The 72,089-nt window shown below is 47.6% G+C and overlaps 1 protein-coding gene across 1 annotated transcript; it reads right to left on the minus strand.

The window, feature by feature from the left end:
• Nucleotides 1-23,403: 23,403 nt before the first annotated feature.
• LOC119373673 (uncharacterized) lies at nucleotides 23,404-39,450 on the minus strand. The gene is made up of 5 exons (XM_037643735.2): nucleotides 39,113-39,450; nucleotides 30,752-30,891; nucleotides 30,594-30,688; nucleotides 27,967-28,056; nucleotides 23,404-23,941 (listed from the first exon to the last, which is right to left on the minus strand). The coding sequence occupies exons 1-5, from the start codon at nucleotides 39,239-39,241 to the stop codon at nucleotides 23,763-23,765; spliced, it is 633 nt and encodes a 210-aa protein (XP_037499663.1). The 5' UTR covers nucleotides 39,242-39,450; the 3' UTR covers nucleotides 23,404-23,762.
• Between the last annotated feature and the right edge of the window lie 32,639 nt (nucleotides 39,451-72,089).

The following is a 72,089-nucleotide window of genomic DNA, read 5'->3' on the forward strand; positions in this document are numbered from 1 at the left end:
ACCGCCTGGTTGCCGGCGAGCGAGGTGTTGTAGGCGGGTGGCCATACGTTGTGAACTTTCCTATTCTCGTTCTCGGTTTATCCGCGAACAGTGCTCGTAAGCCTCGGGGCAGACGTGGCCGTTCGCTAGTTGCGAATTGCCGCCTGGGAGTGTCTGGGTCTTCGCTTTTACCTATTCGGTGAAAGAGCCCTGATAGGTTAGCAGAGAGTACTTTGCGCCTCAGAAACCCCTGTACTACTTGAGAAACACGGCGCAGGCACACAGGTAGTACAGGGCAAAAATTCATTTTGGATGTTCCTCACGTCATCGGAGCTCTCATGGGTGTTCTGCTCTCTGTCTTGACCACTGCAACGGTGAACAGCAAACGCAAGAAAAAAATACATGTATAAAGAATACAAGGCTTTCATGTTAAGTGCTTATGTTCAGAAAAAATAGAAAAAAATTAGCAGCGTGCACCGTACTTCGCCAACAAATCGCAGTTTTGTCAATTTGTTATGGCGGCTGAAGTGAAGTTTTTGTCAAAAATTCTTTCCTAATTTAGAAAGGCTGCTATGTGTCGTTAGCCATACATTCACTTCTGACTGACGTCAAGGAGTCACGTTAGCAACAAGGTAAATATTTTAACCTTTAAGCCACTTCTAAAAATTGAGCACTCTTTCAATATAGATACGTTGCTGTCCAGACCTTTGGAAAATGTCTTTGATGTCGCGAAGCCTTAGAAGTGAGTAATGGGTTGCGCTCTCCAGCGGCTTCTAGTGGGTCGTCCTCTTTCGCTTCTCCTGAAAGAACACCGCTCGCGCTGAGAGTCCGTGGTTTCACATTGCGTATCGTCGCTTAATGCCGTCAAATAGCCTCCTAACAAATTGGTGGAGATGCGGGGAGCTCAACGGAGTACCTATGGCGTTTCTCGCATCTTAAAGTGCGAAGTTCATTTAGCAAAACCATATCATATCACTACCACACTATTAGATGGTGAGAACGAATACATTGGCACTTATTTTTGCGCCCAGGCTCGCGCGTGTTGCACCTGCGTCTTGCCGGCAACTTGCACCTGCATCTTGATGTGCCCCATCTAAATACTCTGCCGCGAAAGGTGTCAAGCTAAACCATCCTAAGCTAAACAATAACTCCGTATGTCACGGCCTGGTAACAAATAGTGTGATTTCATTTCAATGACAATGGTGAAGATGTCCTTGCCTTGCCTCCGGCAGTTCAAATTGGCAATTCTCTGAATGCCCGCCAGATAATACCCTCAACCGGCGTTAGCAAGCGCCTCACTGCTATGTTATAATAGGCGAAGTTATGCGAGCCCGCACAGCAATCAGAACTGCAATAGAAGTTATTTCACTATGCCATGGGGGAGCAGCATCATAGCCCTGCACACAATAATCAAGACTTTAGCAGCGTATTGTGTCACACAAGAACTGATGCTAAAACGCGCTGCCTTTTATGAGTAGATAAAGGCCCCGAAGTAGTGCACGCTTTTGTAACGTAACGCGACAGTCCGATTAGAGCACTGCGCGGACCATGATTTTCAGCCCGGGCCCGGCCCGCGCCGAAAACATGTCGTGATGTATACATGTTAATAAGGCTTTTTTCACCACTTTGTAGAATCACCGGAATCAATTGGCGTACTAGGCATAAATCTTACTACTAAAATAAGATTCTCTTGTATCACACAATTTTTATTCTCGGCTCAGCGGCGGTTTGGCTTGGCCTGACTGTCCCAACGTGGGAGCGGCCAGCTGCGCGTTGAGTTCGTGCACCTCAGGACTTACAATAAAGTTTCGCATCCATTCATCCATCAGCTGCTGTCTTCTTACCTGGGACAATACAATGTTTTGTAACATTCTAAAGCTACAAACCCTACAAAAGAAAATTTTCTACGCAATTGGCAAATGTTTGTATGATTTACCTAATAAGTATGTCTTCCTCCCATGTAATGTTGTATCTGTAACCAAAATATTGGACAACAGATTTGGGTGCTTTTATACGACGATAAAATATGATTCATTTATTTAAATATTCTTTCCACATACATTTCGCCACTCATCATATCATACCAGAGTACAGAGTAGTTTCGCATTATCAAAGTATAGAACTAATTATCCGTCTTCTCTATTATATATATGGGGCAAAGTCCTTTAAATTGCTGAATGCATGACCAACTAAATAATCTGGCTTTGTCGGCCATCCGCAACCGCACGATTCCGCAGTATATGCTACCAAAATGTCAAATGTCTTCATGTCATCACATCTTGTACCAATGCGTGTTTTCGGTTTACAACCACTTACATTACCGTTGACTATTACGGCAGATATGCCTTTTCTGCCAATCTTCTTTTTTATTTTTACCTGCCGCACAGTTCTCTCCGCACGATTGATCCGGCCCTAACACGGAGGTCGTGGATTCCTAATGACAATTCCTCGATTCCCCGTAGTTCTTTCGGGGCGTACAGCGAATGTATTACTGAAACCCATTGATCACAGCCTTTCGAGAGTTGTCGCCTCTGAGACAAATACGTAACGCACTTGGGCTACTTGTGTAAAAGTCCATCAAACAATTGCTTCATTCTTTGCATCAGGAAGAAAAAGAACAGCAGCTCTATTGAAAGGCCCAGCCTGTTACTCGGTAATTCTGGCGAATATCCCCGCCTAAACGCCGGCCGCGAGCCCTTCAGCTGTGGTGGTTTCCTGGGGCAGCTGGACGGCCCAGACTTGGTCCTCGAGTGTTAAGCTCAGTGGCGTATCCTTCCAACGCCTTCGGCTTGTGGCTGAGTTTTATGACATCTGTTCCACGGTTGTCGTGTTTCACGGTGTCGTAAAATATGCGGCAAACAGAACAGTCGTCACGGACTTAAGAACTCACAGAGACGTGTATTAGCATCCGCATGAACCCACAACGTAAAGATGGCTACTAGTTTCTTGGTCGAACGAGCGCACGCACTCACTGGCACAAAGCTCCTCTTCTCCTTGTTGTATGAGCACGAGAGATTTAACCGAAGCTATGGTTAACACAAATTCCAGGTCACCGGGTTTAGAGTTGAGATGACTTGAATAAACTTTATTTGCCCAACCGTTTCTACGGTGCCCGGGACTAGCCTGCCACGGATCCAGCGTTCGAGGAACATCTTCCGAGGTCCGCGGCGACGGCCCCGGCCCGCTTGACGCCCCACTCCTGGTCTTCGGGGACCTCGCTGAGGAGGGCGGCTTGCCATCGCTCAGCAAGGCGCCCCGCTTCAGAGGATCCTTCGAAGACAGTCTACGAGGAAGGACGAGACAACCGGGTTTAGAAACATTCTTGTCTGCAACTGCCTCCGCGCGACCGCCTGTCAATTGTTCAGTTTGGTGAGGTGTTGGAAATTCGCACATCTCCGATATGAAGTGTTGTGCACGATCTCATGCTAGTCAGGCGAATCTCCTACTCTGACTTCCCGTCCGACGCTGCGGCTGAGGCGGCGGCTGCTAGTAGTAACGGTGCCTAGCTCGGCCCGACGTTTCCTGGTTCGTAAGCCCCCAAGCCCTCCCGTTTCCCTCCTCCTTTCCGGCGAGCGAGGTGTTGTGGCCGGGTCCCACACGCTGTGAGCTTCCCTATTCTCGTTCTCGGTTTATCCGCGAATAGTACTCATAAAGCCTCGGGGCAGACGTGATCATTCGCTAGTTGCGAACTGCCGCCTGGGAGTGTCTGGGTTTATGCTTTTACCTATTCGGTGAAAGAGCCCTGGTAGGTTAGCAGAGAGTACATTGCGCCTCAGAAGCCCCTGTACTACTTGGTAAACACGGCGCAGGCACACCGGTAATACAGGGCAAAAATTCATTTTCAATCCTCATCACATCATCGGAGCTCTCATGGCTGTTCTATTGTCCGTCTTGACCACTGCGGCGGTGATCAGCAAACGCAAGAAAAAAATACATGTATAATGAATAGAACGCTTTCATGTTGAGTGCTGATGTTCAGAAAAGATAGAAACAATTTATCAGGGTGCGCTGTACTTCGCCAGCAAATCGCAGTTTTGTCATTTTTTTATGGTGGCTGAGGTGAGGTTTTTGTCAAGAATCCTTTCATTATTTAGAAATGCTGCTTTCTGACGTTGGTCATACGTTCACTTTGACTGACGTCAAGGAGTCACGTTAGCAACAAGGTAAATATTTTAACCTTTAAGCCACTTCTAAAATTGAGCGCTTTTGCAATATCTATGCGTTGCTCTCCAGACCTTTGGAAACTTTCTTTGATGTAGCGAAGCCTTAGAACAGAGTAGTGGGTTGCGCTCTGCAGCACCTTCTAGTGGGCCGTCCTCTTCGGCTCCTCCAGAAATAACGCCGCTCGCGCTGAGAGTCTCTGCTTTGACTTGTTTGTCGCCATTGCGTATCGTCACTGAGTGCCGTCAAATAAACCTTTTAACGAATTAATGGAGGTACGCTGTGCTAAACGGGGTACCTATGGCGTTTCTCGCATCCTAAAGTGCAAATTCATTTAGCTAAACCATACCTTTTCAGCTATCACTTGGTTATATGGTGGGAACGGATACATCGGTGCGTGTTTGTACACCAGGCTCCAACGTGTTTAGCTCCAACTTGCACCTGCATCTTGATATGCCCCATCTATTTATTCTGCCGCGAAAAAGTCAAGCAAAACCACGCAAAGCAAAACAACACCTTCACACGTCACGGCTGGGTAACAAAGAGTGTTATTTCATTTCATCGAGAATGGTGAAGATATCCTTGGCTTGCCTCCGCCATTTCAAAGTGGCGATTCTTCAATTCCCGCTGGATAATACCCTGAACCGGTGTCAGAAAGCGCCTCACTGCTATATTAAATCATTCGACGGTATGCCAGCCGGCACACCACTCATAACTGCAATTCCGAAGTCCGTGGCGACGGCCCAGGCCCGCTGGACGGCCCACTGCTGGTCTTCGGGGTCTTGCTGAGGAGGGCGGCTTGCCATCGCTCAGTAAGGCGCCCTGCTTCAGAGGGTGCTTGGCCACGAGGAAGGACTAAGACAACCGAGTTTATAAACATTCTTGTCTGCAACTGTCTCCACGCGACCGCCTGTCCATTGTTCAGTTTGGTGTGGTGGTGCAAATTCGCACCTCTCTGATCTGAAGTGTTGCGTGAGATCTCTTGAGCTACTCAGGCGAACCTTCCACTCTCACTTCTCGTCCTACTCCGCGGCTGCGGCGGCGGCACTAGTGGCGGTGCCAGCTCGGTCCGACGTTTCCTGGTCCGTAAGCCCTCGATCCGTCCTGTTCACCTCCTGGTTGCCGGCGAGCGAGGTGTTGTGGCAGGGTCCCACACGCTGTGAACTTCCCTATTCTCGTTCTTGGTTTATCCGCGAATAGTACTCGTAAAACCTCGGGTCAGACGTGGCCGTTCGCTAGCTGCGAACTGCCGCCTGGGAGTATCTGGGTTTACGCTTTTACCGATTCGGCGGAAGAACCTTGATGGGTTAGCAGAGAGTACCGCGCTCCTCAGAAACGCCTGTAATACTTAGGAAACACGGCGCAGGCACACAGGTTATACAGGGCAAAAATTCATTTTTAATGCTAATCACGTCGTCGGAGCTCTCATGGGTGTTCTTTTGTCCGTCTTGACCATTGCGGCGGTTAACATCAAACGCAAGAAAAAAATTCCCTATATATAAAGAATACAAAAGGCTTTCATGTTGAGTGCTGACGTTCAGAAAAAATAGAAACACTTTAGCACGGTGCACCGTAAGTCGCCAACAAATCGCAGTTTCATCGTTTGTTATGGTGGCTGAAGTGACGTTTTTGTCAAGAGTGCTTTCTTTATTTATTTATCTGTGGTTGGTCATGCATTCACTTCTTATTGACGTCAATGAGTCGCGTTAGCAACAAGGTAAATATTTTAACCTTCAAGCCACTTCTAAAATATGAGCTCTCTTGCAGTATGTGTGCGTGGCTGTACAGACCTTTGGAAGATGTCTGTGATGTAGCGAATCCTTGGAACTGAATAATGGCTTGCGCTCTCGAGCGCCTTCTAGTGGGTCGTCCTCTTCGGCTCCTCCTGAAAGATCGCCGCTTGCACTGAGAGTCTCTGCTATGACTTGTTTGTCGCCATTGCATATTGTCGCTGAGTGCCGACAAATAAACCGCTTAACAAATTGGTGGCGGTGCGGGGTGCTCAGCGGGGTACATATGGCGTTTCTCGCATCTTAGAGTGCAAATTCATTTATCAAACCATATCCTATGACTACCACCCTGTTGGATGGCGAGAACGGATACATCGGTGCTTATATCTGCACCGGGCTCGCACGTGTTTAGGTCCGTTTTGCGCCTGCGTCTCGATGTGCCCCATCTAAATATTTTGCAGCGAAAAAAGTCAAGCCAAACCATGCACAGCAAAACAACAACTTCACACGTCACGGCTTGGTAACAGATTGTGTGATTTCATTTCATTCACAATGGTGAAGATGTCCTTGCCTTGCCTCCGCCATTTCAAATTAGCAATTCTTGAATGCCAGTGAGATAATACCCTCAACCGGTGTTAGCAAGCGCCTCACTTCTATGGTAAAATAGACGATGGTATGCCAACCGCCACAGCAATCAAAGCTGCAATAGAAGTTATTTGACTACGTCATGGAAAAGCAGCATCACAGCCCTACACACAATAATGAAGACTTTAACAGCGCATTGTAAGTCACAGAAACACTCATGCTAAAACGCGCAGCATTTTATAAGCAAATAAAGGCCCCGAAGTAGTGCACGCTTTCGTAAGGTAAAGCGATAGTCCATTCTTACTCGCTCATGGTATTGCCGTGAGCGGTGCCAAAGGCAAACTTTCCTGACATTTCTCGAATTTTCCATCTATATTTTTGTTCATGAAAGAAACCATCGTCATTTATGTTGTGTATTTATACTGCGATTTAACTACTGGCATACATCAGTATACCGAACTGAGATATATTCAAATCCTAGACAAAGCAAGCTAGTTACATATGGCGATTTTGATCGCATCTAAAATCCATGTTTGATCGCGATTTAACGAAGTAATTTTTTACAGGTTCTCGATATAACACAGTTTTCAAGTATTGCAAGCATGATTGCGGGGCCGCTGGGGCTAATAACGTTTGTTAGTATCTAAGAAGCGTCTACTAAGGCGGAGTTCACTTGTACAGGTCGGTCGACGGTTAGAGAGAACACGCGAGTGCATGGCTCACCCCTCCGCACAAGGCCGTGCACCAGAAGCGTCGGAAAGCAAGCACATGTGCGAAACGATGCGGGGGTGGTCCACGACCCCTGTCGCCTCCTCCTGAACTACCCCTGCGCTTTTCTCGCACGTGGCTCCGCCGATGCTGCCCTGCCATGAAATAGGATGTCAAGAGCCGTGGGAAAGTTTTCTGTGAATTACTATTCATGAATCTCTATTCCGTAACATATAGGCTGTGTATCAAGTAAACAGAGATTTGCCGCGCTACGAAGCCGTCAGAGCGAACATACTTGTTTTGTTTTTATATTTCGTTCCTAAAAAGCTGAAACAAATATTCTAGTCTTCTTTTTTCAATGTCATGTTGGAGGTAGCTTTGTGTCGCTCAAAAGTGTCGCACGGCTGTTGAGGTAAGATTGCACGCCAGGTCTGTAGCGGCACAACCACGCACAAGCAATATGAAGGGGTTGTTCCCGTAGCAGACGATTCACGACATATGCCGCCCCTGCGTCGTTCCGCGCATGCGCTTAAGTTTTGCCGCTTTCTACGTATGGCTTTGCGCGGAGCGTGAGCCACACGCTCGCGTGTTGCCTCCAACAGTGGACCGCAATGTAAATGCTCCGCCGAACTGGTGCAGGGGTAGAATGCCCGCTTTCCACTCAAAAGACCCGGGTTGGAAACGCAGCTGTAGATGGTGAGTTTTTATTCTTAGTGTCATCTTTTATAGCTGCATTTGTTTTCCTTTGCTTTTCTAAAACTAGCTTCAGTTGCAACGTGTTGCTTCAAAAAGTAACGCAAGATGTGAAGTAAAATAGAAGACATTTGACAGCGAGCGCAGTTATTTGCAGCGCCACCGCCCGGAATAGAGAAAAAAAACGTAAAGTACGGCCTCCGAGATTTTCGCGAATACAAGACTCGAAACGAGATTTCACATTTTACGTTACTTTTTGCAACAACACGTAGCAACAGAAGCTAGTTTTAGGAAACAAAGGAAAACCAGTACAGCTATAAAAGATGACATTAAGAATAAAAACCCACCATCTACAGCTGCGATTCGAACCCGGGCCTTTTGAGTGACAAGCGAGAATTTACCCCTGCACCACTTTGGCGGAGCTGCGCGCTACTCTTAAACGACGACACATTGCAGATTACCGATCGCAGCGCTGCAGGTGGATTGACCCTGTTTGGGCTTCACTTTCTGTACATTGGTGCTGCGGCCGTTCCGAGCACTCCTCTGTTCTAGTGCACTCTACTCCAGCGTAGCAGCGCGTGAGCTTACCTTTCAAGCTGCCATAGTGGGACATGTCTACATTTCGTAGTTGCCACTTAAGTATTTTGTTCTGTTATAACCATGAAATGCGCGGTCATCACGCACAACACTTGCAGTTTTCCTAAATTGTCACAAGTACACTAAATACCACAATAATAAAGAAAGCGTGGATGTGTATAATGGACATTCTAGCATCCCTATTAGCACTACGGTTTTCGCACGCATATCTGGCGTCGTATTACTAACTTGGTTTTACTGTGAGGCAATGAAAAATTCAGTCACCTTAGGCCCGTATTCACAAACCGACCTTATCTTAACGCTATAAGGCGGCCTTTCGTAAGGAAGGGAAAAGTGTAAGGATAAGAAAAGGTCACAGTGCGTTTCATAAACTCGCCTTATTCGGTTTAAACGCATCCTTGCGGAAGGCGGCCTTGTCTTCATAAGGAACGAGCATGAGAGCGAGGTTATCAACTTTTACTTGCTCAGTGTTGGTTTATTAGCAAGAAAAAAAGCTGTATGCTCCTGCAAACAATAAGAAAAATGCAGGAACGCATACCCGTGCAAGTTTCCCTAAGAACGCGCCGGGTCTGGCCGCGCCGTTTGCTCCTTTTCTTTGTTAACGTTTTACAGTTGTCATAGAAACCGGCGGCTTGAGTAGACGCGCCGCCACATGCGAAGACAGACGGGCCGGTCCACGAAGCGCTCGTTTCTACGAGGGCACCGACAGGCGCGTGAAGTTGCGAGCGGTTTTTCTCCGTCTGCCTGCGTGTGTGCGTGTGTGGCTGTTTGCCTGGGTCATACATATCTTAGTTATTGAGTGCGACAGAAAGGCGAGAATTGAATTTCCCTGAAGATCCAGCGCTGCTCATCGACTTGAAAGCGTCCGCATTATGATAGCGAAAAAAAAAACATGGTTGATACCTCTGTAATAGGAATGGGTATAACACGAAAGTAAAACGTGTCTTCACAGACGTAGTTCAGCATTGTTGTGAATTGTTTCGCCTCGAGGGCGAAGGAATGAATGCAATAGCAACAAGTTGTAATGTCACGCGAAGAACGGCAAGCAGCTCGAAACTTGCAACGCGCTGCTCAAGTAGAAAGGACGCACGGAACGAATATGCACAGGATGAGCGGGAACTAACTGTGACACCTCGACAGTAAAGCGCGCTGGTCAAATACAAAGGAGGACGCACGAAACAAACGCACTATTATATACAGGATGGGCGTGAACTGTCACAGTTGCAACTTATTTGATTGTGATTAGCGCTATCCTTTCGCAAAAGCTGCCGCTGCAGTGAGCGAAGTGACCTTCGTGCTCTCTGTTGTAACTTCAACGAAAACTTACGGTGAGAGCGCAAGACGTATACAAGATAAGCGTGCGCGCAGGAGCAACGACGCCCTGTAAAGGCACACGCTCATCTCAACGCGTGGGGCGACGACCTTTAAAGCGCGCTTTTCGAGCCCTTCGCGCCATCTCGCTAGTGATAACAAAAACACACTGATGTACCCGGATCGCTGAGTACCGCCACCGGCAAATGGTGCATATAAATAGCACGCCGTCTTTCCTCTCTCCGAACGTAATGCGTTGGGCGTTGGAGGTTGCGGCACAGGTTGTAGCTGCGGCTTACGCGCTCTGGAACTCACATAAACGGCAAGGGGGTCACAATTGCACATCAGCGAGTGACATAGCCTCGAGTATTCTTTCTCCCTTTTTTCATGTAACCGATTTCGCAAATTCGCAGTTCGTGCGAGAGCAACACAGGCATGTGGCGGCATCCAGTAGCGGCCGCAGTACCAACGCATCGCAATCGCAATTATCGTCCACTCATTGCTCACTTATCTACTCATTATCGCAATGTCTGTGTAAGTGCTGTTTTGACACCGGTATCGTGGCATCCTTTAAAGGTAGTGTTATTTGCAGCTTCAATTTTCAGCACGGATTTAGTCGCGTTTACTCCTGTCTGCAACGTACGCCTTTATGCTGCAATGTGCCAGAAGGAAAGTACCGGGGACTGAGCTGCTAATACGAAGCGTGCGCACAACTGAAGCAAGGCATGCGTTCGTGCATGCACAAACCCACCAATAAAAATGATCGTATCGCCAGCACACGTGTCTTGATTCCTACGTCACTGCATGCTAAAAAGGAGGTCGCGAGGTAAATGTTTGGCCGCAGTGAGCACAATTTTGTGGATTCCGTGTGCAAAAGGCACTCACGTGCTTATCCTTGCTTGCACGCGTTCTTGCACTACGTGCTTGCATGTCTTGTAAACAAACATGGTCAATACAAATGTGGAGACCCAAGCTGCTGCTTATCTCGCACAAACTTCCCAAAAATGCAGAATTTGATCACGTTTCACATTAATTAGTGGCCTATAGGTCGCATTTTATCCACAATTACCTAGTTCCACCATTTACAACATTTCGTACCATAGCTGCTTCATGCAAGGCAACGTAGATATAAATTTTCTTGTGTATGTTAAGTCTTTTGCATGCTTTTTCTCAAACGTCAACCATTCATAATCTCTGTGCGTGTGCTAAATATTAGTCCACCTTGATGATCTTTCATAATGTGTGTGAACTCAGGGAACAAAGGCTGGTTGAATTGAAGCACGCAGGACAAGGGGACAGCTCCCATTCCAGTCGAACCTGCGGAGACAAATTGTGTGAACTGAGCCTGAGTCCCGTCAACTTTGGTCAGTGTAATTCGTGTCAGCCTGTGTTCCCGTAGGGCTGGGTGAGTAAAATTCTTAAAGAGTCCTAATTAGTCCTGGGCTAAGCAGATAGCTGTTGAAGCTGAGTCCCAGTCGGCCCCAAGCAAACACTGCTTTGTTATTCGGCGGACTTCCCTTACGGCGCGTGCACGAGTGTGCCTATTGTGTTCGGCGCACGTGTGCACACGCGCACTTGCCCTTTTAAAGCCGACCAAGTATCCTTATCGCGGAAACCACAGTTGTTCGCCGTATGCATGCAGCACAGCTGAAGACGCTACTGAAAGAAGAGAGACAAATCGTTGCACTTGCGTGCATATGTCACCGAACGTAATTCCTTCATATTTTCAACGAGCATTGTGTGGACTGCAAAAGCTCTACGATTTGCACAATGAAAGCATACTTTTTTTTTTGCTTTTACGCCCTTTTCGTCAGGTTCCTGCGTTTGCTGTGCTGTACGAGATATGCATGAGATAAATCATAACTATTTCTAGGAGTTCGGCCCCGTGGACAGACAATGCACGCCGCTACAGCGCAGGTTAATCCAATTAATATCACGGCAAATAACTTGATTAAAAAAAGGCAGCGCGTAAGCGCCCTGATAATTGTGGTCCTGCGTATTACTTTTTCTGGGAGCTAAAAAGTAACAAATGTAATTTAATAAGACGATTCAATTTCCTGCAACTCTATCGACAATGCGATACTAATGCACCACGTGGTCGCGTTATTCTGCGCATTGGCGCCTACTCGGTGGGCCCCGTCTGCATCCCGGAAAAGGCCAAGGTCAGCAAACACTTTCCGTGGCAGTTAGTGACTCCTGCATTGTACTACGAGATGACGTCCGTGGAACGGTCTGTCCATATGTGTAGCACCGATGTTCCGTTCTCTTCTGCCTAATTTTCCTCACGGTCATATTTATTGAGCCCCGCTGCTACACCCGCAGGCATCTGATCAAATGCATCCTAGTTGCGGGAGACTCCGTTTTGATTTAAGAAAGAAAGGGTGACTCCTACTTGACATAACAATTACTAACAAAATGGTAAAGACGTCTTGCCACCTGTGCTGTAAGAAAAACAAATAGCATTCGTTACTCTTTTCGGGAGTTCCTGACTTGCCACGTATGACCCTTTTTAAAAATACACCTTAACTTTTTTTCATTCCCATGACTCTCCGTCAAGAGTATAAGATATCCTAAGAGAGTTCGCGTGTTTCTTCAAGGAGCTACGGCGCAAGTCAAGTCAGGACTTCTAGAAGAGAGTCAAATGGTCCCCTTTTTTAGAGTGTGTGCAGGTTGCATCTTCAGCATGCAATATAAGAAATGAGAAAAGGTTGACAGGTTTCACTAAGTACATACGTCCTTGTTAACGCCTGGCAGAGGGCCAGTGTTGGTGCTTCAAGTCAGATGCGTCCCAATGGATTAACCATGATTCGAGGAGTTTTCCCCCTTCTGTTCACTGGTCAGCGTCTTCGCATTGTCAAAATCGAAACTATGACCTGTCATCCAGAAGGAGTGTTCAACAAGTTCCGTTAGGATGCGTGTGTGGGTTGTGTTGGCAACATCTGCTTTGTGTTCGTTAAATCTCGTCGCTGGTTTTCTGCCCGTGTTGCCAATCTAGGTCACGGCACAATCCCCGCAGCGATTAACGCCTTTGAACCTGGGCTATTTGTCGTGTAATTAAACCCCCTTGTAATTTTTTGAAAGTGCAAAATAGTCTTCAAAACTGGAACTACGAAGGTGCACCTTAACTCCAGCGTCAGCAATGGCACAAGAATCCATCATGCAAGGTACCTCCGAGATTCCAGCCCCTGCATGCCCTGGCATGCTGCTACAATGTCACCAACCGATATTCAGCGCCACTGACGACCGAAACATTGAGGATTGGTTGGCTACTTACCAAAAAGTAAGCGCGGCAAACAAGGGGGACGATGCGGCTTCGCTGACTTATGTCAGCTTTTACTTGGTCGGCGTCCCCAGCCTCTGGCTACGGAATCACGGAACCGATATTACCAACTGGGCTTCCTTGAAGACGCTCTTTTCGGAAGACTGACCACCCCGCTGTACCAACGAGCGCGCTCAACAACCGGGAGGGAACTTCACCAGCTATATTGGAGACATCGCGCGGGCGTTCGAACCCATCAATGCACAAATCCGACAACGTCGAGCAAATCCGTTGACGCATTTCAAATGGTGTTAGCCAAAGTCTCATAAACTGTATCCAAAGTAGTCAGCTTGTGCGAGAGTTTCGACGAGTCGCGCAAGCAACGCGCCCAAAGTCAATGCCATCGGGGAAAGCACGACTCGATCACGGCCTTGACTCGTGACGACCAGAATATCATGGTAGCTCAGATAATGTACTTAGCGCGTGAGGAGGTTGCCCGGCAACTATCCAATTTGTGGAGAATGCCCGAATTAGATGGTCCCAGTGATGCGACAAGCTATACAAGAAGAGGTAATTTACGCTTTCGCTTTCGCTCGTTCACCACCTCTGGATGGTGCGCCCTGACGTACGCGCAGGTCGTCGCTGCTAGATTGCCCCGTCAACCAACGTATTCTTCCTCGCAGGCGCCTCTTCGGCCGCCATCAGTTCCGTTAACCAGAGCACTGACTGCGTTTCCTAAGCCGTTATGGTTATGCAGAACATGTGGCATGTTTCTGTTGCCGCCGCCGTCTCGTCCAAACAGATGCCATGCGACCATCTCCCTACGAAGCTCGATGCTTTAGTGGTGCAGTACGGCTACAAGAATTTTAAAGCAAGGACGTTAAGAGCACGTTTCGCCGAAATTCTGATGTGGGCGTCGTTGGTTGTGAACGAAAATTCAGCGTGGTTCGTGAGCAAAAATCGAGAAAGTTATAAATATAATAACCAAAAAGATATTCGGCTCGAGTGAGAATTGATCCTAGGCCTTCTGCGTAGCAGTCAGGTGTTCTAGCACCTGACTTCCACGCCATTGCTTGAGTAGCCTGTAATGATTCGGGAAGAAAAAACACCATGTGTATGTCATGTAGCGATAGGAGTCTCCTTAACGCATGAAGTATTGCGTGGAAGAAATACCATGCGACCTGTGCAACGAGTGGTTACAAAGCACTCAGACATACTTAATCGCCATAAGCAGCAAAAGAATCAACAACGTGAGCAGCTGCGTAGGTTCGCGTGTTGCCTTACGGACGCGTAGTGGGCCCTTCGCTGATTAGCAAAAGGAAGAATTATGGCGTATCGGGCACTTCACAACTGTACTTACAGTAGGTATTCTAGGGTAGTTTGAAATGGCTAATTCCATGCGCACTGACCTTCGTTTCCTTGCGGCACGGTTCAGACGCCCACCGTGGTAGCGATTGAGAATGCGGTGGTCGCGGTGCCTAATTACGCCAACGCGTTCTTCTCTTTAAGACGACGCCACAAGCGTCCTACAAGTTTTTCTTCAGCCGAACACCTGCCCTCAACCAGAAGCCAATCTCCATCTCCTCGACGTCGCTTCCTGTCGCCTGCGCACCGTCGGCGCTACCACTCGGACCCGAAAAACCAGATGTCGCAGTTTCCGGTGAACGAACTGCGTCTTTGTCAATGAAATCAGGTCTTCTCTTTTCTCCGGCAAACCTCGTCGAATGTTTTGCGAATGGCTTTCGCATCCTTGCGCTTGCGAACAGTGGTGCTGAGGTTTCAGTGACAGATACAAAACTTTCCTGCTTGCTTCGGTACGTTGCCACAACATCGACCACGACCACCACCACCGCCCGGATGCTTCCGAATACCACTTAGCCTCCGAGCTCGTTCAATGTGCCTAAGAACGCCGCCAACTGGCACATTTATTGACATACGTCGCATAAAGTCTTCAAAAAGAACGACTTGACCAGGACAAGTGTGCTAACACCTTCACTGTTGGCTCGTTGGTATCGCTTTCTATCCCGTCCTAGTTCATCGTCCTCTCCCGAAAGTTTACACCAAAGATTACCGGTCCGTACCGAACCCTTCATTGCACTAAGCCGGTCAACTTCGTCGTCGAGCCAGTGGCACCTCACGCTGGCAGGGTGTGAAATAGTCCATGCCAGCAGCCTAAAGCCTCACCATGATTCCCTTATGCGTGATTCGTCCTGAATCGCCAGGATGACTATTCTTTGCCACCTCAGCAACCGTAGTGTGACAGGGAGACGCCATTGAAAGGTGCAGAAGAAGGCGAACACGAAGAGTTAGGAGAGCGCGCGACTGCGATTGACGTCCTGAACCTATGCTGCTGGAATTCTAAATAAACCCTCACAAACAGGTTCTTTCAAAGAGCTTCGTTAACACAATAGAAGGCGGACTTCGTAGATATCAACTGTTTATAATAGCTACTTCCACGAGAGAAGTATTTTTGTGATCTAGCAACACGTTCTCAACAAATGTTTGCTCTTACAGGAATCGTAAATGCGTCTCGGTGCAACTACAGAAAACGGAACAAACCTAATTTTTACCATAAGGCAAGCCCCATTCGATGTTACATCACTAATGTACTGACGCATAGAACGTGCTAGCGCTTGACGGTGAGCTACGCAGAGTAATATACTGAGAAGCCTCAAAAGGCAGCACATTTATAGTGCCCACAGACACCTGATTTCCAAACAATATTAAATTGTCGCTCAATACAGGCACCACAGTAGCGCAATGCTCATTGTGCTGTGCTCTCAATGACAAGTACCAGCGCTTGGCTTCCAATCTCGGCAGCCGCAATATGTCTCCGCGGCTGTGAAAACGCTCCCCTGTAATCAGATTGAGATACATAGTCGAAAAATACCGGGCCGTCAAAAATAATACGCTGTCACCCCACCCCACCTCGCATGGTAACGTATGTCAACATCTATAAGCTCGAAATTTATTTGTAACTTATTTCAGGGGCCAAAGTCACAGCTCTACTTACAATTTCAAGTGAGAAGGTTACCAACCAATAAATGGCTGCAACATTGCACGTAGTCTCAACGTCAGTAAACAAAAAGTTGAGACACCAGCCGAAACTCGTTCGGGCTTGCATTTCAAATGTCAGTACTTTCAGTTTCATAACAGCTGCATGGCTTTGCGAGCGTATGAGCATGCATTGTAACTTACTTTTTTATGTTTAACCTTTGGCCTCGCATCCCTTTTCTGAATGCACCGAGTGGCAACGCCGTCGGGAGGAGTAGAAGGAAAGCGAAGAACACAGGGGATGCTTGGATTGCGTCCTTTCTGGAAACCATATCTACAGCTTTTCTCCTCGTGTTGAAAAGGCTATATTTACGATAAAGTTAGGGATGGCGCTTATGATATGCTAGAAAACACCGTTACGATTGGTGCGCTCCCTTCTTTTCGAGAGTAAATCATACCCACGATTCCATACTCTTTTGCGCCTCGAGTCAGAGAGAGTATATGAGACCTAAGCAACGAACGCAAAGCAAGGTGGCTGCGACTCGCCGCCGCAGTTCCTCATAGGCTACTTTTGTTTTATCGCAATGATAGGCACGTAATTTCGTCGACAATGGTTATTATTCTTCCGTAATCTATTTAAATCAGTTCTTCAGGACGCACGCTCCTCGAAACAGGACAAACGACATTGTTTCCTGGTCTTCATCTGCTGTTGCTTTTTCAAACGAGATTCGATTAAATGGCCTCTTGGCTTCGCAGTGCGCTTCTAGCGCTGTCATTCACGCACGTCTAGAAAATGACCGACGGCTAAGTGTACCCCCCACCCCGTACTGGAGCAGCTCTCAAAAATAAATGTACGTGAGGAAAGGCTGGCGTCGTCATGACTTCCGTTGATGTGGATACGTCGCTTGAGCCACGGCAGTGACCAGTTTGGTAGAGGGACAACTGATGAGCTTGCTAAGAAATGGCTATGCAAAGAAAAAAAACTTTTCACTACGATTACAACAGACAGCTTTCCTCGCCTTCCATCTTCAGATAATCGAATGGCTCCGAATTTTTTACAAATGGATTCCTGTTTCCCCTTCCCCGCCGTCTGCTAGCGCATTTTCCTTAGTGCAGACGACAACGAATCCCGACAACTGACGCCCAAACGCAATTGGCCCCGTCTGCTACCAGCGCGAAGGAAGACAGCTCTGCAGAGATTTCTCGAAGCGATTAAGCGCCTCGAGGACCGCAGGTTTCTGCCAGAGGAGGGGTGTCATAATCCCGAGCACGGGCCGCGGACAAGGCTCTGGCCAAGGACTGGCGATTCGAGTTGCTCATTGGGGTTGCTGGCGCTGAACTAATATCTCCAGAGGACGATGTTTCCGAATGCGCGAGGAGATAATGACCGATTCCAAATACAATCTCGATGGCAAAGAGGCCGGCGGCGACGCCGGAGCCAACAAAGAAAGCCAGGCCTGCGCTGAAACCGCAGCACAGTCACAGCAAAAGCTGGAAGAGCGGCGTTTCTATAGAGCCCGTTGTAAGCTCTCTTGGGGCTACTAATACAAGTACACTCACTAGCAAGGTACCCACTACGCCATCAATCACAATTTTTGTGAAGTTGGAAAGCACCTACTAAGCCATTATTCGTCATTCTGTGGAGAAGCGAGGCACCAGCTACACGTCGGTAAGGCGTTATGCGCACTTTGTTGACGCGGCGACTGATGACGGTGAAGAATTATGGCTCAGCCCTGTGTAATGAGTTGGAAGCTTTAAACGGTCCTCCAGTTACGTAATTTGCATTGGGTGACGCCCGGTCACTATTTCCCTCTCCCGTCATGCTGTATAACATATACGTTGACGTGGAAAAGAGAGGGGGGGGGGGGCGAAGAACTTTACTGAGACCCCGGGGAAATGGATCATGCGCTTATGGGCGTCCTTGGCAACCAATGCAAGTGCAGTTTCGAGGAACCCAATACGCTATAAATCATTGTAATTTTACGGAGACCCCGAGGAAATGGATCATGCGCTTATGGGCGGCAACCAATACAAGTGCACTTGCGAGGAACCACTACGCTATAAATCATTGTAATTTTTGAGAAGTAGGGCACCAGGAACTGTGCCATTTTTCGTCATTCTGCGGACAGCCGTGGTACCTGCTAAACGCGTGTAAGGCATTATGCGCACTTTGTTGATGCTGTGCCTGATGACGATGAAGGATTATGGCGGATCACATTGTAATGGGTTGGAAGCACTCAACAACCTACTCGTTGCGCAATTCGCATTGTGTGATGCCTGGTTACAGAATTCGCGTTGTGCGACGCTTGGTGCTTATTTTACTCTTCTTCCACGCTATATTACATGTGCTAATGCGGTTCCTTCCCGACATGAAGCCTGTATAGGACCTTTTGCGAAAGCAGTTTCAAGCACCGGCATGGCTCAGAGGTTGAATACGGGGCTCCGACGCAGAGGGCCCAGGTTCCAACCTCGTTCCATCCTGGAATTTGCTTCTTATTCCCTTTTTATTTCGAGCGATAGTGGTTACGGACACCGGCAGCGGCGGTGGCGGACAAGTACGGCGCCAAAAACGGCCGCTGTAATGATCTCATAACAGCTTTTGCTGTAAAAGGATGCCAAGGAAGATTCAGCGGCTGGTGAGAGCGGGAAAGCTGGTCGTGAGGCAAGCAGCTCCAGATCGTGGATAACGAATGGAGGATTTCCTCCTTGGCATAACGGCGACAACCACGACTTCGGCGCCAGCATAGAGCAGAAGGGCAGGACCGCAGCGCCGAATGAGAGTGCGGGTACGTGCATGCCGCGGGTTTTGACGCCAAGACAAAGGAAACGAGAAAGGCTGCAGCAGCACTTGCTTTGAAGGCCAGGAAGGACGCCGCCGAGGGCTGCAAAGCAGAGACCGTGGGGGCCATTGCGACAAGGGCTGCCGGCAAGGCCACGAAGACGACGTCAGAGGCGGCCGCGGACAAGGAGCCCGTACGCATTCTGTGGGTGAGGTGGCTGGCCTCGCGAGCAGCCGATCTCAACGCGCGTTAAACCAAGCGGGGGAAAACCCTGCCCGCCAAGATGGTCACTAACGCGAAGAAACCATGCGCGCGCTGTTCCGACTTCATGACAATGAGCACCGCAGAGTAAGGCAACAACTGCATCCGGCGCATGCGTCGAGCCGAACTGCACGGAAGGATGCTATCGGTCGAGTCTACGAAATGCAAGCCCAGTTCCGCCCTGTGCAAGTCCAAGACGAAGACCGGAGCTTCCGCGTTGGCAGCCACGAAGATCATGGGCGCTGTCAAGGTACACCACGGCCGCTGTCATCTTTGTGGAGGTGGGATGTGTGAGATCGCCGATAACCACATCCGCCCTCGCCCACGCTATTGGTGATACGAAGCAGCAACGAGGGTCACTGCGCGTTTCTCTAGATGCGTGAAGGTTGGATGCGTGAAGCGGCCAGTGGCTAGTGGTCAGCGAGATTTTGCGACGTGTGTTCGTGTGCGCGGCGTGGCGTTCCCCATGGTCACGGATAGCGGCTACCAGCGTGGAAATTGTTCTTCTGGCTACCATCTTCGAAGTTCTCTTTTTTTTCAACTCACAAATAACTAATTCTAGCCCCGCCGTCTACAAGCGCTTGTTCTTTGGAGCAAACGACAACGAACCCCAATAGAGGTGCGGATGCCGCGGCAGGAAACAAACACGTATCCCCGAGCGTAGCAGGGGTGCTATGCAGGATGGCCCGAGTTTGGCGAAACTCGAGATCTTTCCGAGCTCTGGCGACACCCCCTTTTGAACGAGCTAATAGTACGAGAAGGTGAAATCCATCCCTCAGCGCGCGCTCCGTTCCATTGGTTACGATGGAACGCGGCGTCACGTCAAGGGCGGTCGAGAAGGTAGGGTGGTGTCGTCAAACTTCTTTCATTTGTTTGTCGTTCCACTGAGTGCAGAAGTGCACCCATGCAAGAAAAGTGGCAGAAAGCTCTATACTAACTATATTTTTTATGTGTGCGCGCGCCGTTTGAATTCATTTTCAAACCGTTTAATGTCTCCACTAAGAGTCCTTTAGGATAATCAGCACCGTGTCCTCTGAGATTAGTTCCGGCCGAACGCCTTATAACACGGCGGCTAGAGCTAATCGCTGAGGCCACGTGTATAAACACCATGGTCGGCCTGTACATTCTAGCGCGTTGCTCAGCCGGCGCGCGCCCTCGTCGTTCTCTTCTTCATCGTCTGCTCGCTCCCAGAGCACGTGCGCCCGCTGATTAGCTAATTGGCTGGGCGGTATACCTAGCTAAGTCAGGACGTGCTATGACGAAGCTGATTAGGCCCAATCATGCGAAGGCCGAGCTAAGCCACGTCTTACTAAGACCATGCTAATGAAGTCGTGTAAAGCTAGGAGCAAGGTAATTAAGATCATGCTAACTAACACGACGCTAATTAGGAGCATTTAATTAAAACCAAAATAATCAAGACCTTAGTCACCGAGATCGTGTTAATTAGAGTCGAGCTAATTAGGATTATGCTAATTACATCTGTACTATTCAGGACCTTGCGAATTAAACCTGAGTGATTAATCTCGTGGTAATTAAGACACAATAAATTAATGTTAACTAACACGACGCTAATTAGGAGCGTGTTAATTAGGATCGTGCTCATTAGAATTAGGCTAATTACCTCTGTACAATTCAGGACCTTGCGAAATAAACCTGAGTCATTAATGCCGCTGTAATTAAAACCTCGACAATTAGTCCTAATTAACACGATGCTAATTAGAGCGTATACTTAAAACGAAGATAATGAAGACCTTACTCACTGAAGTCGTGTTAATCAGGATCGTGCTAATTAGTATTATGCTAATTACCTCTGTGCTATTCAGGACCTTGCGAATTAAACCTGGGTAATTATGTCGTGGTAATTAAAACATTAACAATTAAGAAAGGACATTCAATATCATGTTAGTTAAGACGTTCCTAATCAATAACACCAATATTGAGACCGAACTGACACGGTCATTACTCTGAAGCCGACCAAGCATACTGAGTAGACAAGCCACGTAAAAAGCTGGAAGAAGCTAGGTGATCACAAGCTCCTCCAATGGCTCCAGCCTTGCACAAGTAGTGCAAGCTGACCAAATTATTTTATATGCAAAGAAGCTGCTCAGTAGCGTCCACCGCATAAAACACTTGACAAGCACACCGGCACTATGACAGTCCCGAGTTGAACTGGGGCCTTTTCAGAATCAACGAGTTTGTGCCCGAGTTCGCGCGTCAATCAATTTGATTGACAGACGCCCGCGGCGAAGGGGGAGTCCGCCCACCGAGTTTCCTCTTGCCGTGGAACAGTGCTCACGACGCAACGCCAGCGAGCGGCATTATTCATCTATGAGCCTAATCGCACAGACTATGCACACACGCACGAAGAACTAAAGGTTATATCATCACGTGGCTACGATTTCTCGCATTCACTTTCAGCGCTCTCATGACGTACCACTCACAGCTATGAAGCAAGCGCCCCTGGTGCGATTTTCGGAGAGAACTATTTACTTGTTTAGTATTTACTTGTTGTGGAGGCATTGTTTCTACCGATTCGCTACTACAGAAAAATTTTCAGACGTGTAATGTAAGTATAGCAGTAACCTGTCCGTTTATTTATCTGTAATATTCCAGAGAAGTGAAACGAGCTGCACCAGAGTGCTGCGAGTGCGCCCTTGTTGCCTTCGAGAGTGGAAATTTCCATGCTGCAGGTGGAACGAAAGAATTTTCCGAAAGAGGACAAACGCCCACGAACACGCCCGTGGGAGGCGCGATGATCAGTTGGCAAAAAGATAGCGCGACAATCATGCTGACGTTGCTGCACTGTCAAAATGTTGACTGAGTGGCGGCGCTGACGCGTTCGCACGCGGTGTTCCTTTGAAAACCGCCGCAAATGCCGCATATGCGCTTGTGACGCCATTCTCGTTCTTGTAGCCGTTTTTATCAACGCTGCTATCGCGTGCTCCGCACTGTCTTCCTGTCATGACCGCCGTAATGCAAGCTCGGAGCAAACTCGTGTGCCCGAGAAGCTCGGGCCATCCTGCATAGCACCCCAGCACGTGAGCTTACCTGTTAAGCGGCCACAGGTGGGCATGTTTAGGCTTCGGAGTTGCCACCGTAGTCCTTTGTTCTGTTTATAACTATTAAATGCGCGGTCATCACGCACAGCACTTGCAGTGTTCCTAAATTGTCACGAGTATACAAAATGCAACAATAATAAAGAAAACTGGATGTGTAGAATGGACATTCTATCATCACCATTACCACTTCGGTTTTCGCACACATATGTGGCATCTTGTTACTAACTTCCATCCACTGTCAGGCAATGAAAGAGGCAATCACGTTAGTGATTTTCCCAAGGAACTGTACTAAAGTATACGACAAAATACCTTCATCATACCGGAAGTTACTGCATCATGGGAATACACAGGAAAGCCGGGAAACAGTGGATGCAATATCGCGCTGCCACGGCGGTGCAGAAGCAATGAAAAACACGCAAGTAAAACAATGTACACCTCCAGTTATCGTTTGAAGGAACGCCTCAAGCTTCCTAAACAATTCTGAATTAATTGCCATTCAAGCAGCTAAACTGCCGACTTCTACCATGGGCGTGGCTTTGTGGTAAACACCTGCTTGCCACGCAGAAGTCCTGGGTTCGATTCCCAGTAGAACCAGAAATTTTTTACAATTATTTGTTTGCATCTGTCTGGAATTTTTCGCACACGGACAACGCTGATTTTTCGCTCACAAGCAACGACTCCGACGTCGAGACCAACGCCGGAATTTTCGCGAAACGAGCTCCTTAAAGCTCTTGAGTTAAAAAGGGCGTAGAATTTTCGCGTTGCTCAATAGCCCGAGCTGTGAAGGCCACAGTACAAAGGAAAGGAGAAACCTTATGTACGTGTGTGCGGGATTTTAATATGCAGCAACGTCAGTATCGGAGAGGGCTGCTAAGACACACCTTTTCGTCCTGTACACATGTTCCGCACTCGCCTCAAACTTTTTACGTAGTTATCATTTGGATAAGTTGAAAGCATGTCGGTGCACTGCAGCCGCTGAATAATGTGCAGCACGCAGGAGGCTCAGAAATTTCATCTGCGGGCGGCGTTCGAACCGTGTCGACATAGTCAGAAACATACTAAATTACACTATTTATTGACTGGCCGCTAGAAATTCTGAATGCACGCTAAGTGGAACACCTCCGAGGCAAATTGCGTTTCAATTTTGAAATGCTGCGTAATCGGTCTGCTCTTAGTTTTATGTCAGTTTTCCACGTACCACTTCGCACTATCAAAAACACTAGGAAAATACTGTTGTTTCTGTTACGCTCGTCCGTGTAGACGTGGGACCAAATAATCTGGACAAGTTCGCAGAGAGCCGCAATTCTATTTCTCTGTGCTGTTGGAGAGAGGGTAGATAGAGCGCGACTACGGCATTCCAAGCACAGGTTTTATATGTTTATTGAGCACGCTTTTACATAGCCGATGCAGTATGAGCTGTTATCGCTGGCGCGCAGCCGGAAACGACAGTAAGTTAACAAATCTACATTTCCAAACTTACTAACTTCATTACAAGCATTCTAAACACCGGAATTCGATGTCTGTATCATCCTCCTTCGATTAAATCAAGACATGGAAGTCCACTGAACTATCACTTCACAATGCATCGTTATGGACGGCCTGTGTGTAAGCGACGGTGAGCTTAGTGGTGAAATTCGGTGCAAAACTATTCCTGCCAGCGCCATTTGCCTCCTTCAGGTTTGGCATTAAACATTTTCTGACATCTATTCCAGTAGACTTCTCTTTCCCGGCCTTTTCTATAAGTCTCGTCCGCGAAGTTCATCACACACGCCCAGTGTGGTCTCCGCACGGTCGAGTTCTTCACACGCATTTCGTACCACTGATCTGCAAAATAAAAACAAATATACGCATGTGTCATCTGGACCGCAAAAGAAAGTTTTAGTAATTTATTTCAGATATTTTCACGCGCCCCCTCATGAAGTTCGCTGTCTCTCCAAAAAAGGCAGGCCTTGTTCGTGCATCTTGTGTTTCATAGAGTTTCCTAAGATTACCTAGAGGAGACTCTGGTGCTGCGATGGTTCAGCCACCATGGGAATGATGGGTAGTACACCGATATGCCTAATCGTCGCGCTTGTGGCTTCTTGTGACTTTGTTTATTGCTGTGTTTTGGCGATTGTCTCAGATAAAAGAAAAGACCGTTGTGAACTTCATGACCACTTTTGAATTGGTGAGCCTAAAAAAAAGTTAAAGTGGTGAAGTGGAACTGCTGACTTTTGCTGAACTTCGTTTTGCGACAAAGAGGATGCAGGCGACGTGGAGCCAACCGGAGCCGAAAGAACAAAGTTTAGACAAGTCCGTGTACTACCCATCATTCCCATGCTGGCTGAAGCGCCATGCGTTGCAACTCCCATAGATAGTAGCGCCGGAGTTCCCTCTAGTAAGTATTATAGGAAACTGCTTTATTCACGGACATGAGTAGGGAATACCGGACCACTCATCATCATCATCATCGGCCGGAGCATATTTTATGTCGCCTACAGGACGAAGGCGACTCACAGTTATCCCCAGGAGCCACGTTCGGTAACGATTTGGTTGTCCGCCGCGGTGGTATAGCGGTTACGGTGCTCGGCTGCTGACCCGAAGGTCGCGGGTTCGATCCCGGCCGCGGCGGTCCCATTTCGATGGAGGCGAAATGGTAGAGGCCCGTGTACTTAGATTTAGGTGCACGTTAAAGAACACCAGATGGTCGAAATTTCCGGAGCCCTCCACTACGGCGTCTCTCATAATCATATCGTGGTTTTGGGACGTAAAACCCCAGATATTATTATTAACGATTTGGTTTCGGAAGAGCTCGCTTTGCCGACACACGATTGGCTGTCCCCATCGTCACACACCCGCCACGTCCCCGTGGCGACGGCGTCACCCAATCGCATGTTGCCAAAGCGAGCGCTTTGGAAACAGAACCGTTACAGAATACAGACCCAGCTGACCCTGTTATGCGCGATTTTTACTATTTTATGCCAGCAAGTTTCTTCATCTCGTCATCCCGCCCAGCCATTTACCCTCCTCGGCGGCGTTTCCAATCCTTTGGTATCCAATGCGTTGCCCTAGCTGTCCACGTCTTATCGTATCGATCATTTGGCTTTGCGTGGCCTGCCCAGGTCAGCATTTTTTTTTACTCCAGTGTCAAGCACAACATCTGCTGCGCCTGTTTGCGTCCTGATTTACTGTGTAATCTCCCGTTCTCTTAAAGTGACGTCCATCAACTTCAGTCCCGTGGCTATGTGTTTCTTAACACCTCCATTTTCAATGATATCCTCCTAGTCTTTGTTCCGCACGAGACCACCGCATGGCGCAAAAAGCCTCTACAAATTAAAGCGAATGTCGTCAAGCCCATGACCTCGAGGGAAACCCGATCTCGCGCTTACCACTTACTTAGATAAGTTTTGATAAATCATGCGGTGTACAGAGCGTTATTTCACCTGCGTACATTTGGCCACCAGCAGAAAATAGATCAGGAGAAGCGCATAAATAAAGAGGTATTCAAGGCGTAAACGGAGCATTTGTGTTGCTTGCAGCTTGTACTAATTCCAGTTTAGCCAAATGCTCTGGCTCGCATGACGAATATGCCAAGGCCTAAACAGCGACAAAGAAGCAAATTGGTTTTTTGGCAACACGTCATGTGAAGCAACCGCGAAGGACTATCGCTTGCGATTGTCATTCAAGTAAAAAAAAAACAAGTGGAAGCTGAGACTGAAGCTAACGTCCTGTATGCATAGCAACGCAACCTTTAAAATTCTCATTTGTCATTTCACCGAGGGAATAATTTGAAAAATTTCTTGGATTTCAATGTATATATGGAGACATTTGCAGAATAGGGACATCTACACGTGGCCCCTTCTCTTGGCAGTGGTAGCAGCGTCCTGCCGTAACTGAAAAGCAAATAACTGAATGCCATGCGGCACATTCAGCTTAACTGACACTTCGTATACAGCCCAGTGGGAACCTTTTGAATGGCGTAGTCATAAACGCAGTAGGCGGCTGTGTTACGGTATGAACACGTATGACGCCTTTCAACTAAAGGATGGTATTACAAGAGGAATTTTTTTGCGCCTTAACGAAATGTTTTAAACGCATACAGTTTACGTCCAAGACAACATCAAACGAAATTGCAAGAAAAAGAGGCATAAGTCATGTTGGTCCGGTAGGCCACGTGGCACTGCGTTATGGCAACACTTAGGGACCCATTTATACACCAATATGGAATATCGGGACAGGTCCTTTTTAGGGGCGAAGCTCCTTAAAGCAGCACCCGTTCGTCCCTCGTAGTCGCAGTAGTGCGTAACCAGTCGTAACGCTAGTACCAGATCTTAACCTCCAAGGTGGTGCCGGTGGGAGATTTTTCCTGTGCGTTGTTGAACAATAAAAAATTCGCAGCGTGCGCGTTAACTAAAAGCCGAATTCTTCTGTCTCTCATTCCCCATTAGCAGCCATTGGCATGTTCCAGTAGGAAACGTTAGTAGAAGTAGAAGTGTAAGTGTTAGCTAAAAGCCGACTTCTTCTGTCTCTCATTCCCATTAGCAGCCATTGTTTACCTCCAAGGTAGTGCCTGGTGAGATTTCTCCTGTGCGTGATTAAACAGTAAAAATTTTGTTCAAAACGCCGTTGATTGATGAAATAAACCAACGAAAGACGCCAGATGTTTTCTAAAAGCAAAACGAAAGAACGCCAGATGTTTCTAAAGCAAAACGAAAAGACGCCAGCTGCTTAACGAAAGACGCCAGATGTTTTCTAAAGCAATGGTTTTCTAAACAATGAAAATTCACAGCGTACATGTAAAATTAAAGTGAGCTGCAAGTCGTCATAACTCATCGAACCTTTAGTATAAACGCGCCCGATCTCACGTCGCTGATGATGTACTGGGCAGAATTCACGGAAGATTCACGGTTTACCGATGAACCTCCGCAGCTTCGCCCACTCATCATCATTCACTCCGTGGATATGCTGTGATTTTTTCACAAGCACACCGCGCAGTGACAAGCGGGAAACAGCAGATCAGATGTAGAGTACACCGTACATTCCGCCACGTGTACTCCACGAATATCCGATCTTGTCGTGGGCGCTATTCTGAGTCTCTGTCCATCAACTACACTCTGAGAAAGAAAGATTCCTTTGACTCCTTTCGGGTAGTCCTGACTTACAACGTATGTGACTCTCGTTAAAGAGGCACGTCCATTCTCTTTTGGGGGGTCATCATACTCTCTTGTGAGAGTCGTGTGACCCACGAGAGAGTTAACGTGCCTCTTTAACGAGATTCATATACGTGGCAAGTCAGAACTACCCGAAAGGAGTCACGCATACTCTTTTTTTCTTAGAGTGTAGACATTCTGCCTTTGTGTCTGGAGTTAGAAAGGAACACAGTTTCGTACCTGGTTCCTTTATGGTCATTCATTATCCTTCAGGTGCAGTGATATCAATATATAACACTTGCTCACCTGCAGATCATCAAGCATGCAATTTGGGCACCGTCATGATGGTTTCGCGTAAAAGGTGCCTCGCCCTGCTTACCGGACTATAATCGTTGTGTGCAAGGGAACACAAGTTAGACTGCACGCTCGTCAAATATACTTGTCAGTCCTCACTCCTTTTTGCTTTTCCCCTCCCCTCTTTTTAAAACTTTTCTCCCTCGGTTCTGAGCATATAGTGTCATTTAGACCAGGGCAAGTATCGTGAGAAATTTTGTGCTTATTATTAAACATCTGAATTCATTCCCGAGATATTTCATAAAATACCATTTTGCGCTACTTATGCCCCGTTTACCTTTCACTCATCCGCATTCAATACGAACAACATTTTCATGGACATCTCCAAGTTCACATGGAGAGCGCGAATAGCATGGTAATACGTACAAGGGACATCGTTTACGCCCAGCAAAAAAACACCGCAGCTGTTGTCCAACGTCTGGAACAAAAGTTTTTCGAATCCGTAAGGCGGACGATCTGCAAAAAGAACACATTGCTTTTAGTTATACCAGAGTAGTTAATGTTGGCTTGCCATCAATAAAGCTTCAGCTTTGGGCAAACATATGGCTACATAAAGCAAGTTTTCTCATTGCACTGGAATCAATATCTTGTCTTTAGAAGCTGCATGTGCTGGTGGAACATCGAGTACTGACTATTTTTGACATGCTTTTCCTTTCAAGTTCAATTACAATTCGAGCTGCTCGTGCCGAAGCGAAATGCGATCGATTGATCAATTTCATGTGTGATCCGTGATTGACTGATACTCCGATTTATCGATCTATTGGTTGTAGAACCATGAGGCAATACCAGATCAGACGACTTTTAGGCGTCATTTATAGAGGGTGTTTTTTAGGCAATACAGATTTTTACAAAATTCTTATGACAGTAAGGCTGTTGTCGTTTTCACACACGCACTCCACATCGCGGTGGAAAAACTTTGCCGCAGTTAAAATGACACTGTTACCACTGATTAACAAAAACGCGTTTATTAACTTTTTAAATATTGACTTGAGGGCAGGTGTTTATACTAGAAAGTTGTAGTGCCTACCAATTTATGACATACCTATGTTTTACACATCGCAAAAACGGCACGTAGTTTGAGATACTATTCATCGCATGTCGAGGGCGAAATCCAAAGTGATCGCGCAAAGCGAGCACGAAGCGCGACCGTTCTGCTACGTCAGACAGAAACTACGAGTAACAAGGGAGCGACGAAACTTGTATGAACGCGCGTCGCAGCCGTATGTTTTCGTGAAAAGCTGCAAGTCATCTCACTTGTGCCCGCACATCGCCCTATTTTCGACGTAGTGTTTGGTGCTTATCCGTTTCCTTCGAAATGTGCACAAGAAAACCATGGCACCAACCTTTTATTTGTCTTGCAGGTATAAAACTCGGCGGCTGCCACTTCGGCGCTTCTTGCAGACACCCGCAATATTTATTCGCGCCTCTTTATAGTTCAAGAAAGAAACACATAAGCACTACCAATCGCACACAAACATTAAGCTGTCTACTAGTGTATTTCAGAATGCGTGCCGATTTTTCTGGCCAGATTCTGCTTCTGCGCGCCTTCATTCTAAGTTCGTCACTTCCCTGTCCACGTGTCATGCCGGCGTTCCGCCGCACTTTGCGCGCGCCGGCGCGATCAGTTTCGATTTCGCCATCGAAATTCGACGATAAATATCTCGAACTACGTGCAACACTCGTGATTTCTAAAAAAATGGGTAGGCCATGAATTGGCACGCACTACAACTTTCTAATATAAACGCCTGCCCTCAAGCCAATAATTAAAATGTTAATTAACAAGTTTTTGTTATTTAGTGGTAACAGTGTCGTTTTATGCGCGGCAAAGTCTTTCCGCCTCAACATAGAGTTCATATGTGAAAACGGCAAGGGGCTTACCGTCGTAGGAGTTTTATAAACAATATGTATTCTCTAAAAAAAACACCCTGTATTTATTATACAGCGCTTTCTTGGATAGATTTTCTTGTTGCTAATTTTCAGGAACATGCGGTGTTGTAGACCAATTTCTATTTTCCTATTGTTACAATTTCATCTATTTTTCCAAGAGGGAATCCAGTTCAATGCTTAATCATCCGTAATGTCACTTGTCCGCAATTTCGTTCGTTGCTTAAATAAGTGGACCCAGCGACGATTAAGATGTCAGAGATGGAAAAGGCGTCTGCGAACTGCTTCGATTCAGAAAAAGCTTCATAGAAGCTTCTTCGGCCTTGGCCGGGTACACACTGGGCGGATTCTACAACTGATGTAATTACACCACTCTCACGCACTTTTCAAGTTTGTTTCATTGGAATGACAACGGTGACTTCAGTACGACAATGCGATATGTGCATATTATTCCCGACTCTGAATGCCTCCTGAAATGGCGCCACTACTGTGCAACTGATTTATTCTCTCCCACAAATACATGCTTCCTTGCGCGCCTCAATTTTGTGCTTATAAGGGTGCAAAACCACAAGGTTAAGTCTCAGGAGTTACTACGTGTTCTTTCCTTCCATTATCGGAGTAGCAACCAGTGTACTGAAGTAGCGAGGCGTAACCGTCAAAGCTGAATCGTGAAAGGAAAATTAACTTTTGCACACATATTGCTATGGCAAGAAAAACATAATCATTTGGTTCATTATACAAAAACATAAATCCGGAAATATACAAAACCCTTGATACCCTTGGTATCAAATAAGGCACGCAAGGCTTTTCAAGATATAAATTCAGGGTTTCTTTATAAGTGTAACGACCAACGGTCAAACCGTGGCCTTCAAAAAAGACTTAAGAATTCGGAACATGTCATAATTGCCAACCTTTGGTGATTGCTTTCTTTCTTCGAGCTGAAACTTAAGAAAACCGTTACGAAAAGTAAAACAAAAAATGGAGTAATTGAGCCAACATTATTCTATTCAAAAGAATGAGTTAGGCATGAGTTTTTCACGTAGATTCGGAGCTCGGCAGACTTAGTTATCTCGCTAAAACATCAGACGCAGCCGAGTTTCCAAGCTTACCTGGGTTTGAAAGAATCATAGCATTAAATGTGCCCCTGTGGTACTCCTTCTCGGCCTTCCACTTCTCGAACTTCCCGAGATTCGTCACGTTTATCCTGCGAAACAAGCATCAGTCGCTATTCTTGGACGTGTCCGTAACGAGTGATCATTAATTTTACCTCGCACCTCCTTTTGCAGAAAAAGCTGTTTCAAACTTCACGTAAGTTGTATTCATATCGAGCATCATGTCCACCTTGCACTCAATCTTAGAATGCTCGGTTGAGTAAAAGGTCCAAATGGGTTCGCTCGTGTTGTAGAACTGCAATGTAAAAGGTCACATTAGCGCCCTGAGTAAAATTCGAGTATAAGCGGTGAGCTTCCGAAATGACTCTCACGATATCAGTTATATGCCAAACAGATCACTACTTTAGTTGAAACCCCTCAGCACATTTCGAAGCAATCATCGAATGACCTCACTACGGGATTACTATTGTCTAATAAATTTCTTCTAGCAATGTTTTTTAATACGTCGCGTATAATCAGAGGTACATTCAAAGGCTGAGAGCACAGAAAAAACGAGGACGGTCAGCAATTTGTCTGTTGCCGTCATTCTTCTTTTGTCCATGTTTTCAGCGCGCAGCTCTTATGCGCCCGTTCCTGAGTTGAGCGGCGTCGCCGTTGCCGTCGGTGCCCTAACCGATAATCATGAAAACGTAACCGATAGACATGAAAAAATAAAATGAGAAAAAAATACCCAGGATCGAGTTAGATTCGAACGCGGGCCGTCTGCGTGGCAATTGAGTATACTAGCAAATAGCCATTTTTGGCGCTTGAAACTCAGTTGCAGAAAGACCCAATAGAGGCGTCATGCTGGGCAAGGAATCGCGTTAACTTGTGTAATAAGCGTGGCAGAACAGTAAAATGGTAACCAGTTATGACACAATGCTAACTGCACAACGAGTGTGTAGTTTATTGATTCCCACCCACTGCAAACTGCTCAGCCATATTTCATTGTCATGAGCCACATGCAGCATCAATAAAATGCTCTCTGTCTTTCCGTTTTCATCTTCTTACAGATGTATAGCGGGTACTTCGCTTATCCGCAGAAGGACGAATAATGGCGTAGTGGGTACTGTCCTACTTCACAAAAATTATGATTTACGGCGTAGTCCACACTCTGCGGAAAGCCAAAACATCAAACACAGTTGGCCTTGCCGCAACACGAAGCCGCACTCTAAATTCCCATTAGGCAGTATTGTAATCGTCGGAGAATTTTTTTCTGCGCTGTAAGTCGTCAACGTTAACCACCAACTTGCCTCAAAGAATTACCCTCTAAGGTATAGATAGCTTATCACAAGTTCCGAGCGCTTCCACTTCCCTTCCGTCCCGACTAGCGCTCTGCAAAGGAGACAAATGTAAAGGCAACGGAATGGGTGGTTAACGAGCCTGTACTGGATCTGTTACCCTAAATGTAGGAGGAGGAAGAGGAATAAGAAAGCAGCAAGGAAAGAGAATAAGTGAAACGCGCGTACACTCAGGCTGTCATAACCGAGCAGTATTTTAGAGACTGGTCCCTCCTCGGTTGTACTAAAGTCGTCTAGAATGCACTATGCTAACGAAGTCTTGTAACGACTCGTTCCACAGAATCCAGAACTTGCAGTGCGCCTGCGAGTTGATGGAGTTGTTAATGATGCTTATCAGAGACACAAGCACAGCGAGGGCTTGTAAGTCTTCGTCATGTAGACCACCTGTGGAAGCTGACGTATATTGCGGTATATTCTGCGCCGACTCTCCGCGGTTGCGCAGTGGTGTTTATAAGGGCCACACGACATCCGCGGCCGCTTTGAAAGCATGTGCGTCTTTTCTGCTCTCCGAACGTAATGCGTTGGCCGTTGGAGGTTGCGGCACAGGTTGTAGCTGCGGCTTACGTGCTCTGAGACTCACATAAACGGGAAGGGGGTCACAATTGCACATCAGCGAGTGACATCGCCTCGAGTATTTTTTCTCCCTTTTCTGTTATTCACAGTTTTCGCAAATTTGCAGTTTGTGCTAGCGCAGCAAAGGCATGTGGCGGCATCCAGTGGCGGCCGCAGTACCAACGCATCGTAATCGGAATTATCATCCACTCATTGCTCACTTATCTACTCATTATCGCAATATCTTTGTTAGCACTGTTTTGACACCGGTATCGTGGCATCCTCAGCTTAAATGTAGCGTTACGTGTAGGTTCAATTTTTAGCACAGATTTAGTCGCCTTTACTTATGTCTGCAACGTACGCCTTTATGCTGCAATGTGCCAGAAGGAAAGTACCCGGGACTGACCTGCTAATACGAACGTGCGCACAACTGAAGCAAAGCATGCGTTCGCGCATGCACAAACCCACCAATAAAGATTATCGTATCGCCTGCATACGTGTTGGTTCCTACGTCAATGCGTGCTAAACAGGAGGTCGTGAGGTAAATGTTTGGCCGCAGTGAGCACAATTTCACGGATTCCATGTTCAAAAAGCATTTGCGTGCTTATCCTTGCTTGAATGCGTTCTTGGACACGTGTTTGCATGTTTTGTAATCAAACATAGTCGTTTCTATTGTGGAGACCCACGCTGCGGCATAGCTTGCACAAACTTCCCAAAACTGCGGAATTTGAATAAAGTTTCACATTATTTAGTGACCAATAGTGCGAAGTTTATCCACAATTACCAAATTCCACCATTGACATTTCGTACCTTAGCAAAGCAACGTAGATAAAAACTTCTTGTGTATATTAACTCTTTTGCATACCTTTCTCAAACGTCAACCATCCATAATCTATGTGCGTATGCTAAACATTAGTCCACATTGATCGTCTTTCATAATAGGCAGTTTTAGAATAGCGTACGCAAAGCTTTGCGATGGCTTTTCGCGCAACTGCGCATGCGTCGTACGCTATCCGCTTGCGGGCTCCCGTTAAGTGACGGAAATAGCGGGCCGCAAACGCTGACGCTAACTTAGCGTACGCTATTCTAAAACTGCCTAATATGCGTGAAGTCAGGGAACAAAGGCTGAGTGAATCGAAGCCCGTAGTAAATGGGGACAGGCCCGACTCCAATCGAATCTTCGGAGCCAAATTGTATATACTGAGCCCAAGTCTCGTCGAATTTTGCTCAGTGTAATTCGTGTCAGCCTGTGTTCCCATAAGGCTGCACCAGTAAAAATTTTAAAGAGCCCTAATGAGTCCTGCAGTGAGCAGAATGAAGTTGAAGCCGAGTCCCAGTCGGCCCCAGGCAAAAACTTCTGTGCCATTCGGCGGACTTCTTTAACGGCGCGTGCATAAGTGCGCCTATTGTGTTCGGCGCATGTGTGCACGCGCGCATTTGCCCTTTTAAGGCCAGCCAAGCATCCTCATCGCGGAAACCACAGTTGTACGCCGTATGCACGCAGCACAGCTAAAGACGCTACTGAAAGAAGAAAGACAATGCGTTGCATTTGCTTGTATATGTCACCGGACATTTTTCCTGCGTATTTTCAACCAGCATTGTGTGGACTGCAAAACCTCTTCGACTTGCACAATGAAAGGAAGCTTTTTTTTTCTGCTTTTCCGCCATTTTCCTCAGTTTCCCGCGTTTCCTATATATACGTTGTTTTGCATGAGATGAAGCATAACTATTTATAGAACTTCAGCCCCGTAGACAGACAACGCACGCCGCTACATCGCAGGTGAATCCCATTATTATCACGGTAAATCACTTAATTAAAAGAAAAAAATTCAGCGCATTGCCGCCGTATTACATTCCCTGAGAGTTATTTTCCGGCTTATTAATTTTTCTGCGAGCTGAAAAGTCACAAATATAATTAAAAAATTACACCATCTCCCACTCAATGGAACCATGAGGGGATGCGAAGCAGCATTAGGGGCGCACATCATGTTTACGTTACGATCACTCGGCGTTTCCGTTCGTGTGTGAGGTTTGTATTTAGTGTTTGTGATATCATTACGTTATGTTTGTGCGTTGCTTTCCGTTGGCGCCGAGTGAACAAGTGGCGCCGACGTTGACGTTACAACTTATCTGAACGGGAGCGAAGCGAGAATGACGGAAGCCAACCGAACGCACGCGCCTATAGAGACATGAAATTGGGGAGGGAGAGGAGAGAGTGGGTTACAGGCTTTATGTGTCTGCGGTGCGGCTGCAGTCACGTGGGAGGAGAGGCTGCGCCGCGGCTGCAGCGCGGGGGAAGGAGAGCAGAGAAGGCGACCGAACACCTGCGTAAAGTGGGCGAGTGGGAGAGAGAGTCGGTGCATGCTCAGCGGAGCGCGGACGCCACCACCACTGCTGGACACAGCCCCGACGAAAAGCTGCTTCGCATCTAATAAGACGATTTAATTTCCTTCAACTGTATCGATACTTCAATACTATAGCACTACTTGGTCGCGAAATTCCGCACATTGGCCCTACCCGGTGGGCCCCGGCTGCATCCCGGAAAAGGGCAAGGTCACGAAACACTTTCCGCGGCAGTTATTGGCTCCTGCATTTTACTACGAGATGACGTCCGTGAAACGGGCTGTCCCTATGTGTAGCACCGATGTCACCTTCTCTTCCGCCCGATTTTCCTCCATCACGTTTATTGAGGCCGCTGTCACACCCACAGGCACCTCATCAAACGCATTACTGGGCTGCGGACGACTTCTTTTGGATTGAAGAAGAAAAGGTTGACTCCGACTTGACATAACAATTACTAGCCAAATGGTAAAGACGTTTTGCCACCTGCGCTCTGAGAAAAACAAATAGCATTCGTTACTCTTTTCGGTGGTCCCTCGCTGGTCAGGTACGGCTCTTTTTTTTTTAAATACATGTTAACTCTAGTTTGAACGCCACGACTCTCCTAAAAGAGTATAATGCTGTCCAAAAAGAGTTCACGTGTCTCTTTAAGGAGAGTCGCATATTTCAGAGAAGAGAGCCAAACGGCGCTTTTATTTTCTTAGTTTCTGTGCAGGTGGCATCTTCAGTATGCAATATAAGAAAGGAGAAAAGGTCGACAAGGTTCAATATTTACATACGTCCTTGTTAACGTCCGGTAGAGGGCCGGTGTTGGTGCTGCAAGTCAGATGCGTCCTAACGAATTAACCACGATTCCAGGAGTTCCTTTTTTCCCACTTCTGCTCACGGGTCAGCGTCTTCGCATTACCCAGTTCGAAACTGCGCCCTGTCATCCAGCAGTGTTCGACAAGTTCCCTTAGCACGCGTTGCTGTGGGTGGTCTTGGCAACGACTGCTTTGTGTTCGTTGAATCTCGTTGCTGGTTTTCAGCCCGTTTCGCCGATGTAAGTCGCGTGACAATCTCCGCGTCGATCGACGCCTTTGAACCTGGGCTTTTGGTCCCGTAATTAAACCCCCTGTAATTTTGTGAAAGTGCAGGTTAGTCTTCGAACCTCGAACTACGAAGCTGTGCCTTAACTCCAGCGTCAGCAATTCCACAAGAATCCACCATGCAAGGTACCTCCGAGATTCCTGCCCCTGCATGTCCTGGTGTGCTGCTACAGTGTCACTCACCGATATTCAGCGTCACTGACGACCGATAACTTCAGTTTAGTGAGACTGGCAATTGGGCTAGTTGTTAAGGATTCATATTTACGAAACGGCGCCACATATTAACACAAAAACATGAAGGAGCACACGAAACACAAGCGATTGTGTTTTGTGCGCTCCTTCGTGTTTTTCTCTTACTTTTTGGCGCCATTTCGTAAACTAGACATTGAGGACAGGCTGGCTACTTACCAGAAGGTGAGCGCAGCAAGCAAGGGGGTCGATGCGGCTGCGATGACTTATGTAAGCGTTTGCTTGGTTTATGTAAGCGTCTGCTTTGCTTCCGAAGAGACCGTCCTTCAAGATGGTCTCATCGGAAGACTGTGGCCACGCCGCCGTACCAAAGCTCCGCGCAGAACAAGTTTGTGAGCGCGCTCAACAACCGGGAGAGAACTTCACCAGCTATATTGGAGGCATCATGCAGGCGTTTGAACCCATCAATGCACTAATCCGACAACGTCAGGCAGATCCTCAAGGGAATAGTCGTGGATGCATTTCAAATGCCGTTAGCCAAAGATTCATAAACTGTAGCCGAAGTAGCCAGTTTGTGCCAGAGTTTCGACGAGTTGTGCAAGCAACGCGCCCAAAGTTGATGCCGTCGGGAACAGCAGGACTCGATCGCGGCCTTGACTCTTGGCGACCATGGTAGCTCAGATGAAGTAGTTAGTGCGTGAGGAGGTCGCCCGGCAGTTAGCCATTTTATGCAGCACGCCCGAACCATCTGGCCCCAGCGATGCGACAAGTTATACAAGAACAGGTAACTGACGCTTTCGCTCGTTCACCACCTCTAGATGGTGCACCCTGATGTACAAGGAGGTCGTCGCTGCTAGAGTGCCTCGTCAACCAACGTATTCTTCCTCGCCGGCGCCTCTTCGGCCACCACCAGTTCCGTTAGGCAGACCAGTGGCCACGTTTCCTAATGCGTGGTGCACTACAGACGACCGCCCTATGTTATTCTTGCGGTTATGCAGTACACGTGGCATGTTTCTGTTGCCGCCGCCCTCCCGTCCGAAAAGATACCATGCGATCATCTCCGTATGAACCTCGATGCTTTCGTGGCACAGCATGGCTACAAGAATTTTAAAGGAAGGACGTTAAGACCTCGTTTCACGGAAATTCTGGTGTCGGCGTGTGCGTCACTGGTTGTGAACGAAAATTCAGCGTAGACCGTGAGCAAGGAATTGAGAAAGGTGTAAATAAAATAAACAAAAAATATCTTCGGCTCAAATGAGAATTGAACCCAGGACTTCTGTGTGGCAGCACAGTGTTCTAGCACTTTGCCACGCCATTAACGCTTTTTCTTTAATGTTTGCGACGTCATTGCTTGAATGGCTTGTAAGTGTTTCGGAAAAAAAAACGAATGATGAGGCGGTGGGCGCGGGGCCCAGTTCTACTCTTTAAGGCGAGGCACAAGTGTCCTACAAGTTTTTTTCAGCCGAACGCCTGCCCTCAGCTAGAGGCCAATCTCCATCGCCTCGACGTCGCTTCCTGTCACCTATGCGCCGCCGACGCTAGCCGGACCCAGAAAACCAGATGCCGCAATTCCCGGCGGACGAACTGCGTCTTTGTCAAAGAAATCAGGTCGTCGCGTTTCTCCGGCAAAACTCATCGAAGGTTTTGCAGATGGCTTTCGCAACCTTTGCGCTTGCGGACAATGGTGCTGTGGTTTCAGTGACAGATACAAAACTTTCCTGCTTGCTTCGGTACGTTACCACAACGTCAATCACGACCACCACCGCCCGGATGCTTCCGAATAACATTTAGCCTCCGAACTCGTTCAATGTGCCTAAGAATGCCGCCAAGTAGCACATTTATTGACATCCGTCGAACAATGTCTTTAAAAAGAATCACTTGACCAGGACAAGCCTCCTCACACCTTCGCTGTTGGCTCGTTTGTGTGGATTTCTATCCCGTGCCAGTTCCCCGGCCTCTCCCGAACGTTTGCACCCAAGTATAACAGTCCATACCGAACCTTTGAATGCACTAAGCCGGCCGAATACGTCGTCGAGCCAGCGACACCTCTCACTGACATATGCTGCCGTGCTCGTCAAACAGTCATTGTCAGCCGCTTAAAGCCCTACTGCGATCGCCTTGTGGTTTCTTCGTCCTGAGTCACCAGGATGACTCTTCTTTGCCACCTGGGCAACCGTAGTGGGAAAGAGAGACATTATCAAAGAGGTGCAGAAGAAGGCGAAGATGAAGAGTCTGGAGAGTGCCTGACAGCGATTGACGTCCTTTAACCTAGGTTTTTGAAGTGTAAATCAACCCCCTCATACAGGTCATTTCAAGGAGCTTCGTTAACACAATTGAACGCGTAGTTCGTAGATATAACCTGTTTATAATAGCTCTTTCTGCGAGAAAAGTATTCTTGTGATCTAGCAACACGTTCTCAACAAATGTTTGACCTTGCAAGAGCCATAAGTGCGTCTCACTGCCACCACAGTGAAAGGAAATAACACAATTTAATTTTTACTATACGGTAAGACTCGCTCAATGCTACTTTAAGGTACTGATGCGTAGAAAGTGCTAGCGCTTGATGATGAGCTACACAGAGTAATATACTGAGGGGCCTCAAAATGCAGTACAACATTTACAGTGCACATTAGATGCGACCGAAGCGTATAAACGCTCTCTTGTACTCATATTGAGGCGCGTAGTCAAAAACTACCGGGCCGTCAAAAATAATACGCCGCCACCCCCTCCCCCCCTACACCTCGAACCGTAGCGCAGTTCAGCATCTAAATGCTCAAAATTTATGTTTGTAACTTATTTGAGCAGTCAAACTTACAACTTTTCTTATAATTACAAGTGAGAACGTTCACCATCAACGAATGGTGCAGCTAGTCGCAACGTCGATCAGTAAACAAAATATTTAGGCAACACCCGAAACTCATTCCAGCGTGTATTTCAAACGTCAGTACTTTCAGTTTTCAAACAGCTGTATGGCTTTGCGAGCGTATCAACATCAATTATGACTTACTTTCTTTATGTTTAACCTTTGGCCTCGCATCCCCTTTCTGTATCCACCAAGTGGCGACGCCGTCGGGAGGAGTAGGAGGAAAGCGAAGAACACAGGTGACGCTTGAATCGCCTTCTTTCTTGAAACCATGTCTAAAGCTTTTCTCCTCCGGTTGAAAAGGCTATATTTACAATAAAGTTTAGGAATGGCCGTTATGCTAAGCTACAAAACGCACTTACGATTTGTGTGCTCTCTTTTCGAAAGTAAATCATACCCACAATTCCATGCTCTTTTGCGCCTCGATTCACAGAGAGTATATGAGACCTAAGGAACGAACGCAAATAAAGGTGGCTGCGACTCGCCGCAGTTCCTCATAGGCTATTCTTGTTTTATCACAATGATAGGCAGGTAATTTCGTCGACAATGGTTATTATTTTTCCGTAATGTATTTAAATCAGTTGTCCAGGACGCACGCGCCTCGAAACAGGACAAACGACATTGTTTCCTGGTCGTCATCTGCTGTTGCTTTTTCAAACGAGATTCGATTAAACGGCCTCTTCGCTTCGCAGTGCGCTTCTAGCGCTGTCATTCACGCACGTCAAAAACATTAGTTTAGCGAGAGAAAAAGAATTCGGCAGATCCCACGTACCGTGGGAGTCGATATTATGCGAAGCATGCGCGGGATGGTGACAGTGGCGTAATTTTTCACATTGAGCGAAACGTTAAGGAATGACGCTATAGAAATGTCGAAGTGGTAACGCACACTCATATGCTGATGAGTCGCACATGCATTATATAACCAGTTGTTTACAGTTGCGTAGCCATGCCAACAGCAACATGGGTATTACCATCACCAGACGCGGTAAGCTGATATGTAGTGCTTATATTCTTCAATACTGGATAGCGCGAATCCGAACAGCACAAAGACGAAACGCAAATGCACAGGACAGGCGTCACCTGCAACTAAGCTTCATTCAGAAAAGTTCCCCTAGGTATACACACAGCCAAGTGGCACACGCAGGCGCACTGCACGTACGTTACACTTACAGTTGCAGTTGGGTTACAGTTGTTATGCTTATACTTATCTGTTATGACGGGAACGCACGCATGTTCCACGAACCGGTGTGTATCTGTAGAAGGTGTTCTTGACAGTTCTTGAACAAGGTCATCATCACCGTGATCAGTGAGCACCAGGAGCTCGACCGGACTTGTTAATCGGATCCGTTCGTGATCGCGGCTACGAGAGGTCTAAGTGTAGTGAAGTGCGAGGTATAGCACAGCTGGTGGAAATCCTGGATGCCTCTTACGATGAAATGATCTATGACGCCTCCTGTCCTGCACATGGCAGCGAGGTCTTTTGACGCCCTGTCCACATTCAAGCCGTCTTTCACGCAGTATAAAGACCAGTCGTTGTTGGGTCTTGATAAATCAATGTTGAAGTCACCGATAACGATGAGCGGCCTGTTCTCTCGGCAGATTTATTGTAGGAAGCATTGACCCCGGCTTTTGCATAATCGACGTGGTCCACGTTGCGGACCACGTGAACGAGTGCATGGTAGTTGAGCGTCTTCCAGGAGTGTTCTGTTTTCAGCTTCCTCACTTTCCTTGTGTCCGCCACGGTGGTGTAGCGGTTACGGTGCTCGGCTGCTGACCCGTAGGTCGCGGGTTCGATCCCGGCCGCGGCGGTCACATTTCGATGGATGCAAAATGCTAGATGCCCGTGTACTGTGCGATCTCGGTGCACGTTTAAGAATACGAGATGGCCAAAATTAAAGCCCCTACAATTTATTATTATTATCACTTTCCTTGCGTGTCAATGTGTGTGTTCGCGTTTACTGTGTTGGTTGAGACTTTGTGTCACCTGTGGCACATACCCGTATAACATAAACTCTGGTATGCGGGTATGTGCCACACTTGACTGAGAGAAAGGGTTTCATGACGTACGCGACAGGTATTTTGCGTTATTCATGTAATGACCAGTGAATCGTGTTGACCATACACTGATCCCCTGCTATGCCAATTTTGGTACATTAGAAGTTATGGAGACGACCAGGAGAGCGCCCAGACGTAGGCGGCTAGATAGATAGATAGATAGATAGATAGATACGTAGATAGAAACGGCCAAAGTGCCTGAGGTTCGCTAAGAAATGCTTCGCATTTAAAAAAAACGCCAGGCCTGCGCTGAAACCGCAGCACAGTCACAGCGAAAGCTGGAGGAGCGGCGTTCCTAGAGCACGTTGTAAGCTCTCGTAGGGCTACTAATACAAGTACACTAGCAAGGTACCCACTACACCATAAATCAAAATATTTGTGAAGTTAGGAAGTCTCTAGTAAGCCATTATTCTTCATTCTGCGGAGAAGCGGGGCAACAGCTACACGTCTGTATGGCACTACGTGCACTTTGTTGACGCGACGACTGATGACGATGAAGAATTTTAGCTCAGCTCTTTGTAATGGGTTGGAAGCTTTAAACGGCCCACCAGTTATGCAATTTGTACTGGGTGACGCCCGGTCGCTATTTCCCTCTCCCGCAATGCTGTATAACATACGTTGACGTCGGGGCGAGAGGCGGGGGGGGGGGGAGCGAAGAACTTTACTGAGACCCCGAGGAAATGGATCATGCGATTATGGGCTTCCTTGGCAACCAATACAAGTGCACTTGCGAGGAACCCACTACGCTATAAATCATCGTAATTTTTGAGAAGTAGGGAAGCAGGCACTATGCCATTTTTCGTTATTCTACGGAGAACCGTTTTACCTGCTAAACGCATATCAGGCATTATGCGCACTTTGTTGATGCTGTGCCTGATTACGATGAAGAATTATGGCGGAGCCCTTTGTAATGGGTTTGAAGCATTCAACAACCCACTCGTTGCGCTATTCGCATTGCGTGACGCCTGGTTACGGAATTCGCGTTGTGCGACGCTTGGTGCTTATTTTACTCTTCTATCACGCTATATTGGATATGTTAATGTGGTTCCTTCCCGACATGAAGCCTGTATAGGACCTTTTTGCAAAGCAGTTTGAAGCACAGGCGTGGCTCAGAGGTTGAATACTGGGCTCCCACGCAGAGGGCCCAGGTTCGAACCTCGTTCCATCCTGGAATTGTTTTTCTTATTTCGTTTTTTTCTTATTTCGAGCGATAGTGGTTACGGACACCGGCGGCGGCGGTGGCGGACAATTACGCCCCCAAAAATGGCCGCTGAAATGATCTCATAACAGCTTTCGCTGTAAGAAACTCCAACCAAAGTTTGTTCTACAGTGAAAGCTGTTATGAGATCATTTCAACGGCCGTTTTTGGCGCCGTAGTTGTCCGCCGCCGCCGCCGCCGGTGTCCGTAACCACTATCGCTCGAAATAAGAAAAAAAAACGCAATAAGAAAAAAGTTCCAGGATGGAACGGGGTTCGAACCTGGGCCCTCTGCGTGGGATCCCAGTGTTGTACATCAGAGCCATGCCTTGCAAGAAGACGCTATACAGGCTTCATGTCCAGAAGGAACCACATTAGCATATGTAATTCAGTGTGGTAGAAGAGTGAAATAACAACCACACAACGCGAATTCTGTAACCAGGCGTCACACAATGCGAATTGCGCAACGAGTAGGTTGTTGAATGCTTCCAACCCATTACAAAGGGATCCGCCATAATTCATCGTCATCAGGCACAGCACCAACAAAGCGCATAATGGCTTACATGTTTTTAGCGGGTACCACGGCTCTCCTTTGAATGACGAAAAATGGCATAGTGGCTGTTTCCCTACTTCACAAAAATTCTGATGAGTTATAGCGTAGTGGTTTCCTCGCAAGTGCATTTGCATTGGTTGCCAAGGAAGCCCATAAGCCCATCATCCATTTCCTCAGGGTCTCAATAAGTTCTTCCCTCCTCTCTCTGCCTCTGTTTAATTCCCACGTCAACGTATGTTATATTGCATGATGGGAGAGTGAAATAGCGACCGGGCGTCACATAATGCGAATTACGTAACTGGTGAGCCGTTGAAAGCTTCCAACCCATTACAAGGGCTGAGCCACAATTCTTCATCGTCATCAGTCATCACGTAAACAAAGTGCACATAATGCCTTACAGATGTGTGGCTGGAACCTCGCTTCTGCGCACAATGATGAATAATGGCGTTGTAGGTGCTTCCCAACTTCACAAATATTGTGATTTATAGCGTATTGGGTACGTTGCTAGTGTACTTGTATTAGTAGCCCCAAGAGAGTTTACAACGGGCTCTAGAAATGCCGCTCTTCCAGCTTTCGCTGTGTACTATGCTGCGCTTTCCGCGCAGGCCTGGCGTTTTTAAAATACCCTACGCTTCGAAGCCTGACGGCATTGCTCTTCGGGGGTGACAATGCCCGAGATGCGGAGCGCTTTCTTAACCTTCTTGCGGCAAGGTTTGGAGACACTTGTCGCGAGCATACGTAGTATAGGCCGAGGAAAGTGGCTCCGTGGTACGGTTGATATTTCCTGGTGTCTGCTGTATATGTCAAGATTCCAATGTCAAGATTCCAATGTGAGGAAGCCACTCCTCGACTGGTTTCCTCACGTTTTGCAGGGCAGTTTGCAAACCATTGGAGGGGCTGGCTTCTGTCACCTACACCAGCTTGCTCCTAAGCGTAGTTCCTAAGCCGTGCTTCGAAAGCTCAAGGCCAGGAAGAAAAAACTTCACTGACGATTACGATACTGCCTAATGCGAATTCTGAGCGTAGCTTCGTGTTGGGGCAAGTCCAACTGTGTTTGAAGTTTTGGCTTTCCGCACGGTATCGACTACGCAATAAACCATATATTTTTGCGAAATAGGATTGCACCCACTACGCCATTGTTCGTCTTTCTGCGGATAAGCGAGGTATCCGCTACACATCTGTAAGGTATTATGCGCACTTTGTTGATGCTGCATGTGGCTGATGACGATGAAGAATTACGGCTGAGCGCTTTGCAGTCGGTGGGAAGCACAAACCACACACCCGTTGTACAATTAGAATTGTTTGATGACTAGTTGTTATCTTACTCTTCTGGGGTCTCGCTATATTACACAGGTTAACGCGATTCCTCGCCAGACATGACGCCTGTATGGAGTTTTCTTGGCAATGAGTTTCAAGCTCCAGCATAGCTCTGGGGTTGAATACTCGAATCCCACGCAGAGGGCCTGGGTTCAAATTTTTCATGTCTGTCGGTTACTTTTTCTGTCTATCAGTTACGCCATCGAGTTTCCTACAATACTTACTAGAGGGAACTCTGGCACTAGTGTCTATGGGAGCTGCAACGCACGGCGCTTCAGCCAGCATGGGAATGATGGGTAGTACACGGATTTGTCTAAACTTCGTTCTTTCGGCTCCGTTTGGCTCCACGTCGCCTGCATCCGCTTTGTCGCAAAACGAAGTTCAGTAAAAGTCAGCAGTTTCACTTCACCAGTTTAACTTCTTTAGGCTCACCGAATCAAATCTGGTCACGATGTTCACAACGATCCATTCTTTTATCCGAAAGAAAACAAAAACGCAGCAATAAACAAAGCCACAAGTGCGTTCGAAGCCCGCAAGTACGAAGACTAGGCAAATCCGTGCACTAGCCATCATTCCCATGATGGCTGAACGATCGCAGCGCCAGAGTCCCCTCTAGGTAATTTTAGGAAACTCTATGGGTTACGCCACTGACGGCGACGGCCACGCCGCTCAGCGCAGGGACAGGCGCGTAAGAGCTGCGCTCTAAATATTTTCTAAAGCGATCCTAATGCAAGACTTGGCGGTCTGGGAGTGGAGCCCTCATCGGTTCTTGGGTAAACTTGGGTAAGGTTGGGACGTCAGCACGCTAGATGTTCGCGGTCCTTTAGCGTAGTGAGCCCCATCCGAAGAATTTCTAAAATGTAATTGCTGTTTATACTAATTTCTGCTAATTATATCCTTCCAATTTTGCCTTTGGACGTACCCTAATGTCCACTTTATCTTATACAGCGCTTAGCTTAACCCCTTCCATCTTTTATGTACAAGTTTATTTTTATCATGGTTTTCAGACAACTCGCCCCGGCGCTGAACAGGGTGTTGTGGAAGAGAGCAAAGATTGGCACTCAGTGCTCGTGTTGGTAAAAGACTACTCCCTTACAAGCAGAGACGCACGCGGTTCGTAGTGCCGTACATCCATTACCTTTCCCACAGCACCAAAGAACGTCATGAACAGATAAAGTATGACCATCGTTCACTCTGTACTACGCAAGTCGGCTGCTTTTAATCCACACATCAGCCTGGTGGAAAAAAAAGGTACCCGCACGCCAGAATAAGCATACAAAACCATATACTGATCGCGTGACTACCGTCGTACACGGAACACCTTTATCGTGTTAGAAAACTGATGCGTGCAAACGTGGATGCTACGGCAGCAACCGAGCTCGGGCCCTGCATCACGAGCAAGTGTGAACCATTCCTACACATTGACATTCTTGGTACGTATACAAATGAGTCGCGCCACGATGGCACGAGAATTCTTACTAGCGTTTTCTGCACTACGTAAATGACACAAGTAACCCCTTCGCTACGTAAATTACAACAAGCTACCTTGGATATGCTGCCTCATTTCGTTTTCAATTATTTTATTTTTCTGTTCAATTCTCCTTCATTTCCCCTTGCCCAAGCCAAGCAGCCAGCTGTTCTATTCTGTATTGGATAACCTTCCTGTTTTTAACGTCATTCACTGTCCTCGGGGCTACCAAACAGGGTGTTTTTCTGGCGAATACAGACTTTTACGTAAAAGTAATGTGACAGTAAGACATCTGTCGACTTCACAGAAGAACTGCACGTGGAAGCGGAAATGCCTTGCCGTTGCCAAATATTCATTCAAATGAGCAATTCGAAGGAGAAATGGTCGTTCATCGCTTTCTTAATCGGCGGCTTCTGCGAATTTGCTTATATGGAAACGGATAAGCGGTACACTTGTGCATTTCGGACGACTTGCCTTTTTTCCTGACAAGATTCTACAGCGACGAGCCTTCATTGTAAATCTCACCACTTCGTCGTCACTGGAAGTTCCCACTTGCGTAACAAAGCGGCCTCCTTTTTCTGCCCACTCGCCACCTGGAAAGCTGGATCGGGGCTTTGAAGTTTGAGTATGAATACCTCAAATCACTTGACATTTCTTTGGCTGCATATAACTGGGTATGCCTTATATTGTAGCGCATGACAGCTTTCTCACTAAACGACTGGCCTCATATTCATAATGAAAAGATTATATGAGATGTTTTCGTTAGTTACGTTTTCAGGCTAAGTTTAGCAGCGTCACGTTACTTTCGCTGCGTTAAAAAGCTGGTGTGCGAAAGAGACAGGCGTCCAACTGCCATAGCACATCTGCAATGTGTGCAGCCTAAAAAAAAGTAACACAGTATATTTCCCAACTATTCACTCTATTAAAATCAGTGTTGCTTATTTCTAAACTGTTCATTAAACCTTCTTGGTATGGGGCTTGCTGCGTACCAGCCGTAGTCAAAGCCAAGACGACGGATGCCTTAAACCACAACAAAAACAATTAAGGAGGAAGTCCTTGGTGCATCGTCAAACGCGAAAATCGAGCGGTGACGTCGGCTTCCCGCGGGAGTCGGCGCCAACACAAGTGATGCAAAAAAATCACATCAGGTGATGACGTGCACCCTATGGTGTCACGACGTCCCCGATTGCCAAATGTGTGACATCAATTGATGACGTCATCACGTGACATCGCAGCTTGGTCAAAGGTGGGCCGATCACGGAGGCAGTGCAAAACCACGTTAAATGCAGAAAGCTTTCGGAAGGGGGTGGTAAGGGATCAATACATCGAACGGAAAAAAAGAAGACTGTTTTCGCCTTGAAATCGTGTTAGGCACAAGCGTTGCTGTGAGTTTTTTTCACGTGGTGACTCATACGGATGGGTCAGAGCAACGCCCTATGGGCGCGATGCAAGGCAGCGAAGTCCTAAATCCGGGGCAGCAGCTATCTGCGAGACCGAGTGGCTGCGTCCATCCTTCGAGGTAGCCAAGGGACCAGTCCCCCGGGGAAGCGCGCAGGCTGCCTCTTATAAGGCGCCAAAGTGTGCCAGGCGCACCGCTACTGGGCACCACATGGCACTATTACTGGTTACGCGTGGTTCCCGCAAACATTTCTATAAATGGAAAACTAGCAAGTACTTTAGGCTACAGGTGCACTATGGCAGAAAGCTTCAGGGCTCTCTATGTTATTCTATAGCTATAAATAATTTCTAAGGACAGAGTCGTGGCATGAATATGCATTATAACGAACAGCGCGTGAATATGGTGCACCTGCCGTAGGAACAAAGCAGAGGTAACGGAAAGTTGAACCGTGATTTCAAAGCTCGTTTTCTGCGATCGACATATTTTGAGCACATGGACGCTTTACTGCATGTTTGCTTCGGACTACCTTCGTGTCAGCTTGGGTGACTTGGCCTGTCTTATTGAGTATTTCCTAACTTTTAACAACAAAGAGTTATTATTTCTGTTTGGTGCCGATATGATTGGAAGCCACGTTATATTTTATCGCGTGGTAGTTTGTTCCACGGTGCACGAAAAGTCGTGAGGCCAAAAAAGAGCTTGGCGTACTATCGAGAGCATTGTGACAGGGACACGCGACAGCGTGGCGAATAGCCTCAAAACCGAAGCCGGTCGATTCGCGGTGGCCGCTATCGAAAATTAAGTTGAAGGGGCGCCGCGATTCCGTTAAATATTGGCACGCCGCCTCGCTACTGCTGATAAAAAACAGCAGCTGATTGCGTATCACTTGCCGCTTGCGAATATAAGCCGGGTGCGTGTCGCATATTCGCGCGTCGTTTAAAAGATACGCGTGCTATAGGAGTGACAAGAGTTCGCGGAAAAAATTAGCGAAGCTTGCACTGGAGGCGCAATGCTAAAGAGAGAGCGAAGCTGATGGGCACCAATGATTACGAACTCTTGTCCTACATCATGCTGGCTGCGTATGCAGGGTCGGCTTGGCGTTGCCGCTGCCTCTCCCGCTTAGCAGCAAGCTTTGCTACGCGAAGCGCGGCCTCTTCTTCGGCAGTACAAACTGTCCTAGGCCGGGCCATAGTAACTACTGAGCGAGTGCAGCGGCGCGCTCGCTCAGTTGTTACCATGGCCCGGCCTAGGATTCATTGTGTGCTCATGGAATTCATGGTGTGCTCCACTTGCAAGGACGCGTTAACATCGGCCAAGGTGCCCGTGATGAACGGAACTTTAAGGCGACCCATGCGCTGCTTCGCATCCCCACGTGGTTCCCTTTAGTGGGAGATGGTGTAATCTCCCACTAAAGGAGACCGCGGTCTCGCACATCAGAGAGTACACTACAGGACGCGTTGCTTCTGAGATTATGCTCACTCGCTCGACACAAAGCACAGAGCCCACTAAAAAATTCATAATTGACTTTTGAGTAAATAAATGCTACGGCTTTGAAGGGTACTGGTTTGTGCTATTTGGTGGAAATTTGTTGTACAGTTACTTCCGTTTTACCCCTGTCCCACTTTATCAGGAGTGCAAATAACTATACCACAAATCCGATGTTTTTTATTAATACTTTAACTTTAAAATTTTGCATACAAATAACAACCGTTACGAACCATTACGGAACATTTTTTTTTTCGTTCAGGAACAGAAATTGAACGAAACTTTTTGCGGTGGAACGAAACTAAAACCGAAGCGAAAAACATTTCCGTCCGACACCCTGGTTAACAGGCGGCAGCCACCTTGAGTTGCCTTCTGTTGAAATTATTTTCGAGCACCGATACTCCATCCCTCGTTATAAACCTATTGCGCTGTTTTGAAAAACAAATGTCAGAAATAAAATTCAAGCGAACTTATTGGACGATCCGCATAGTCGGGACGCCCACCACAACCGCTTAGCACCGCTTCAACAAAGACAGCCATCGGGATCAGGTTCAATATTATATTGCCTCACGCGCTTATTTATTTTTATGTGATCGGGCTTCGCCCATGAAAGCTGTTAGTGCCGCTCGGCGCAGACCACGACCAATGCTTCAGAAACATTGCGATTATTTCAGCCTGTCCTTTTACTTCCCGCCGCCAGGGACCGCACCTGCAACCTTACGCGTGAGACTCGAGCGATAACGCTGGAAGTCGTTTGATCAGGCATATATGAAAGCCGACGAGTTTCACAGACGATCTGTCTTATCTACGACTGGTTTCGCTCACCGCTATAACTGCACAGCAAATAGTGCTTCTACAGCATACCTGGAATTTCGCTTTTCTTGGACACAAGTTCGCCCAATAAAGAGCTTCGTTTTTACCAGCCCTACTGCTGCCACCTTCGCCATTGCAACCATGTGACATTAGGGTGGCACACAGGAAATGACGAATATTATCTAGAGGCCGACAGAGGCGCTCAACAAATCACTTAGATCCTCGACCAATGATATCAATTTCAAAAACGTTCTTTCGGGTATTGACATGCGATATTAATGTGAGTGTGAATAGATAATCTGTATATCACGAGTTCGATATTGCCGCTGCCTAAAAATAGAAGAAATATGTATAGGTGCTTTGCCGGTGAACCTGCAACAACTAATAGATATGCATGGGCATTGGCCGAGCAAGCTTTCAATAGACCTTCGACGAAGGCCACATGAGCATCTCGAGCTACTTGTTGCAGGTGCTCGGGTCGAGGCGGGCCCGTTGTTAGCAATCACAGACGTTTACTTCTCCTGTTGCGCTGTTGTCGGAGCAGTGTTGTGTAGAGCGCTGCTCAGCTAACAGTTCCAGCCTACTGGCTTCATGATTGGGAGCATCTACTCATAGCTCCGTCTTCTATATATTGCAGTTTAACGGCGTGTGCCCGACCGACATGCCTGATCCGTTAGCTGACAGTTCTCTTTTGAAATCGATTGGACCTACATGTCCTCGTCCCGAAAAGCTGCAGGCAGGTGCCAAACACGCCCTACAATTAAACGCCTACACCAGGAAGGCACACCTTCCTGCACAGCAAGAACACAAAAAGGGGCTCCAATTCAGGCGCTCCTCGGCCCACATTTCACACCGTGCGGGCCCAACCTTCCAGCCGGTGTAACATTACTGTAGCCTTGCGTGTAAAGTTGGTGCTACTAAAGTGTTGCATACAAATCTTATATCGTCAAATGCCAGCTGCAGACGCGCGGTGTATTTTGTCTTGTTTCAATAAGATAATGTAACCTTCCTATTTTATTGCGACAGCAATTATATGGACAGTCTCGGCTGGATTTTGCCGTCACCGTCGCCGCCGTCATGCACCGTATATGTATAAGTATGTATATATCTATAAAAGCCGCAAAGAAAAATAATTCAGAAAAATGCTTCCGAACCGCGGAATCGAACCAGGGACCTCTTGCTCCGCAGCGAGTGGCGCTATTCACTACGCCACGAAACGCAGATCCTCCACGTAGCTAACGTGGAGCGTTATATACACACCATTTACCGCTGTGCGGACTCAGAGACGGTAGGCGATGATGAGCGTTTCTTCATTACCAGCGAGATGGCGCTACGAGCGCGACGGGCGCATTTAAAAGTCGTCGGCGAGCTCGCTCCCTTCTTATACTTGCGCAGGGAGAACCTCGCCCTTCCGCTGCCTACTGGCGCGGTTTTCTCGTGGTGAGGGGAAGAGTAGTGTTTCAAACTTTCACCGTGATGTCCGCGCTCATGTTACGGAGCGTACGAAAGCCACGCGAGCTCAAGGGACGCCGCTAAACGAACAAACAGAAGATGAGCGTGAACTATCAAGTGTCACAGCTCGACACTTGAAGCACGCTAGTTTCCTTCGCTGCTTCGGCTAGAGGTGTGCACGGGCTCCGGGTAGCCCGAAAGCCCGAGCCCGACCCGGCCCGCGGGCCGGGTTCGGGCGGGCCGACGTATTTTCACCTCGGGCCCAGGCCGGGCTCGGGCTACTTGGAGTTTTATCGGGCCGGGCTCGGGCCCGGCGCAAAAGCCCGACTCAAGCCCGAGATATAGAAAATGAGCGGGAATTGTTTTCCAGCACGCATACAGCGCCTTTTCATCGACCGCCCTTTACCACTTTTCCTTTCCATTCGCTACTTTAAACAAAAGGGAAGCGGGTAAAGCACTGCCTCTGTTGCACTCTGAAAAGCAGAGAAGTAACACCACCTGGGCTAGTGACGGCGCCACGCGACTGTTCGCCTTAGATTTAAGGCCATATCCCATATGAGTGAAAATGCACGCGACAGCGACGAGCGACCCGACCGTAGATCGCCTGCGTGTAAGGTGACGCTTGCATGGGCATACCCCATACACGTGACGGCTTTGGCGAGCGAACTCCATTGTTGCTGGCATGAGGCCTTCTACTTGTTTAGCAAAAGTGCCGCGGTGTAGCAGGCATGCAATGCAAATAGAATATTTGTTACATGTTCATACGTAAAACGTTTACCGTTGTCTCGCAGTATTTTTTATATGCACGTGCATAAGTATTACGTTATTTGTTGGTGTACAGCATGATGTGCTTAGCACGTCGCTGATTGTTTGCGCTGCGAACCTTCAAAAAGCCGGGCCGGGACGGGCCGTGCCCGGGATTGTGTTTTCCTGCGTCGGGCCGGGCCGGGCGGGCTCGCAGCCCTTTGCCGTCGGGCTCGGGCGGGCCTTCGACAAAGTCAGCGGGCCCGGGCCGGGCTCGGGCTCGGAAATACGGCCCGTGCACAGCTCTAGCTTCGGCCGCCTTTGCAACAGGAGCGCTGTTCAAACTGAGAATATCCATTGGCGAGCCTCACTTCGTATAGCATTAATTTCTTGCTATCGCATTCATTGCTTCGCCCTTGCGGCGAAACTGAGACTTTTTTTATTGCGATAGCAATTATATGGACAGTCTCGGCTGGATTTTGCCGTCGCCGTCGCCGCCGTCATGCACCGTATATGTATAAGTATGTATATATATATATATATATATATATATATATATATATATATATATATATATATATAAAAGCCCCAAAGAAAAATAACTCAGAAAAATGCTTCCGAAGCGGGGAATCGAACCAGGGACCTCTTGCTCCGCAGCGAGTGGCGCTATGCACTTCGCCACGAAACGCAGATCCTCCACGTGGCTAACAGCGAGCGTTATATACACACCATTTACCGCTGTGTGGACTCAGAGACGGTAGGCGATGATAAGCGTTTCTTCATTACCAGCGAGATGGCGCTACGAGCGCGACGGGCGCATTTAAAAGTCGTCGGCGAGCTCGCTCGCTTCTTATACTTGCGCAGGGAGAACCTCGCCCTTCCGCTGCCTACTGGCGCGGTTTTCTCGTGATGAGGTTAAGAGTAGTGTTTCAAACTTTCACCGTGATGTCCGCGCTCATGTTACGGAGCGTACGAAAGCCACGCGAGCTCAAGGGACGCCGCTAAACGAACAAACAGAAGATGAGCGCGAACTATCAAGTGTCACAGCTCGACACTTGAAGCACGCTAGTTTCCTTCGCTGCTTCGGCTAGAGGTGTGCACGGGCTCCGGGTAGCCCGAAAGCCCGAGCCCGACCCGGCGCGCGGGCCGGGCTCGGGCGGGCCGACGTATTTTCACCTCGGGCCCAGGCCGGGCTCGGGCTACTTGGAGTTTTATCGGGCCGGGCTCGGGCCCGGCGCAAAGCCCGACTCATGCCCGAGATATAGAAAATGAGCGGGAATTGTTTTCCAGCACGCATACAGCGCCTTTTCATCGACCGCCCTTTACCACTTTTCCTTTCCATTCGCTACTTTAAACAAAAGGGAAGCAGGTAAAGCACTGCCTCTGTTGCACTCTGAAAAGCAGAGAAGTAACACCACCTGGGCTAGTGACGGCGCCACGCGACTGTTCGCCTTAGATTTAAGGCCATATCCCATATGAGTGAAAATGCACGCGACAGCGACGAGCGACCCGACGTAGATCGCCTGCGTGTAAGGTGACGCTTGCATGGGCATACCCCATACACGTGACGGCTTTGGCGAGCGAACTCCATTGTTGCTGGCATGAGGCCTTCTACTTGTTTAGCAAAAGTGCCGCGGTGTAGCAGGCATGCAATGCAAATAGAATATTTGTTGCATGTTGGTACGTAAAACGTTTACCGTTGTCTCGCAGTATTTTTTATATGCACGTGCATAAGTATTACGTTATTTGTTGGTGTACAGCATGATGTGCATAGCACGTCGCTGATTGTTTGCGCTGCGAACCTTCAAAAAGCCGGGCCGGGCCGGGCCGGGCCCGGGATTGTGTTTTCCTGCGTCGGGCCGGGCCGGGCGGGCTCGCAGCCCTTTGCCGTCGGGCTCGGGCGGGCCTTCGACAAAGTCAGCGGGCCCGGGCCGGGATCGGGCTCGGAAATACGGCCCGTGCACAGCTCTAGCTTCGGCCGCCTTTGCAACAGGAGCGCTGTTCAAACTGAGAGTATCCATTGGCGAGCCTCACTTCGTATAGCATTAATTTCTTGCTATCGCATTCATTGCTTCGCCCTTGCGGCGGAACTGTGACTTTTTTTATTGCGATAGCAATTATATGGACAGTCTCGGCTGGATTTTGCCGTCGCCGTCGCCGCCGTCATGCACCGTATATGTATATGTATATATATATATATATATATATATATATAAAAGCCCCAAAGAAAAATAATTCAGAAAAATGCTTCCGAAGCGCGGAATCGAACCAGGGACCTCTTACTCCGCAGCGAGTGGCGCTAGCCACTACGCCACGAAACGCAAATCCTCCACGTTCGTAACGGCAAGCGTTATATACACACCATTTACCGCTGGACGGACTCAGAGACGGCTGCGCTTATAAGCGTTTCTTGATTACCAGCGAGATGGCGTTAGGAGCGCGACAGGCGCATTTAAAAGTCGTCGGCGAGCTCGCTCGCTTCTTCTTATACTTGCGCAGGGAGAACCTTGCTCTTCCGCTGTCTGCTCGCGCGGTTTTCTTGTGCTGAGGGGAAGAGGGATGTTTCACGCTTTCACCGTGATGTCCGCGCTCATGTTACGGAGCGTACGAAAGCCACTCGACCTCAAGGGACACCGCTAAACGAACCAACAGAAGATGAGCGCGAACTATCAAGTGTCACAGCTCGACACTCGAAGCACGCTAGTTTCCTTCGCTGCTTCGGCCGCCTTTGCAACAGGAGCGCTGTTCAAACTGAGAGTATCCATTGGCGAGCCTCACTTCATACAGCATTAGTTTCTTGCGATCGCATTCATTGCTTCGGCCTTGCGGCGAAACTGTGACTTTTTTACTCCTATGACAAATTTGCCAACAGTGCGTCTTCGTTACATAGAATAACTTGCGAAGCACGGTTTCCAGAGGATGGGTTAAATTGCTTCTGGCTCTTTGACGTGGCTGTTTATTACTGCATTCAAGAAAACAGCTAAAGGATAAACTTATTCAAATGGAGCTACAAGGGGCAATAATGGACTAATGATACCTCACAAGTATAGGCTATAATTCTACGGAACAATGAAAGGCTAGCTCCCGCACCTCATAGTAATCAATGACAAGTCTCTAAAAACATAATGCGACCTTTTTTTTCAAAGGCCATATTGTGCCTTACCGGCCGTCACTCTCATTGCTATAGACAGGAACTAAAGCGCACTGTCTGAATATTAAGCACTGACACTCGCAGCACCATAACCGAACGTTCCCAACACTCCCAGCGATGTTGCATTGTCCCTATGCGACACTAATAGCTTATTCGATTATACTTATTTTGAGGACTCAGCTGATAGTCTGAACGTTATTACATGGAGGTCAGTAATGAAGAAAACTACCTGTAATATGTGACACAATTTAGATGCGACATTTTCACGAGGCTCACGTGGACCTTTTTCCTTCAATTGCTGCTCTCGTCAGTCGGGTTCTTCTAGGCTCTTGCATTCTCCTTTCAAAGGTTCCAAAGCGCATATTGTATTTCTTCCTCCTGCTTCTGCTTCTGACGCAACTTTCTGTTCCGTTGTTGAAGGTAGAGGCACAAGTACCTCATCTTCTTCCTTTGTCATCGTTCCTCCCTCATTATTTGCCTTTCCCACATCTTCAATTTTTCTTCTTCTGGCTTCACTTCTCCTTCTGGCTTCTCTTATTTTGGCTTCATACCTCATCTGGATTTCTTCTTGTGGCGTCAGTTTCTCCTGTTTGATGCCCACTTGAACTTCCTCTGCCTTTATTTTCTCCTCTTTTATGTCGACTGGAACTTCTTCTGCCTTCACTTCTTCCTCAGCGTCCACTAGAACCACTTCTGCCTTCATTATCTCCTTTTTAGAGTCTGTTGGAGACTCCGCCTTCATTTCCTCCTCTTTGGGGTCGACTGGAGCTTCTGCTTTATTCTCTTCTCCTTTACTGTCGACTAGAGTTTCTACCTTCATTCTTTCATCTTTGATGCAAACTGCAGCTTCCTCTGGCTTCATTTTCTTAACCTTAGCGTCGACAGCAACTTCATCAACCCTCAGTTTGTCCTCTCTAGTGTCGACTGAGATTTCTGCATTCATTTCTTCCTCTTTAGTGTCCACAGTGCATTCTGTCTTCACTTGCTCGTCTTTCTTATCTGCCGACTTAATATGCACATAATCGATTGGCCTTGGCAGTTTGAGGCACTGGGTACACATGTATATAGTTTGTTGCCCCTCGTCAATTTTCGGGAACTCCGAGGCGCACAGTGTGCACGTGCACCAATCCAGAGCAATATTCGGGAAGCAGCTCTTGATGTGGAGGCGGATATCGTAGTTATCGGTGCGTACGCGCCGTAGCGAAGGAAGACAGGCTAAAGTTAAATCGAGATCCGATGGTAGGTCTTCCACGTCATCCAGGCTGCAGTCGTCGAACCAGTCTGTGTTAGTGCGGAGTGTTAGCCGCTCCACACGTTGAAGTATAGGGCGCTCCCCGCACGATTCGTCAGGGCCTTCAACAAACGCTGCCGTAAGTTCGTCCTTATCAATCTCCAGTTCTCGAAGGCCCGGACAGGACTTCAGAAGCTTGAAGAACGACTCTTCCGTCATTTCACTGCCGACGCGAAGATGTTCCAAGTTGGAGAAATCTGCGGCAGTGTCTTCTTCGTCATCGACGCCACACACGCGTATTCCAAGGAACTTCAGCTGGGGGCACAGTTTGGCAATCAACGAAAGTCTCACGCCACAGAAGTGCGACAGGGACAAGTACACAAGCCGAAGCACCGATAGCACTTCGGTCACATGAGGCTCGAATGGGCTTTTATCTTTCGGCATGGCAGAGAAGAGCGAGAGATGCGTGACTTTGGTGTAGCTGGCCACTTTTCCGATTGCGCTCTCGCACGCTGCTGTGAGCTGCAATGAAAAAAAGAAGGCATATTATAGTATGCAAATCAAACAGTTTCGTGTGAAGTACAGATAATCGTAACATCGACGTAGTAAACTTCAAGTCTCGTAGTCTAGTGTAACTATTGTTTTGGAGGTAAGTTTACGTTGAGAAGTGTCCCGCTATTACTACTTTATTCAAACGAAATTCAATGGTTATTTTAATATAGTATGCGGGTATTTGCCACGGATTAGCAACAACCATCAGGGGTGACCGTCCTTATGAATTATAGTATGCAGGCATTTGCCACGGATTAGCAAGGATCATCCGGCGTGACCGTCATTATGGACTTGCTGCGAAGCTTACAGTTCACTGTGACACGCGCATCGACATCGCAGGCTTGTGGACCCCTCGGGTAGACGACACGGAAACGTGCAATCAGTTCAAAGCAAAGCTTCTTGCTGCGAGGGCGATGGCTGCCTCTGGCAGCATTCGCACAAAAAAAATTAGTGAGATTTTAGCGGTATTGGGCGTCACGCACCACAGTAAGCCGCATCATACGGTCCGCTAAGAACGAACGTGCAAAAATGTTCCCTTGCTCTTCAGAGACTCCTTCGGTCGCATCGGCAATATGGCCTGAGCTACGACAACACGTGGGTAACGCGAAGCCGGCCTTTCTACGTCGGCATGAGAGCAGTAAAGGTGCTGTTAAGTGGCTATGTGATTGACAATGTGGTGTTTTATAGCGTTTGCTTAGGTCGTGACGTGGGCCCAAAACCTGGTAGCGATATATATGAATAATGAAGAATATGTCATATATATAAATAAAACACCCACAGTAAAGCTGGGAAGAAGGAAGCAGAGGCAGTTTTCATTGTTTTGTCCAAAGGTCGTATGGAAAACGTGGCCTGCGCTACACGAATATGTTGTGTGACGGCGACAAAAGAATATTTTCTGTCCTACAACAGGCAGAGAACAATGGTTACATTGAAGCACTACAGAAAGGACTGCACAAACCATGTGCACAAATGAATGGGTACCACGTCACGACATCTGGTGCGGAAGAGCAGACGTGAGGGCGAGCGAGGCCTTGGTGGTAGGCTTAAATGTCAGCTATTTATCAGAATGAACAATATAACGGCCGGGCAGTGAGAAATCGCATGAAGGTGAATATGGAGAGGCGCAAAAAAACTCGTGAAGGCTCCATAAATCGTCATGTCGCGCCCACTGATAAATGCCCAGATCACTCTGCCTGTGCCAGGCCAATGAAAGTTCAGCGCAGTGCTGCACAGGCAAAACAAAGCCTGGCCTGACGCGGAACACACCCACAATTTCGTAAAAGACGTGGCGGCAGCACTGCGGCCAGTGTATGCCATATTATAAAGAAGGCCTTTTCTCTACAGGTGCCTACGGGCAAGACTCAAAACTGTAATGAGAGCTCAAATAAAGACAGCGCTAAAGGTGCACTGCGCTGCACGATGGACAGCTCGCGGATCAATCTAACTGAGCAGGTCGCAAAGATGACCAAGTGGTGGCACCACAGTATTCCCCTGCCCCCCAGAAAGTCTGCGCCCGTTATTTTTTGAATGTTCGAGCGTATGTATTCGCTTCCTATGCCAATCGGTCGATTTCTTGGCTTAGCTTATGCTAGTGCAGCTGCCTTTTCAACTGCTTCGTCATGCTTCTACAGGCTTCAGGTGGCTGTGCTATCAGGCTGTCTGTAGCCAGAATGTGCGGTGTGGTTAGCGGTTTCCTAATGGTGGCAATGTGCAGCTACTTCTTGAAGAAGTTACTCCATCTTTCTGCCGTTTTGGCTGTCGAAGGAGATACGTTCTGCCGTTGTCAATATTCGCTCTACTTATGCAAGTACAGACAGAGAAGACGCATCTTTTCTTGAATATGACTTCAAGCTCAATGAACGTCATGCCACGTTCTTCGTTCCTGATGCCTCGAGTGTCGTCGCAACGCCAGCGAAAGACCTTTAGCGAAATGTTGGTGCAGCGTGGTCGCAAAAACGATCAACGGCTCAAGGTTAGTATTTCATGCCCCACCACCAGAGACGCTGGCTGCACCCAAGTTCAATTTGTGCAAGGGCCCGCGGCGCTGACGGCGTCGAGAACTGTCTGTGTGCTGCATTCCGCCGTCTGTTTCTCGACTTGTGTAAATGTAACATGTGGCGGTAGCTGCAACAAAAGCTGCTGTCTCGCATGGCAAACCGAGTGGCCGCTCAACAAACTTCCTTTCATCTCGTTAAACCGCGGCAATTTTTTTACAAGCCATGAGTGTGACCGTTCCTAAGCAACGGCGGACATTGTGTCGCGTTCACCTTCGCGAAAACAATGTGGTGGTCGCTGCCCAGCTTTTCCTTGAGACTGCGTTTGGTAGAGCTTTCCTCAATGTTCATAAAGTTGAGCTCCGAAGCAGCGTAGCGAGTCATGCTCCTGGCGACATCTGTAGGATCTTTGTGCCGTGATCTTTGAGGAGCAGTATCTATAAAGCCAGTTGAATGATTCATATGGCAGTATCTGGCTTTTACAGCACTTGGTATGCATTTCAGTAGACTTACCAAAGAAAATCAGCCTCGCTGTGAAGTCATTATGAATACGTGGTCGAAGGTTCTCGTGAAGACTTCTTTGTGTTCGCGAGGTGCACTGTACACGCTTACGTGTGCACATTTAGGGTATTCATTTTATAAAGGCGACGTGGTTACCAGATCATGGTCAGTTTCGACAGCCGGTAATATAATCGAGGTAATGATTTGGTCCTTCTTAAGCCATAAACCCTAATAGTAGGTCGTACACAAACGTATTTCATTGTATTGTGTGGCTATCTTAATGCTTTCAAAAAGCAGCAATGGGAACCACATTATTTCAACATAGTCTGAATGTAGTCAGCGCATGCCGTCACTCACCTCAAGGTGCTCTGCTTCGGCGAAGTGTCGATGGGCTTTTTCAACAGCGACGGCACTCTTTGCTGCAAGCTCGAGGGGAATTCCAGTGTAATGAATACATGTGCGACCTAGAAACAGGGCTTGGCGTCCAGTCGGCACCGGCTGGCGTTTGGGAACAATGTTGATCACCTTCTTTGCAGATAGCGCAGTTTCCATATCTGACGACATGACCAAAGCCAGCTGCAAACAATATCGTCAGCGTTACTTTCCCGCAAAAAAAAAATCACAGCATATCCACGGAGTGAGATGATGATGAGTGGGCGAAGCTGCGGAGGTTCATCGGTAAACCGTGAATCTTCCGTGAATTCTGCCCAGTACATCATCACCGACGTGAGATCGGGCGCGTTTATACTAAAGGTTCGATGAGTTATGACGACTTGCAGCTCACTTTAATTTTACATGTACGCTGTGAATTTTCATTGTTTAGAAAACCATTGCTTTAGAAAACATCTGGCGTCTTTCGTTAAGCAGCTGGCGTCTTTTCGTTTTGCTTTAGAAACATCTGGCGTTCTTTCGTTTTGCTTTTAGAAAACATCTGGCGTCTTTCGTTGGTTTATTTCATCAATCAACGGCGTTTTGAACAAAATTTTTATTGGTTAATCACGCACAGGAGAAATTTCACCAGGCACTACCTTGGAGGTAAACAGTGGCTGCTAATGGGAATGAGAGACTGAAGAAGTCGGCTTTTAGCTAACACTTACACTTCTACTTCTACTAACGTTTCCTACTGGAACATGCCAATGGCTGCTAATGGGGAATGAGAGACAGAAGAATTCGGCTTTTAGTTAACGCGCACGCTGCGAATTTTTTATTGTTCAACAACGCACAGGAAAAATCTCCCACCGGCACCATCTTGGAGGTCAAGATCTGGTACTAGCGTTACGACTGGTTACGCACTACGACTACGAGGGACGAACGGGTGCCGCTTCAGGAGCTTCGTCCCTAAAAAAAACTGTCACGCTTAAAGCAGCAGTAACTGCGAGACCACCGCGCTTCCGATAAACAGTATAAAATCACGTCCTTTTTTTTTACTTGCCATTACCGGGGTACGGTTGAGGTACGACGTAGCTATCGAGTCTGTAATCTTAATTGCGGCCATCCAGGGTTCTTCTGCTTTCACCTATATTTAAGCCCATGCTTTTTTTTTATATTGCCCCCATGGAAACGAGGCCCCAGACGCTGTTCGAGCTCAGGGCACCTTGGACTATGGGTGCCTCTCCTAAGCCACCTTGTAAAGAAAAGTGTTTCCTTTCTCTCCACAACCTAAAAAGGTGACTTGAAAGCGAGTGAATGTGCCCGTACTGTTCTCGTTCCGGTGAGGCAAGCAGATGCATACCACCTTATATGGACATGCCAAGGATTGCAGTCGGAACGCTCCCGTCATCTCCTGCAAGCTGGTCTTCGCTACAGTGACACAAGCAGTTATGACCGATGGATGCATGACAACACATTTCACAAGACACCTCTTCACCTTCATACACAACACCGGCCTACCGGCGCTACATTTAATACAAATATACACAACAAATATTATGCCTTAAAGGCAAGTCTATGTCACAAAAAAAGAAAAAAAGAATGCGAGCCAGTTGGTGCCTGTCTATAGTTAAAAACAGCGCGAAGTAAATGCGGATAAGATTCACACAGGACAGCACTGGTCCTGTGTGCATCTTGTTCGTGTTTACTTCGCACTGTTTTTAACTATGGAGACTAAGGAGCCCAGTAGCAGGAATTCCAACTGTCATATGCAGGATTGTCATGTGACAATCCTGCATGCGAAAACTTCACGCATGTACGTATGACTTTCTTGGTAGAGCAGACTCTGGTTCTGGCAGTAGTAATTCTGGCAGAATTGTGATAACCGCCAAGCGGCACGCTGTAAGTTACTACCCCCCTCCCCTAAGTGATACGGGTGAGTCAGGGATAAATAATAATATCCGGGGCTTAACGTCCAACACCAGTACGTACGGGCCTCGAACATTTTCCCCTCCATTGAAAATGCAGCCGCCGCGGCCGGGATTCGATCCCGCGACCTTCGGGTCAGCAGTCGAGCACCATAACCACTAGACCACCGTGGCGGGCCATTCACTGACAGTGAAAAAATAGCGATACGCACTAAACACCACGGAGAACCTTTCCCTTTCATTCAAATTTTCGCGCTGGCATGACGTCATACGTCATGAGTGTGCTCAGGTCACGTGAATGTGCCGCATGTGAGGGCTACCGGAATTTCCGCTAGTGCGCCCTATAGGACATGAAAACAAGCTTGTGTGCGGGCTACAAGGCTTGGGTACGGGCTAGCTGGTATTCCATTCTAAACATGTGTACAGCGCATACAAAGACGGGAGGACAGAACGAACGACAAAAAGGAGCGCTGGTTTTGTCCTTCATCTTGGTAGTTTTTCTGTCCTCGCGCCTTCGTCTGCGCTGTACGTAACTTTACGAGTGCTACAGCCTGCTCCTTATTCGATTTCGTAGTCACGGGATTGCACCATTAAACAAACCGCTTCCTTGTTATAGCGCATTGCAGTGCGTACATTTCGACATTTTGGCAGCCAACAACACTGCGCGTACTTCAGCATCTCACTAGAAACCCCGTGTGCCTTCCACAGCATGTCGGCCGAGCTACGGCAGTATCATGATTTTTTCTCGTTCATCTATTTAATGGCTGTCGTCCTTACTGCCACGGCATTACTTCATATATTTTCTGATCATGTCATGACCTTCCTAATAAACTCAGACACATGCCCTCATACCTCGCTGAATAACGTGTATTGCCTACTGACGCCTAACGCACTGAAAACAACCGTCAACTGAGCCAATAGCAGGCCTGAACGATCACTTCAGTTGCAGGTCAGGCACCGCATTCCTTTCAATATAACGATGTCATCATTTACGAACACAGACATTTCCAGGCCACTTGAATGTCACTGCTACAAAACCATGAGGTTTTCTTTTTTCTTTTTTAACGTTCCATTGTACGTAGGCGACACGCGGTTCTTCGGTTTCTACCTCGTCGAGTCTATTCACGCGTGATGGATTAGCCACGCAGCATGTGGAAGAGATTCAATGGCTCAAAAATTGAGGTAAATATTTTTGCTGCTCAAAAGGTTACACTCTCCTTCTTTCCTGCTTTCATTCTTTCTTGCCACGCAGAATTATATCTAAATCAGCTTGAATATAGCCATACACTAAACTCTAATACAGATGTTGCTGCAGTGGCAACATCAGTGGCATCCAGGAGGGGGGTGGAGGCATTGCACCCCCCTGCTGGATGATTAGATGGTGTGGCCGCCCACCCTGCCCCCCTGGTGCGCACGCCTATGGCAAAGAAGGTTCTTGATGGTAGCGCCGGCCGAACGCCACTGCTGTTGCATTCCAAAAACTGTTGACGTTAAATCGTTACTTCAGGAAAGCCAGGTACCAAAGGCAGGCCCTTGTGAGAAGCACGTCATCGCTTCATTTTCATTTTTTTAATCAATTGTGAAGCGTGTTGTCCTTTGGACTCGACCAACAGGGGGGGGGGGGGTGTAGCGTTACGATAAAACTGTGCCTCCCCACTTACCGCGCATCCCTGCGCCGCCTATGTTCGCGGCCATTACTGAGTGAACCTGCCCCCCTCGTGGCCTGCTCTTGACCTACCCTGCTCAAATGCCTGCCCTCCTCGTGCGCACGCCTATGGTTGCCATCGAAAGCGAATCCGGCCGCACTTACCTTGGGGCACTTGTTCAACAAGCTTTGCAGAGTAGCTTTGCTCAAGGACAAGTGGTCCAATCCCAAGGCTGGCGTAGTTCCCAAGAGCTGCTCCATGCGGGAGGAGCTCAAGGCACTGGTTATCAGTCCTTTCTCGGTATGAATGCGCAGATTGTGATAAAGGACGACCGTGATCACGGTAGGAAACCAGGTCACGAGATTGAAGATGTTGTTCCTGTGTTTGTGGGAATAAGAATATCTCCCGCTTAAGCACTCTGCCTAAATCAAAGCCTCAAGGGCTTCAAGAGAAGGATAACATGGCACCATTCTTTGTTCCTTTTAAAGGGGCCCTGCAGCACTTTTTCACCATGGTCAGAAAACTCTGCCGATCGGTAGTCGAGGCTTCTGAGAGAACGCGTGCCAAACGTTATAGCGCAGGACGTGGCATGGAATTTATTTTTACTTTTCAATGTCATCTAGAAATAGTTCCCTCATCTTTCTGCAAATGATGTCGTGTACCCAAATTCACGGCCATTGGCAGATTTGGGCATCGTGAGCTGCATAGTTAAGGAGGCCGCCACAGGAGGGCGCCACGTGCCCGCGCGCTCGCTCGCGGGCCCACTGAAAGTAAGCCACGCGTTCAAAAAAAGTAAAGAATGCTCAAGGTCTCCACGAGCGCGTGACATACCTTATTTTCCTCGTCCAACCCTTCCCTGCTTAGCTTCGAGCGCGCTCGTCTGGATGAGAGAAGTGAGAAAGCAATTACAGCGAGCGACAAAACTCCGCTCGCACTTGACGGTTAATAAAAGTTATTGAGGCGGTCGATTGGTCAGACAATAAACTCCTGCCATTCGATGCTTAATTCTAAAAGTGTAGCAGGGCCCCTTTAAAATAGCCTTACTTTTCCTAACTATGGGACGCAAAGGGCCATGATAAATGAGAAACCGCGCATACAAGTCCTAATTAATGACTCGTAATTCAAATATTGCAAAGCGGCCTACCAACAACGTACGTCACTTGCATCACCAAAATGGGGAAAGCCTATGCGCCTATCGCTTTTAGATGCACTTTAAGGGGCCCGGGCTGTCGTATGCTGTCATATGTAATGCCATGTCATCTCTCATCTGCTGTCATCTCATGTCGTCGCTTGGCGTCAAGTAGGCAAAGCCATGTTTCGTTTGGCCATGTAGACCATAGCGACGTCTGGTATAGTAAGGAAGCGGGGACGTGAGGGTGGAGAAGAGTAATATAAAGGTGAAGAGCAAGAAAAGGAGGCGGGGGGAGGGTAAAGCATACCATAGCCATGTATGGTTCATGTTTGAATAAAAACAAAGCACGAAAAAAAGTAGACGAAAAAGAGCGAAGACGCACAGCGCTGCACTCACAATTAGTCGTCAGTGCAGCGCCGTGTGTCTTCCATCTTTTTCGTCTGCGGTTTTTAGTGCGTTGTTTTGCTTCTAGCATGAACGAGCTAAAACTAGACCAACTTGCCATTTTAGATGTGAAGCATCTTATAGCGAAGTTCAATCCGGTGGTGGTGGTGTGCGGCGTGACCACCCTTACTGCGCATGCGCAAACCTTCTCCACTTTCCCTCTCCACATGACCTCTCCCCTTCCATTCCCCCTTTCCCCTCTCATTTCCCTTTCCCATCCCCCCTCTCCACTCCTCTCGCCTCCCATCTCTCCTCCCCCTCCCCTTTCCCCTCCCCTTCCCCTTCGCCTTCCCCCTCTCCATTCCTCCTCTCTGCTTACCCTCTCCCCTTCGCCTCACCACTCCACCTCTGAAACGCGGGCTCTACATGCCGAAACACTGCTTCGCATCGCCTCATGGTCCCCTTTAGCGGGAGATGGTGTGATTTTTCCATGTGCTGAGTCACGCTGATAAAAACATGTATAGTAGGGGTGTGCGAATATCAAATTTTTCGAATACGAATCGAATACGAATATCCACCTTCGAATATCGAATCGAATATCGAATATCAAGGGAAAAATGCCTCCACAGTAACAATATTTTATTTAACATGTAGCTATTTGAAAAAAAAAGACATTAACAGCCTGACTGGCAACACAACATACACTGCTATCTCCAGAACACAATGTCTAGGCTAGCACAATGCACATCACAACAGAAGCAAGTATCACGGCACTATGAAAGTAATGACTAGATGCTATCATGAAGAAATAGTGGCTGGTATAGGGAGTCACATGGGGCAAAGCTTTGCCAGACTGGGGTATCTGAAGGTGCCTACAGTCCGCCACCAGTCACGTGGGTCACTGTCTTTCTTCAGAAGTGGTCCCGCATAGTGAGCGAGTGGTAGTGCGGCACGTTACGGCCGCATAATATTGAAGATGTACGGTTACATGATCGCCAACAGCGCTGCACGTCGGAGATGCACCAGCAATAAATCATACGTATTGGGGCGCTCGCCGCAGGCAGATATCGTGCCTCCGTGTACTTACGATGTTTATCGCTCCTCTCGGCAGCGTTTTTAGCTATACGAACGCAGCAGAAATGTGGAAGACGAGTTATTTTTATGCATGATAATCGAATCGCATATTCGAATTTTGCGAATATTCGAAGTTATCGAATATTCGAAACTTTTCGAATACACGATTTTCGAATCGAATACGAATATTTCGAATGTAATATTCGACGAATATTCGAAACTTTCGAATATTCGCACACCCCTAATGTATAGCATAGAAGCAAGGGGGCGGGAAAGAGAAGTAAGAGTGAGGAGAAGTGATGGCACGGTAAGGAGGAAGAAAAGGAGGGGAGATGTAATGAAAGGAGGAGGGGAGGGTCATGTATAGCGTAACCGTGTATAGTACAACATATCAAGGGGCTGGGAAAGAAAAGTGAGCATGAGGAGGAGTGATGTGAGGTTGAGGAGGAGATCAAAAGAAGGAGGGGACAGGGCGTCGCTGCATCATAAATGGTTTCCTTTCCTGCCAAGGAAGCCGGGCAGTCTGCACGTTCGGAACATCAGCGCGTGCTTCGCCTAACGCCAGCGTTGCCGAAAGGCAGGCGAATCACTGCTTCGCACTTCCTACAGCTTTCACGTTGAGTACAGCTGCATACATTTTAAAGACGATAGTCTTTCTTGGGATACTTAAACGGAGAAATTTTGGTCTGTCTGTCTTTCTGTTTGTCGGCATGTCACTCGATTCAGCCACCCGGCCAAAGTTGAACCACTTGCTTACCGCCCACCCAGCTTTAACTGGTACGGCTGTTCATACTTGTGAACGTTGTCGATCAAAAAGTAAGTATTACGCATATCTGAGGCGCAACATCACTAGGTAAGTATTAGGTGGTGTGTTACTTTAATAGAAAATGCGTACACACATAATTCTAAAGACCCTAGTTCCTTAGGCTGCGCTGAAAATGCGACTGCGCTGAAACTTGCCTTCCTCCGTGCCCTCTGAACGAGCTCATTGTTGTGTTTCGGTTCTGTAAAGCACTGCACGAATGCCATGGGGCGCCGCTCTGGCATTCCTGCGTTACCGAGGCGACGTGTACATTAAAGAGTGTATGGAGAGTAGTCGTTGAGTGCGGACGTTTCTTCTTCTTCAGCGCTTCGCGCCAAACCGCGTGTTCGGGCTGGCTGGCGTCCCCGCCGGTCGCGTTGGTCACCGCCGCTCTTCGCCTGCTGCTGCGCCGGGACTACCAGCCCGCAACACAGCACTCAAGTTTCCCGACGTATTGCGAGATGGCGTCCATATCTCACGCAGCGCCTCTTCTATCGTCTTTAGACGACATTTGCAGCAAAGCACGCAGATACGCGGCCATTTTTTTAGGTTGTGCGCCTTTCAATTAAAACCACACGGAAGTTTTCGAACCTACTATTTGTTTGTGCTGTCCATAAGAGATTTTCCTCTCAGCAACAGGCGCCTGTGACTGCGAGCGTCGCTGTCATCTCTCCGGGCAGCGGGTAGTGACCAGCCTATTCGAACCTTCGTTTGCAGGTGGTGCATACGGCAATGGCTCGACTCAGGCACGAACTTCTGTGTCATGCGGTCCACAAATTATTCCAGCTTCTTCAGAAAATAGGCGATAATTAGAGAATAGTAAAAATTAAGGCATTTACGTTTTGAATGAGTGAAGAGAAGCGGCCCGTTCAAATCGGATAACTCAAGTCCTTGTTGCGAAGAGCGCATTGTAGCTCTGAGTTTCCGAAAACTCCCGGGCTTATCAAATCGGGCCTAAATCACCGGCGAAACTGAAACCGAAGCGCCGATGAGCGCAAGTGTCATGCCCTAGCAGACCTCTAGAATGCCGTCACTGTTTCCGACAATGATTTTAGTGATTTTACTTCGGCATTGGTTAGCGTATAAGTGCGCCATGCGTGCTATAGGGGCAAGCGCAGCCCGCATAGGCACAAAGCTAACTAGATGGAGTGTTGGATTGACGACGCTCGCTCACTGTGGACCTCTTCGAACAATAAGAAAGTTGCGCTATCCGGTTGGTTGATTTCGTTTTCATCGCCGAAAGTCGGGTTCAATCACTTCGCAAAGACTTGCAGCGGCCGCTTTTCAGAAGTCTCAAAACGGCAATGATCCCCTTGCCGCAAGGAATTCCAATCCATCATTTGAATTGCGCACGTCCTCTTATTAAGAAGTTAATTGGAGTAGCTTTATTAATTACTGTCGCAATTGATGTTTATAGCCATGTTGTAATGAATGCCGCTGCAGATAAGGTGATTATGAAATTGGCGAGGAAATATCGCACTTCCGTTATTTTTGAGCATTTTCTATCACAATTCTTTAAACACGATGTGTTTAAATTATAGGAAACTAAGCCTAGGTAGAAAGAAAACGAACGTGATCACTATGGAAACATATCATACTCGCTGTCACAAGGCTCGAATGATGAAGGTTAGCAAGAGCACAATGTGCGGGTGAAAGTGTTGCATGCTGCCGCTCCCCCAGAAATATGAAGCATCACGAGTCTCCAACTCATCAAACAATGGGCACGCAGCAAGACAGCGTGCATGAAACCGCGCTTGCTCACCCTTCGCCCTTGCGCACACCTAATCATGTCGCCTCAAACTTAGGGTGCGCTAGCACAGGAGAGTGTTAGGGCGCCATATATTTGGGCTCAACGAGAGGTGTTAGCCATCACAACCACAGCACATCACGCTTCGTGTAGCACATTACACTCGGCTTTTGGAAGCATTAAGGGAAAAGTGCTTCTCCAATATTCACATAATTGGGATGAAACGACGAATTGTGCGCATCCTTGAAGAAGGCGCAGAAATAAACGTTACAAGGAGGTGAGATTCCAGGCTGTATGGGCCTCCAGGACTAATCACGGTGCTTGAACTTTTTGTCTTCAAGGGCCCCTAAACAACCCACAGGTCGGAATTTCATTGTGGTGTTGCAGTTGTGCACCAGTCTGCAGCAAAGGCTAGCGGAGAGACACGCCTTTGCTCGTTTCGCTCTTTCCTTCCTTACGCTGAGTTCGTCGGCTCATCTGTCCACCTCTCCGAATGCCCTTCCTCAGTGTCCGAGGTAAAAATGCAAGGAGCGAGAGCACCTGCTAGCAGAAAACAGGTTCTTTTTTTTGCCCACTGACAGACTCCGTTACATGCGACGTCACTTAATCGGACAGGTTGCGTCACGGCGGCCGTTGCGGATAGCGTAAAGGCACGGAGAGGAGTACGCCAACGTCTGTGAGTCGTTTAGGGGACGTTTCAGACCACTAGGCGCCTAGAATCACCTCTCGCTATTTTCCCGCACCCACTGCGACCTTTTTCAAGCAAAGAATTGTGCTTTTCCTTTATGTTTCAACATTAATAATGGGCGTACTAGGTAGGAGTACCTCCGCAGCAGCGACAGCAGGGTGCTTTTTATTGCGATAGCAATTATATGGACAGTCTCGGCTGGTTTTTGTCTGTCACCGTCATTCACCGTATATGTATAAGTATGTATATATATATCAAAGTCCCACAAAAAAATAATGTAGAGAAATGCTTCCGAAGCGCGGAATCGAACCAGGGACTTCTCGCTCCGCAGCCCTAACCACTACGCCACGAAACGCCGAACCACTAGGGAGCTAACGGCGAGCGTTATATACACACCCTTTACCGCTGGCCGGACTCAGAGATGGCAGGCACTTATAAGCGTTTCTTCATTGCCTAGCGAAATGGCGCGAGGAGCGCAACGAAGGTCTTTCGCTCGCTGCAGCGGCCGCGTTTGCGAAAGGAGCGCGCTGTTCAAACAGAAATAAGTAAGAACTGCGACATTTAGGTTGCGCTCGTGCTGTGTGTACCTGTTCGTTCGTTTCGTGCGCCCTGCTTTACGTTTTAGCAGTGCGCTTCAAGTATCGAGCTCTGACGCATGATAGTTCGCGCTCGTCCTGTGTCTGTTCTTTTCGTGCGTCCTTTGGGCTCGAGCGACGCGCTGGATATTTCGAGCTGCTTTCCGTTCCTCGTGTTAGATTCCAATTTGTTGCTATCGCATTCATTGCTTCGCCATTGCGGTGAAACTGTGACTTTTTTTAGGTGCGCAGCACTTTAGGCGCCCGGCTTCTTGTCCAGCGTACCGTGCCGCATTGTCCTGCAGTGGTCAATACAGGCCTAAAACAAGGCTACCAATCCTCGAAACCAATGCAAAATAAACAAGGTCTACAATAATACAAACTACAGAAACCACCAAGACTTATTTGCAATAATTTACCTAAAATTGCGAGAAACGCTTCTGAAACATACGTATGACACCCACGCAGCACAAGAGAGAGCGCCACCGCCTCGGAAAGCGCGATCGCCGAGGATACCAGCGCGGTGGGAAGTACCAAGGGAATCGCTGGGTTGCCCGTGCTAAGCACTTCCTCTTCACGGTAGTGGAGTTGCATTAAGCGCAGGATTCAGAACTACACCAAGACGAACACAAGAACGATATTTTGCATTTTTAATTTTACCGGGGGCGGAGAAGTTTGGAAACCGTTTCCAATTACCAATATCACTCAATTACAAATATCAGCTCGCAGGGTTCCCAGGTCCAAAATACAAGGAATAGACAGAAAATTGGAACAAATAGCCAAAAGGTATTCATTGAGCCAAGCGCAGCAAAAATAGCGAGAAGGAGCTCCGCGCGTGAGGAAACAACTGTGAGGTTTTTATATTATTAGCTAAATGGAAAAGCACTTTGGCGAAAGTGTAAACAAGTAAAGCATGAACCCTTGTAAATCAGAGTTCCTGGGTTTGAAGGATAAATTGTCCAGTTTAAGAATCACTTTCGGCTGGATGAATAAATTTTTTTGCGCTGTTGCAAAAATGAAACTCTCTGAATGCGTCTTGCATGGCTATTCTTTAAACGACTAGAAGTAACAGTCTTGTGGCGACAGTAACAATGAGTACCGCATACGTCTTCTCAAGATCACACATGGTAGGTTTGACGCATAAATTGTAGTCACTTTCGCAATAATTTCCTGCGTGATGAGGAAGTCCGAACAGTCATTTTTGCTTAGCTGCAGTTCGTGATTCTCACTTGACCCATTTCATGGCGTCAATGAAGTTGCATCCTCCTCCTCCTCCTCTAAGAAATGACACAAGCACTTCATCAAATATCCAAATGGCAATGGCAATGAGTGCAGGGCACCGTGCATACAGAGCGCTATCGATTTTCCAATTCACTTTCAATTACGGTTAAAAAGTCGCCTTCAGCAGTAGGTGATACGCGAAATTAGGTGTCATGCAACAGTTTTCTCCGAGACCCAGCCACGCATCCAAAATTCTTTTCTTTTGTGTAATACAAGTGCCACATTCAGTTTTGAGAACTTTAAACATGTCTTGGCCGCAATGTTTCGACGTCGCATACTCGAACGCAAGCGGCTGCGACGTCCCGAGATATTGATACTTTGGTTCAAATCGAGGAAATGAGACAGTAGCCAAAAAGTAGCCAAACCACTTTTTGCACCGCCACCAGCCTAAAAAAGTGCCAAACATGGCAACCCTGTCAGCTGGTTATTAGGTTGCTAATTGGGGTGTTAATTGTAGCCCCCTCCCCCGCCCCTAAGGACTAGTTTTGGTAGCAGGAAGAGGAGTAAAAGGGGGTAGGGTGGTACAAGAGTGCCCCTCCCGCTTGTAACTGCCGCCTCTACGCAGCTTTGTGTTAGATGCGCAGGATGTTCAGGCGAGAATGTTCGGGCGCTCTACATCATATCCGTAATCATCGAATAAGTAACAATGTGTATTCGAGTGCACTCAGTCAAATCGTACACGAAGGCCTGATACATTACAGCAATGCTCATGTCCTGAGTTGTATCCATGCGCTGTCTTTTCTAGAGCGCGACAATACTGTTCACTATCCCATACATGGTGAGCCAGTGCCACTCCTCTGGGAAGCAATTTCTACTTTCTTAAAAATAACCTAAATTGAAAGGAAACTCGGAGCAGCTATCCGTCTTTCACAGCCAAAATGTCAAAACGGGCATGGTCACCCCTACTCTGCGACTAGTTGCTTCCTTACCTGTTGTGCACAAGGACCAAAGAGCGCACGTTCTTTAGCACGTATTTGGCAGTTTCCAAAAATGCTTTGGTAGACGAGAACTCGCTGCATCCCGCGAAGAGAGCAGCAGAATATCGCAGATTGCCCAAGAATGCCCGGTAAGTGACGAAGGCCTGTTCATTCATGCTCAAGCGTCTTGCATCGCCGCTGAGCCCAATGTCCTCGGGTAGCATCTGCTTATTCGTGTACGCCTGTTCCAGTTTTAGGATGATAAGGTCTTCATTGTTGGCAAGTTCGTCAGGATCCCCAAGTTCCTCGATGGCTTCCAATATGAGTTCTTGTAGACTCATGGTGACGTCGATGTCAGAGCAGCTTCGAATGTATGCGCCGGTGCCGACTCCGTGCTGCAATAGAAATGAAACATTGACAGAATGCGTAGGGTAAGGCGGGGCAAAACGCGACAAAAATTTGAAAATAGTGAATATCTTTTTTTATTTCACTCGTTGCCATAAAATGTCAACACAGTCACTTTCTTTTGTGTACAAGGTATGCGCTACATAAATATGGCCATGCTGTGATGGTTCAAAATATTATTTTAAAAAGAAACAAAAAATGCACCACATGTCTCATTTTGCCCCAACCTGCGGGGCAAAACGAGACGCAGCGTGAGGCAACACG

The sequence above is a fragment of the Rhipicephalus sanguineus genome, chromosome 11, assembly GCF_013339695.2.
Source record: "Rhipicephalus sanguineus isolate Rsan-2018 chromosome 11, BIME_Rsan_1.4, whole genome shotgun sequence".
Taxonomy (NCBI): domain Eukaryota; kingdom Metazoa; phylum Arthropoda; class Arachnida; order Ixodida; family Ixodidae; genus Rhipicephalus; species Rhipicephalus sanguineus.

Bases quoted from the DNA above. Each gene is read 5' to 3' on its own strand.
- LOC119373673 (XM_037643735.2), bottom strand. From the start codon at position 39,241: ATGGTTTCAAGAAAGAAGGCGATTCAAGCGTCACCTGTGTTCTTCGCT. The intron at 30,689-30,751 runs GTAAAATTAATG...CTTGTTTCGCAG, and splicing joins TCTGCAAAAGGAGGTGCGAG to GATAAACGTGACGAATCTCG. The intron at 28,057-30,593 runs GTAAGCTTGGAA...TTCTTTTTGCAG, and splicing joins TATGATTCTTTCAAACCCAG to ATCGTCCGCCTTACGGATTC.